Below are 69,648 nucleotides of genomic sequence, written 5' to 3' on the forward strand. Positions count from 1 at the left end.
TTTTCTGTTTAATCCTAATTCATATCAATTAAAAACAATTTTTTTACAGGAGCTTAATTGAGATTGTTCGTTAATTGTTTGTAGATTATATTTACAATTGTTTCGATATTTATTCGGGACTATTTTGTATGTTTTATTGGATTATTTTTTCTGGGAATATTTTGAATTCGGGACTGTTTTGTCTGGGACTTTTTTATTCGGGTACGGGTCTTTTTAATGCGATTTTTTAAAGGACTGAGCAGCTCTCTAAGAGCCCTACGCCATACTAGTCTATGAGTACGCGATTCACCGAAGCTGTTTCTCTGTCAACGGTCTGTCAACGGCTGTTCTCAATCTTTTGGCCCCCTCAGACAAAGAACAGTACCCCGCAGTCTTCGCCCGACGTTAGTGCAAATCGCCCGACGTTAGTCGGTTATGTTTCAAAGTCTGTTACTTGTTTCAAATGCTTATTCACTTTGAAAGCTGCAGTCAGGTTATCAATTTCCGAAACTCAAACATTTGCTCAAAATCATCTGATCTTAGTAAAGGAGGCACAGAGTTTATTTCTATGAGTACGGGATATACTTGCAAGTCGATTGTAGCGGTCCGACCCTTACTCCAATTTTTTTTAATCCAAACGCTGCACAACAATAATTAATAATGGCTCTGAAAAACTAAGAGAAAGCTGTTTGTTGACACTGGGTAACAAAACTCCCTGAACAGAGTGACCTTTAGAGAAGTCTTGAAACCCGGCATAAAGGCTACCTGCTGAGAAAACAATGAAACTGTTCACTGGAAGCCCCTTTTTCATAGCAAAAATAAGGTAGACTTGAAGAGCCTCCATAATGAAAACGTTGCATAGTGACACCTCATCAACCAGCGCACGCAGAAAGGGCTTAAAGTGTTCGGTGGCTTTTTGCGGCTATTTTCAACTTTTTTGTATAGTTTTAAATTAGTTGTTTCAGCCAACAGCATTAAAATGTTTGTTAATGATCTGTCACTCAATAAGAAGTCATTATTACAAAAGCTTCTATTTTGTCGCACCCAAAAAGCGAGGAGTCATAAAACGAGTTAGAGAAACGCGGATGAATCAGTTGTCAGATGGGATTGACAAATTGTCCAAATTGGCGGCAAAAATGCGAAATGTGGCACCAAAACAAAAAAAGTCAATGCAAAATAATGGTCTTTCTAATGATGCGACTTTATAATATACAATTTTCGATCGGTCGAAATTGAATGAACAAAATCCAAGGTGAACATTCATTATCCTCCTCGAACTAATGCAGCCAGAACAATAAATGATGATATATAACAGAAAATGTTTGTTTGTTCTGAGTGAAGTTTACGGTTGATGTTTAGACTACAATCAGTTCGTAATATCCTGGGTGTAGCAGACTGTGGAAGTCCAATTTCTCTGAAGCGAATGACAAAGGCTCTGCTTCAAGAAGACATCCAAGTGGGACCGCATTGCTCGTACGAGGATGCGTGGGCTACCATGAGGATATTCAAAGTGTCTCTCGCACCACATTTGATCAAGCACGAAGTTAGACCCTAATTATGTTTTTCTGCTCTACTACATGAAAATTGCTGAATATATACCGAACAGCTCAAATTTCTTAAACTGTCTTAAATTTGAGTTTTAAAATTTGACCACCGCGTTCTATGCATCGACAAAGTTGGGAATATGAAATTTTGTGTTTTTTATCGCTCTCAAACAAAGTTTGTAGCAATTATATGTGGTCTTTTTACGACTCGAAGAGGAGTATTGAGATTCGACATGTTTTTACGACCCGAAGAAGAATATTGGCATTCTACAGGTTTTTACGACGCGAATTGAGATTCTACAGGTTTTTACAATCCAACAATTGGGTTGTTTAGGTGCTGTCTTTTTGCAATCCAAATTATTTGGATTGTTTTGGTTTGTTCTTTTTTTAAGATCTGTTCACACTCTATTCGGCTTTTCATGTTCAGAAATGGAGTAAGAATTTGGAATCTGCAAATTTTGTTTTTGAAAGGCATTTTTTTCACGTGCGGCAATTGGCTGCTGTTTTCAGTGTTTCTTCTCTTGCTTCTATTTTTATGATACATGTTTTCTAATTGAGCCTATTTGAAATTGATTGAACTCATTGAAGGGCTGCTAATGCTTTTTCTAAGAATTCGTTGTTTGCCCCTTTTTAAAATATTTTCTGTGTTGTCTTATCACCTAATATCAATAGTGACAGTATCATTTGTTGCTAGTGAGGCAACAAATGAGTGAAGTTTACGGTTGATGTTTAGACTACAATCAGTTCGTAATATCCTGGGTGTAGCAGACTGTGGAAGTCCAATTTCTCTGAAGCGAATGACAAAGGCTCTGCTTCAAGAAGACATCCAAGTGGGACCGCATTGCTCGTTCGAGGATGCGTGGGCTACCATGAGGATATTCAAAGTGTCTCTCGCACCACATTTGATCAAGCACGAAGTTAGACCCTAATTATGTTTTTCTGCTCTACTACTTGAAAATTGCTGAATATATACCGAACAGCTCAAATTTCTTAAACTGTCTTAAATTTGAGTTTTAAAATTTGACCACCGCGTTTTATGCATCGACAAAGTTGGGAATATGAAATTTTGTGTTTTTTATCGCTCTCAAACAAAGTTTGTAGCAATTATATGTGGTCTTTTTACGACTCGAAGAGGAGTATTGAGATTCGACATGTTTTTACGACCCGAAGAAGAATATTGGCATTCTACAGGTTTTTACGACGCGAATTGAGATTCTACAGGTTTTTACAATCCAACAATTGGGTTGTTTAGGTGCTTTCTTTTTGCAATCCAAATTATTTGGATTGTTTTGGTTTGTTCTTTTTTTAAGATCTGTTCACACTCTATTCGGCTTTTCATGTTCAGAAATGGAGTAAGAATTTGGAATCTGCAAATTTTGTTTTTGAAAGGCATTTTTTTCACGTGCGGCAATTGGCTGCTGTTTTCAGTGTTTCTTCTCTTGCTTCTATTTTTATGATACATGTTTTCTAATTGAGCCTATTTGAAATTGATTGAACTCATTGAAGGGCTGCTAATGCTTTTTCTAAGAATTCGTTGTTTGCCCCTTTTTAAAATATTTTCTGTGTTGTCTTATCACCTAATATCAATAGTGACAGTATCATTTGTTGCTAGTGAGGCAACAAATGAGTGAAGTTTACGGTTGATGTTTAGACTACAATCAGTTCGTAATATCCTGGGTGTAGCAGACTGTGGAAGTCCAATTTCTCTGAAGCGAATGACAAAGGCTCTGCTTCAAGAAGACATCCAAGTGGGACCGCATTGCTCGTTCGAGGATGCGTGGGCTACCATGAGGATATTCAAAGTGTCTCTCGCACCACATTTGATCAAGCACGAAGTTAGACCCTAATTATGTTTTTCTGCTCTACTACTTGAAAATTGCTGAATATATACCGAACAGCTCAAATTTCTTAAACTGTCTTAAATTTGAGTTTTAAAATTTGACCACCGCGTTTTATGCATCGACAAAGTTGGGAATATGAAATTTTGTGTTTTTTATCGCTCTCAAACAAAGTTTGTAGCAATTATATGTGGTCTTTTTACGACTCGAAGAGGAGTATTGAGATTCGACATGTTTTTACGACCCGAAGAAGAATATTGGCATTCTACAGGTTTTTACGACGCGAATTGAGATTCTACAGGTTTTTACAATCCAACAATTGGGTTGTTTAGGTGCTGTCTTTTTGCAATCCAAATTATTTGGATTGTTTTGGTTTGTTCTTTTTTTAAGATCTGTTCACACTCTATTCGGCTTTTCATGTTCAGAAATGGAGTAAGAATTTGGAATCTGCAAATTTTGTTTTTGAAAGGCATTTTTTTCACGTGCGGCAATTGGCTGCTGTTTTCAGTGTTTCTTCTCTTGCTTCTATTATTATGATACATGTTTTCTAATGGAGCCTATTTGAAATTGATTGAACTCGTTGAAGGGCTGCTAATGCTTTTTCTAAGAAAATTCGTTGTTTGCCCCTTTTTAAAATATTTTCTGTGTTGTCTTATCACCTAATATCAATAGTGACAGTATCATTTGTTGCTAGTGAGGCATATATGAACCTAATCAGGTGTTTGAAATTAGGGCTTGTGGTTTTCAAGACTTGGCATTATTTGTTCTGATCATATTTTAATGATTTTTTGAGAGTATTTGTTATTAATAGCCGCACAGCGATAGCTGGGGCTATTATTGGCCTTCTCTTGGTTTTTTTTTACAATTCAAAGAAATTGAATTGTACGGGGGCGCTGTCTTCTTTTTAAGATCTGTTTTCAGACTTTTTCAGGATTTTTGAAGTCTAATTGGAGTACTGATTTTGGTCACGCCGAAACAGGAAATGGAGCGAAAAAGCGAGTGGTTTTGCGGCGTGAATTTTTCCCACTCTAATTTTTAAGTAGAGTGAGAAAGTGGTATTTGAACAGAAGTCGATTTTCTGTTTTTTTAAGAAATGGTTATCCCAATTCACTCATAGTCCGTTCTAGGTCTAGTTTTTGTTTAGTCTATGAAAATTTTTTGAATTGTACGTCAGGACTTGTCCTGCTATGTTTTTTAATTATATTTACCTTTTGATCACGTTTTTCGTTTTAAATACGTCACGATTTTCACTCTTGACTTCTGACTTACCTCGCTCACTGTTTCAACTGAATGGTTTTTAAATCCTTTCACTCAATGAATTACGCAAGATAGAGAATACAGTCAAGGTCAAAAGAGCAAAATCAAGAGACTGGATAAACAGATAAAGCCCGGTCATTAAGTCATTGAGAAGTAGGTTATAAAAGTTCATTAGAGCGTTTGCTAGCTGACATTGGTATTAAGCTTATTAGATTTCAGTTTAGAAGCTGAATTAAGTATAGTTTTAGAATCCAACCGAAAATGTACGCCGAATTATAACACTTTTTTGACGCTGAAAAAAAATGGAAAAAAATTTAGTCCATAATCTGTTTTTTTAATAGACGCCCTCATCTTCTCAGCCGGCTATTATAGCGCTCCTATTTTTTTTACTTCGTCGAATAAAAAAATGTTTTGCTTTACCTCATTTTGCCCTTTTTCAACATTTTGCGTGATATCTTTTTGACTTCTCTAGGCTAGTTTCTCTCTTCTCTCATTCTGCTAAACGTGATTTTGAACATCAGTTGCTCAGCAAAGCAATTCAAAATGAACAGAGTCAGTATAAAAAATTGAAGTCAGAAATAGAAAAGGGATAAACCCATAAAGCCCAATTTTAGATGACCGCTATTTGAACGTCGTTCCTATAAGTCTTAGTTACCATCTCTAATGCTTATTGGTATTGATAGTAGCCCCTGTACCCTCTCGCTAGGAAACAGAAGTACGTAATGTTCAATTACGAAATGCCATCAAAATAAATCGGACTTAAAAAATGTTTTTGTACAAAAATATTTTTTTTCAATATCTTCTATTCTTTCAATCCCAATCATGCTTATTAGAATCAACGGCTGCTATTTTCCGGCAATCTGCCGGGTATGTTTTCTTTTTCTGTTTCAATTCCGATGTGCATCAAGCGCGTCAACGGCGGCTATTTTCCGGCAATCTGCTGGCTTTGTTTATTATTTATATCCTTTCTATTTTGCAGGTGTTTTTGGAACCCCCACCGAACAGAAGGAAAAACAGTTACGCAGGGAGAAAGTTGAGTGACCAGCTTATGGGTAGGATTCGATCTCAGTCAGCCTCAAGCGCGATAAGAGCCAAATCTCCTGTGAAAATCTCTTTTGATTCAGATTTAAGTAAACCAACAATAACATCAACAAATAAAATGGCGCGGAGAGATATAGAAACCAAAAGAAACCCGAAAACTTCAAAGAAACAGAAAAGAGAAGCTCACCAAGGACACAAAAAGGCAGCTGCAGTTGTAAAGGCCAGGCCAATCAGCTGTGTTTATCCTATCCCTAAAAACCACGGAACTCCCAAGATAAATTATAACAAATTTTTGGACGATAAGTACTGGCTTTGATTTTGATGAATTTGTTTATTGATAACTTAGCGGAAATAACAAAATTGAACAAACTGAAGATGGTTTCTGATACCAGAGAGCTATAGTGAGGAAACGTCGAGGTTATTGAGATCGAGAACGTGTCAGATTGAAATAGGTGTTAGGAAGATCTGTATCCTGATTAATGCATCTTAGAAATATACAGCCGAGTGATCTTTACAAGCTCCAATTAAATTTTGTAGTGATAATGAAGATACTAAAGATGACGGTATAATTGCGAAGGTTGCATATACGACTGAAAATTAACTAAACTGCATTTATGTGCTGATCGTCACCATTTAGAATATCACAAACCATTATGATCAAATACACTATGCTACCAAAAAGCTACGTACAGCAAAATTTGTGCTCTTTAAACATTAGTTTTGCATTTTAACATCTGATTTGCGCTAAGGGGTTAACAAATGCGTGAAATGCGTTGACGTTTTAAAGGATATTTCATTTTCATGCTCTCCATTTACACAGAAAAGATGGTCAAGCTGCTTTGTTCTTTTATTTTTTTCCACGCTGTTGCGATTCAAAATGTCCTATTTTTACGTACATAAAACAAAAGCAACTCAGCTTTAAATCAAGATCTAGTAAACAACATGCATACAAACAATAACAAAACAGTAACAGGCTCAAGGCGTTTCCAGCGAAGGAATAGTGCGAGTTCATTGAAGAAATGGAACAAGATTTTATTGACAAAAACAGAACAAAGTCGAGTGCTGCATTCGCCTATGTTGTGGGGTAGCAAATAATCAGAAGGAGGGAAACCGTTTGTGAGATATTCAAACAAGCTAATGGCTTTAGTTTACTAGGAAATTTTGAAAACTTCTAAAGAAAAATTGCAGTTTTTATTCATTTTTTTTATCAATATAATGCTGTGAAGAAATCGAAGATTGTCAGCAATTTCTTCAACGAAAAAGAGCAGGAGATACAGTGATGTTCAGCAAATACTCACGATCTGAAACTAAGTGAAAATTAAGGCGCTTTTTTGAATTGACAGTTCTTTGGGAAGAATTGGGAGAAAAAATGTCGGACAATTGTCTCAGATGTAATTTTTTTTTTGAAAAAACTATACAAACCGCCTAATTGATGTTTAAAAAGCTAAAAAACGGATGGACTTGTTACTAGAGACGTGATTTGAACACAAAATCTTGTCTTATTTGATGTCTATGGCGCTTTTTAAAAATTAGTTAGGTGTACGTAGCTTTTTGGTACCATAGTGTATTTGTAAGAGATGGCGAGCATCAAACCTTTGTATCAGAGGTACGCGATGCCAAAGGCGATCATTCCAGTTGAAAAATTGCGCATTCTTGAAGAATGACTACTAATTTCAACAAAAGCTACCTTGTACCGCCCCACGATAGGGGGACTAGGGCCCAACATTCATAACAGCTCGCCCAAAAAGTAGGCAGATATATAGAAGCCGAATAAATATGGATAATCTCGCAGAATTTTTGCTTCAATTTTGAAGCTGAACTGTTATATCACCCAATGAGAGGGGAATTTATACATTAATTGATTTGTCTCGACTCGCCCAATGAGAGGGTAGTTGAAAAAATAGCTTGAGTTGACGAAAAAAGAAAGCAATTGATGAAATTAACGAACAGGAGGGGGACGGTAAACTCAGTTAGTGCACCGTTAATTTAATTTAGAACCATGTCAGCAATGGACTTAATATTCATAGAGAATTTGACCAAAGTTGAGCTGTGCAATCAGGCTATCAGTACATGTGCATGACTGTTAATTCAGATTTTTTCTTTCTTCCTTTCTTTCTTAGATCATACTACTAACTTAATAACAGTGGATTTTCGGAAAATATAAATATAGAAAAATTGATAGTTGTGAATTCACTCTTAAACGTAAACCTTACCTTTTTAGGTGTTTATTTGAAAAGTCAAGCTGTCAACTGATTATTAATTGCTCTTGAACGAAGTTCATAGCAATTATTGTACACGTGTTGGTCTTTTTTATGCAAATTTTTCGCTTGACTATTTTGCGCTTTTGTTCTAGAACATTCTTTGACTTTTCAAGTGACTTTTTCACGCTTTCGTTCTTCATTTTTGAGTGAACTGTCTTGCTCTCACTCCGAAGTAAAGCGTTTTGCTAATATAGAATCGGTTGCAGCATAACAAAAACTAGGGCCTGATAGCCGAGTGGGCAGTGCATCTGGTTATTGATCGGGAGGTCACTGGTTTGAACCCCGGTTAATGTTTCTTTGTGCTAGAATCATTTGTATTTTCACCTAAAATGTTTAATTGACATGAGATAAAAAAATAGTTTTCTCAGTATTTGAAGATTCTTTTCCTCAATAATTGCTAGAATATGACCAGAATTTGGCTATATTGTCAGTGAAAATTGAAACTGATGATGTCAAATCAGCTTTATATCAAGGTCAAAAGATTTCTCGGCATTTTTGAAAAAGAAATTACCACATTCACAAAAATCATTCTATCTTTGCAGTATACAAAAAGACCTTCGTTAGTTCAAAATTTAACTGTTTTGTTTATAAAGATTCTTCAGAAAAGATTACGTTTAGTTTTTTTAACTTGTTCAGAAAGATTCACAAAGCAATGGTAACTCAAAAAATTCACGAGAAGATAGAAATTCGTAGTGTGAATTTGTAGTCCAAGTAGCCGCATTGTTGAAATCAGTATAGAGGCACGAAAAGGAGAGCATTGAGCACTTCAATAGTTAAGTTTTATTTTTCTATCAAATGCTGCCAACATCACAACTATCCATGGCATTGTTATTTTTGTATCTATATTCAGTTTCTCAGATTTCTTTTAATGTCTTGGTGCATAATTTTGAACTGGTCCGCTGGCCATGTGAAGGATTTTCAAATTTTTCATTCAATTATATGGATTGTCTTTAATAACTGTCCTTTTAAGGTTTTTGTACGATGTGTGGACTCAGTTCAAGGTTTACTAGTCACTTTTTAAATTTTTCGAGCACAAAATGGTGCAGTTTCTAAAGATGTTTTGCGAGATTCAAGTTATATAAAAAAAAGTCTTCAATTGACATTGATCAGAGCTGGTAGAGGTCCTGTTCGTTTATATTGTTTATATTGAAGTTTTTTTAAATTTTGTGCTTCGAATTTTTCTAATAGTATAGGGCAGCTTAATACGTTTATCAGCTTGAGCGTTGGTTTATGATCAAAGCGGCGACTTTAGCACAAAATTTATTTTGAGTTCTCCATTGTCGAAAATTCAGCACTTCTTTTTGTTCGTTTAGCTGATTTTTAATGTAAGTTTTTGTGGTTTTTTGCAACAGTTTTTCTCTTTTATGTGCAGTCTGTCAAGATACCTCTAATATGTAGTTTATTTTTTTTTTGTTTTTGGAAGCTGTTTTCTGGAGGAAGGTGGTTTGGAAAACAAGTGTCAAAAAAGTTAAATACATTTTTAGTGCTTTCAATTTTTTCATATTCAGTGAGTGTAGGTGGTGAATAAAACTACTTTTGAGCTCGCGGTTGATTTATTGAATGGGTTTTAGCATTAAAATGTTTTTTTTTCTAATGATCGTCTTACCAATCAATTTTGACAAACCTCTTGTATTTTCTGTTTTTAAATTTTTTACTGTTTTGTTTTTCTCCCCTCTCATACTTTCCCATTCTCTTGCTTTTTTGAAAGGAAACGATTTTTTTCATTAGCTTATCACCAAAATTTCTATAGCTTATATGCTTCTTGGGTTTAATCTAATTTTCGGAACTATTGGTCTATTGGGCCGTGATTTTTGATCGATCTGCTGGCCAGTTATAGGGTTATTGAGTTTTTCATTCTATTCTGTGAATTTGGTGTGAGGGCTTGACCGGTTGTTTTTTATGAATTGCATCCGGGTGCTTTCTTTATTACAGATAATTTTTGAAGTGAAGTTTTTGTCATGCCGAAACAGGTGTAGCAAATAAGCGAGTGGTTTTGCGTGCAAATTTTTCACTCTATTTTTGAAGTAGTGAGAAAATGGTGTTTGTACATATATTCCTCTTCTCTTCCTAATAGAAATAGTTTTTGATCAGGTATGACGATTTGACCTGTTTTTAATGTTTTTTCTAGTGTTATCTTTCATTTCTAACTGTTTCTCCATGTTCAAAGCCATTTTAGGGTTAGTTTTGAGTTAAGGAACATTTTCGCGCCACAATTTATTATATTTTGGTTAAGAACGCGTCTTCCGAAAATCAGGGAAAACGGCAAGAAGCGAGAATAAGAATAGCTGCTTTGGGAATAATCCAGCCGAACCAGCAATTGGATCATTGCAGAAACAATAACATGTTTCCGAGTTATTTTTTAAAAAAAATCTGACGACTCTAATGTTAGTCGGCCATGACAGCCAATGGTTTTAAAGTTGCTTTGAATTCCAAAAACCGCCTTTCTTTCCAGCTGTGACATATTTCACCTGAAACATGAAGCACCAAGAACAATTGCTTCAAAAGCATCTTTGAATGTTTCATATTTTCACGGAGGATTTTTTCCCAAGGCCAGTTGTAGTTTTTCCCGTTGAAGGCCATATTGTAGGTACACGTGGAACTTAACTTAATTGCCTCAAACTAATTGCCTCAAACTAATTGCCTCAGACGTGGAACTTTAGTTATTGCCTCAAACTTTACTTAGTTGCCTCAAACTTTTCATCTATTTTTGGAAGGCAATGACATTTTGCGGATTGCTCATGTAGTACTATATGGTTTGGCTCAACGCAAGTCATGATATCATTTGTAAGTTTTGTTTTCAACTTTTTAAATAGCGGTAATGTCAAGTTTTGCTAAGTAAACTTTAACCAATTTGATCAAACTTTGCCACATTACGTCCAGACGGGGTCGTTTTTGCTTAAATTAGCAATGGATTAAATCTAATGGTGTCTGTAAACTATCTCTATGGGAAGCTAATGACCCGGTTGAGCGATAATTTTGCCTAATGTTGTTCAAATTGAGAAATACGCCTGCATTAAAACGGTGCTATTTATTCAGCAATTTGGTCCAAAAGATTTTAACTGCCGCCAATCAGAGCCAGTGTTTCTGAGATACATTAGATAGATATAATGTTTCAAGATATGTATGAATTTCTTTACACCCAATTCGGATGTGATCATTTTTGTGGTCATTTGTTTGAACTAATGCATCTCCGAAGTTGACCATTTGACATTTGCTGTATTTTCTCTCATAGTTGATATTGATAGATGTCACTATTATATAAAATTGAGTCAACAACGTTTACCTTAATATAAGTTTGTGTTGTGAAGGATTCTTGACTTATTAGCATTTGCGCAACGGTTTTCATACGATCAAACAAGTAACTAGCTTTCTACAAGGTTACAATTGTAAAAAGCCGCGAAACCTTGCTCAAGCTATCATTATTATTATTATTACATTATTATTAATCTAACATTTTGAAATGAACAAGATTATATTCACTTTGGCTTGAACAGTTTAAAATTTTTGTTAAAAAAATCGATTGAATTGCATTGTATCTCTTACAAAATCTTGGACCTTCGAATTTGACCAAATTGTAGCTAAGTTGTGTCTTTGGTTGTAGTAATAGTTAAAATATTGAATAGGAAATCTTTATTTGTGAAGAGAACAGCACTAGAGAAATGCCTACTCGTATTACCAAAGGCGTGGGTTGGTTGCCCTTTGCTAACTTCGTCTTGTTAGCTTGCACTCTTATTGTCTCCTATTCCATTTCTGAGTCACGTGACCTGGTGTCGACTCCTTTGCCCTTCATCAGTGACACTGGAACATTTCCACCCGCTAGTTGCTGGTTCAGCTTTCTGCTAAATGCGACAGCCTATAGCGTGGCATTCACTGGGCTAATAAGGTTAGACTTCTTTTAACTATAATTCTGAGCTCAAAGTTTAGGTACGTGAACGAATAGTGCATAGCAGACCCATATGGGTCTCGGATGGGAAGGGGGTCCAATTGACATTATATCACTTTCTGGCTAAGCGTTCATTTGAGCAGAAGTTGGGATATTGATGTTAGGATTCAACAAATATCTGTATATAGCATATGTCCTTTTTTGAGGTTTGTGGGGTCTCGTATTGATCGTCATTTCATGATCTGAGTATTTGCCTCACATTTCACCCACATTGAATGTGCACAATTTTTGAGTCATAACTGGAAAAGTACGCATACATCCACACAATCGAAATAAGAAAGCGCTTTATAATAATAATGATAATAAATTCAAACCAAACATGGTTTCCACCATCTTGGTTTTGCCCCACTTAGGGGAGGTTCAATTTTGATTAAAGTTTTCTAACGGAGCCCATCCAGAAGGATAGCAGTAGTATCTGAATTTAGATATTGCTTCCGCCTCAAAGAACTTTGTCATTTCTCTTTGGAATGTTTTGGGATTCATCGGAGGCGTATACCATGAAACATTGTAGGTGAATGAAAGCGCATTGTTATATTTAGCTACACGAACAAAAAATTTCTTCGCACCGCTTCTGTCTTAGCTCTGTAGCATAAATCAAGACTTGGACCTTGTATTGAAGTCGTGTGATTTTATCTCCCAAAAATCAAGTGGATTCAGAATTGTCTGTCTGACAAGTATTTTATTCAAAAGAAGGAGATCTGTGACGACCAGCTTGTACCCAATGGGCAAAAGACCTTGGTTAATCAGACTTAAGACATAGTCTGAATTGGAGAGATACCAATTTTGTCTTGTCTGGAAGACACAAATCGTAGTTCTACCTCCTAGCCCCGAGGAAACAACTTTGCGAATGGCGCTTCCTAAGCAGCGTCCCAAAAGTAGGAATCTTTTAAACTTAAATGAATTAAACTTTCGAGTCATCATTAGTTAACACAACCATTTTTGACGTTGAACCAGAACAGGTTGTGCACAGCAGCTTATTTGCTTTCCAAGTTTTTAAGCTCCATAAAAAGTTCATCTGTTCATCAGATTTTTAGCATTGTATTCATTGCGTGCATAGGGCGTGAACATTTATGTAAACACCTTCATAGTCCGACAAGAGAATTTTCAGGATCTAACAAATTTAACTTTTTGTGTAAAGTTGGTACACAAGATTCAACAAACAAGCGCATGTACAATCTTTTATCAGGTTGTTTTGCTAACCAAAAACTCGTTTCAAAAAAACTTTGTTGTACAAGCTTTTTTGTACAAGCATTTAAAGTATAATTCCGATGGAAGTTCTACTTTGTAGGTCTAATTAACTTTGAAAGAAAATATATTACTCTACTGAGCATAAATTTGAGGGGTCTTTCCGTCTGTATGTTTTTTTGAGTTGAATGTTCTGTTTGACATGCACACTGAAAAGCACTAAGAAATCACATATTTCTCTGAAATAAGGTGCCTCTTTTGATTCCTGTGGTTTTAACTTAGCGCAATATTGCAAAAATAAAACTGAACAACTCTCAAAAATCTAAATTTTTTACTTAGTTTCGAATATAACTTTTCATACCTTTTTTCATTTGGCTTGAGAGATTTGATTTTTTATAGCCGCAAAGCGTTAGCTTGGACTATTTTTGGCCTTCTCTTAGTTTTTACAATTCAAAGAATGGGCGCTGTCTTTTTACGACTCGAAGAGGAGTATTGGTGGAGCGTCTTTTTTGATCGGTAAGTTTGTTGGGAGTGTATTTGAAACAGAAAATGGAATGTGTTAAGACAGTGTTTAGGTCAAATTGATGTGGTTTTCTGTTCATGTTGCTTTTTTTGAGAGAGAGTGAGAAAAGTATGCGTATTTTCGCTAAGCGAGTGAAATATCGTTGATCACGTGTTGCATTTTCAACGCAATTTTTGTTTTGAATCCAATTTTTCAGGTGAAGTAGTTTTTCTGAAGCAAATAATACACTTATAGGCGTTTTACCAAAATTTGCGACTGAAGTCTAGCAAAAACTCTATTGTAAGAAATAAATAACAGTTGTTCTATTTTTTATGTTTTTTTTTCTGTTTGCATTTTTTTTGTTGTTTTTTATGTTTCTGTTGGGTGGGTGAATGCTCGAGTAGAAGAAATAATAGGTGTTTTTTTCTCAAAGGATGGCTGGGAAGTAGCATCTTATCAATTTGTCCTTCATTCGTTTTTCCTTTTCTCAATTTTCTCTGAAAACTATTTTTGTTTTTTCACCTTCAAATGGCTGTCGTTTGATGAATGAAGACTAGCCGTGCCAAGTTTTTTTGCGAATTATTGTTTGGTGTCGCAACTTGTGAACAAAGTTTTATCAGATACTTTATAATTTTTTGTCAGATACTTTTCCATTGTTTTTTTTCATGTTATTGTTTCAAAGTGATTAGTATAGTTAAATAGAAAGTTCAATTTGTTATATAGTGTGGTAATTTTTCTTCTAGTCGGTTCCGGATTTTTGTTCACACATTTGATGATTTTTGAAGAATTCAAAATCGATTTTATTTCTAGGCTTTTTTAATTATTCAACGAAAACTCTTTCAATTGCGCCAGGAATTGTCCTGTTATGTTTTTTTGTCGTTAAAATTTGTGTTACGACCATGTGACGTCACAATCACTTCAAATCTACATTTTGTGCATTCGTTCATTGCACTTAAATAACAATTAAAAATTTTGCACTTTGTGCAATCTCAACTGAACTGCGTGTGTGATGTCCATTTTCACTGTAAGTGGAGGGTTTGTGTTCAATTGTGTGATTAAGTTTTTGGTGGCACATGACTTTCACTTTGAAAAATGACTTCCTCACTCTGGAATTGAATTCTTTTAACTTTAATTCAAAGAGATAAAGTCAAGTGAGTGTGTGTGCTACTCTAATTGAAGGTTATTTGAGAGTAACTAATAGAAGCAGAAATAAGTTAATCAGCCTCTTAGTCAAAATATAACATCTTAGCACTTAATAAAAACAATTTTCTTTCTTGGGACTGTTTCTTGCTATCTTTTTGAGACCGCAGATCTACGGAGCTATTGTGGTTATTTTCAAGAATGTTCTACCAGCCATGTTGTTCAATTATTTAATCCGCAGTCGATAAAAAATAACATTGTTTTCGACATTTTTTGTTTAAATTTTTCTTAATTTTTGTTCAAAAGATTGATCCACATAGATTTATTTACTTTGTGAATGTGCAGTAAACAATTTGAATCTCTTGCTAAAAACTAAAAATTGTTTATTTTAGAATAGCTCGTCGCGTTTGCTTTCCAATAAATGTCTCTGATGAAGAACTCGGGTTGTAGTTTGAAGTCTAAAATTTCTTTAACTAGACTATATGGAAGTTATAATTTAACAATAAGCCAGAAATCACCTTATCAGTTGCGAAAACCTGTTCCTTTCGAAACATAATGTTATACAGGAGCAACATGAACTGCTTTCTACCGCAGATTAGTTTCTTTCGCGCGTAATTATTATAAATAATGTATGATAGGACAAACTATATTTACAATATATGGTTCTAATTTTTTTCTGTTTTTGCACCGCTTCTTTTGCATGCTCGAAAAACATTGTTTTACAAGTCCTGATAACAACTCAAAATTGAAAAAAATTCTAAAATCCCCGACGTGGCCAGCAGACTACTTGACCATTAAACACGGCAAAAAATTTCAGAAATTTAGAGAACTTAAAAAGTTTCAATTAAAATGTAGGTAAATTGATTAAAGCCTTAAAATAAATAGTTTCTTTTAAGAACCCGAGAATAAAATTTGGCAGCTAACAGGCATGGTTATTGACATTGAAGAGATAAAGAGATAAACAGAGGTAAAGCAGACAAAATACTGTAAAATTAGCTCAACTTTCTAGATATCGCTCAATTCTGGAATTTATTGTCTTCAGAGGCATTGTATTGGCATTCTAAAATCTACCATTAACCCATATGCAAGCTTTGTAGAAAATACGTTGTTTCCCTCAAAATCAGAAAACAAAACATTTTTTAAAGAAAATTTGTAAAAATTTTGCTGCATCCATTTAATTTTTTAAAAGTAGGTATTAAAATTGCATTTAGATTTTACGAAATTTATTTCTCTATAAGAGCTACATTATTTATTAATGACTTCGCAAAAAACTGTTTTGAGAAAAAATTTCCGGAAATTGAACAGAAACAAAAATTAAATGATATGTTTTTGGCTGAAAAACCTCTCAACTCCCTGACATCTTCAACATGTTTGGCACTTTCAAGACTACAAGTTGGGCTGAGGAATTTAGTTTAATTTAATGCCCAGCCAAGGTTTTAATATCTCTTTTTAAAAAAAGCGCATCAACACACCTTACAAAAATAAGCGCACTAATACAATCCAGATTCCTTGAATTGTAATGAAAACTGTGAAAGGTGAGAGTCACCAGCAAAGTTTTGTAAAAGTATATCTTGACAGTGGTCGTACTTTTGTCTAACTTTTGTCTGATATAGCAGACTTTGTTGAACCAGCTATTCCGGCGATTTAGGCGCTGTAATTGTTAAGTGGATGATTTTTTTGAAATAACTCCACGGAAACGCGTTTGATCCTCAACAAGATAGCGCTAGTAGTGGTTGTCTTTTTCCTGAAACAATGCTAAATTGATTTTTGAATGTCATGCTTGAATCTTTCGATTTTCAATATATCGGCAGCTTTCTGAAGTTTCCCAAAAGTTCATTTGCTCTTCATTAGGAATTTTTTCAGCTCTGTTGTCTCCCCATTCAATGAGTGTTGTTTTTCTTTCAAGTAGGCAGCTGTTTTCTTTCAAAAGTTTCTTGATTATTTAGAAATGCTGTCTCTAGGGTCAGGTTTTCATAGAAAACTACTATCGTCAGCAATTTCAGCCATATCGAAGTTACCATCTAATTTTGAAAAGTTGCAAACCTTTAAGCAAATCAGTCTTCCCAGAATTTTGCGCTGGGATCACTTTGGTTATTTGAATTTTTCTAAACTTCCGAACTGACTTTTACGGATTGTGTTCTTTTTTAGAAAAGACTCTATAGGAGCAACAATTGATTCTGAAAAACTAGAAGTTGCTGCTTTTTGAGCAAAGTTCTGGTGACATAGAGTTAAAAAATTGAGACAGATTCAGCAAAATAGCTGCTTTGCTAATAAATTGTTTTGTGTTTCTTTTTTTCTGCTAAGTAGAGGTCAGCATCTGTGAAAACCAAGCGGTTTTTTTCTGAAGTTCGTTTTGGATCAGATAAGCAAGTATTTTCCGCAGAAGGAGGTTTTCATATACATGAGGGCATCACAGATATTGGTCAGAAATTTGTTTTAAAAGTTTTGGGTCCTTTTTTGTGAACGAGAAATACATGTACATACTTGCGAGCAGTAAGGAAAATATTTGGGACACATTTGTTTAAAACAAATTGTAGTGATATTTTACTGCATTAAGATCCCAGTCATTATCATACCATTGTCATAGAGAATTGCTACTATCTAATCTATTAATCGTTTTTACGACAAAACGAAGACTAAATATGACAAAACTAAAATTAGATCTTGCAAAATTGCGCTGAATTTTGAAATCAAAGAGACTCATTTTTTTTGAAAGTGCCCGTTTCAGCAGAATTTTTAATTGAAGGCATTGCTAATGACTTTCTGTTTTCTGGTGGTTTTCTGATCGCATTCATCTTTATCAACGTCCGATATTCTGGTTATGTTTATTAATAGCCGCCCTCACCTTCTCAGCCGGCTATTATAGCGCTCCTATTTTTTTTTTACGACTCGAAGAGGAGTATTGGAGAAGTCCTCTTTTTTTAATCAATTTTTGGAGTGAATTTTGAAGCGGGAAATGAAACGCGTGAAAAAATTTGGAGTGATTTTGGTGCTGAACAAAAGTGAAGATTGGAGCGAAAAGAGAGTGGTTTTTGTTCACAACGCTGTTTTTGAGAGAGCGAGAAATTGATGTGTGAAAAAATTTTTTCTAAGCGAGCGAAATTTTTCTGTTCACGTGCGGCTTTTAAAAGCAGTTTTTGCAGTTTTTGATGGTTATGAGGTTTGATTATGATATTGTATTAGTTTTAGGTTTGTTTTGATAGGAATTAAAGGTTTCAAATAGTTATTTTAATTTTTAATGCTAATTTGGAGGTTTTTGATCAGTTTTGCTGATTTTTAGACGAAATTTAATGATTTTTTACCTGTTTTTTTTTGTTTTACTGCTTTAAGTGGGATTTGAATAGAAGCTTGTTACTTAAGGAATTATTAGATAACAATTGATTAAAATTTTGTTTGTTTAAATCATTTTTTTCAAAGAAAAATGACCGAAAAATTGAGAAATTTTAAACCATTTTTCTCATTTTTTGCAGTTTTTCTTTTTTTAAATCTTACACAAGTGTCTTACCCACCCTTTTAAAACTTGCCCATTGTTTTGCGAGTTTTTATTGCTCTAATTGCAAAGGAACCTTATTCGGCGTTATGTTTCCTTGTACTATTGAAAAAAACTAATTTAGTTTTTATAGTTTTTTTGTTGAATGTTTTTGAATGCCGTTTCTATTCCTTAATTTTTTATAGCATTTGTGGAGGTTTTGGGTTCATAATAGTTGTTTTAGTTGTTTAGTAATAATTATGGCAATTTTGGATATGAATCATTTTTTTTTGAGAAATATGACAAAAAATGGCGAAATATGGAACTATTTTAATTTTTTTCTTTGCAGTTTTTCGGTTTTTTTCTGTTTTTTGAGACAAGTTTCTTAGACTATTATGACTTGTCTATTGTTTTGCGAGCATCTGGATGCCCTATTGGCTGAAAAGATTTTTTCTTAGGATTTGTATGCTTTTGTAAAATTAAGAAATTTACTAACTTTTTTCAGTTTTTTAGTGCAAGTTGTTTTTAAGAGATTTTATTCATAATTTGGCCTCAAGTATTTTTAAAACATTCACTTAAGTGGTTTTAGTAAGTAATAGTTGTTTTGATGAAGTAGTTTTGGCAGAGATAGTTATTTCGGGATCTCAAGGTATGACAAAATTTGATGAGATTTTTTGTTTTTACTTTTGTTTTATGGTTTGGTTTTGAGAAAATCATAAATTAGTGGAGGCAAGTTTTTTCTGATGAGTGGTTGGATGGCGGTTAAATAGATTTTCCTTTCGAGTCGTTTCCGGAATTTTTCCGGCTATGTTTTTTTAGTACGTCGAATAAAAAAATGTTTCGCTTTACCTCATTTTGCCGCCTTTTCAACATTTTGCGTGAAATCTTTTTGACTTCTCTTGGCTAGCTTCTCTCTTCTCTCATTCTGCTAAAAGTGATTTTTTGAACATCAGTTGCTCAGCAAAGCAATTCAAAATGAACAGAGTCAGTATAAAAAATTGAAGTCAGAAATAGAAACGGGATAAACCCATAAAGCCCAATTTTAGGTGCCCGCTATTTGAACGTCGTTCCTATAAGTATTAGTTACCTCTCTCTAATGCTTATTGTTATTGATAGTAGCCCCTGTAGCCTCTCCCTAAGAAACAGAACTATGTTCAACTACGAAATGCCATCAAAATAAATCGGACTTAAAAAAATGTTTTTGTACAAAAATCTTTTTTTTTCAATATCTTCTGTTATTTCAATCCCAATCATGCTTATTGGAATCAACGGCGGCTATTTTCCGGCAATCTGCCGGGTATGTTTTTTAATATGAAGGAAAATTCTTAACAACCGCAAATTATTTTCAGAATCCATTAAAATTAATTTGTTAGGTTAAATTCGTGATCAACGTAGGTTAATTTTTATGATCAAAAGCGCGATTATGTTGTTCGTGCTAACTGTATAATCGGGGTTCTGTATTGCGAGGTAACTGCCCCCACTACTTTAAAAAGCTACTTCAAAATTATCGCTTATATGCGATTGAAAATACATGAAACTACACATAGAGAGGGTGTTTTGGATCGAAAATTCGTCCGATAATGTTTCACAGTTTTCGTAAAATTATATTTGCTTTTATGCAACTGAAACATATTTTTCCTAAAACTGGATAGAAGCGTTGTCAACCCTGACACACATCGGTTGACCCTGGGCAATATTGGTCAACTCAGGCCCCGACCATAACGTGCTGACAATGGCCATCTAGTCCCGGTCGGGGGAGTTGCCGATGTCGTCTTTCCTTTTCAATTCCTTGGGTTTTGTTGTTTCAAAATAAGATCCTTGTTTCAATTTCTTTATTCAATCATTTCTTTTGTTTCGCCACGTGCACCTTTGTTTAGCTTGTTTTCGATGATTATGATTCAAACGTGTCGAAGAAATCAAGTTTACAACAATTAGGCGGCAAAATGTACTTAAGAATTATCACATCGATAACATACTCGGGGCCTACCTAACCTGCCGGGGGTGTTTTTGGGAAAACATGTGCAAGTTTAACAGCTGGTCGGGTTAAGAAGCCTAAAGCAGTTTTTACTTCACATGACCTAGCTGTTTTGTCGGGGCCGGTGAATGTCCTTGTCACGCGTCCCAGGGGCCAAATTCCTCTTGGGGTCCATTCTTCCAAAACCCAAACGACGTCATTCACTTCCAACTTGGCATCAGGCTTTAACCACTTCTTCCTTGTGTTCAGGGTTGGAATGTACTCTTTTAGAAGTCTTTTCCAGATTGCTTCGAGTCGTTGTCGCACTTGGGTCCACGTCTTCGTCTGGATTGTGGGAGTCTCTTTGAAGACACACGCTGGGACATTGGGAAACGCTCTACCAATCAGAAAGTGGTTGGGTGTCAACGGGTCCTCGTCCTCGATGTCACTTCTAACGTGTGTTAAAGGTCTCGCATTGACAAGACTCTCTGTTTCGATAACAATGGTGGAGAAGACGTCCCATGTCAACTTCGCAGATCCCAGATTCAAGAGAAGAGCTCGTTTTACAATTTGAACGAGCCTTTCCCACACCCCGCCGAAATGGGGAGCAGAAGGAGGGTTTAGACGCCATTCGACGGAATCGTTCATTAGTTTCTGTCTAATGAACTCATGGTCAAGTTTGAGGGGTTGTCTTCGTATCTGTTTTCTGGCTCCAAGAAAGTTGCTACCATTGTCACTGAGAAAGAGTCGAGGTTGTCCGCGTCTGGCGATAAATCTTCGGATGGCCGTCATGCAAATGGTTGTCGTTAAGTCTTCTGTCACTTCCAAGTGCACAGCTCGTGTGACTAGACAATTGAAGAGGCAGATATAGGCTTTTTCTTCTTTGTCCCGCTGAATAACAGTAAAGGGGCCAATATAGTCGATTCCAACGTTTGTAAAAACTACAGGAGACTGGTCTTGTGGAAATCTGATGTCGGGTAGATCCGCCATGGGTGGTTGAAGTCCTTGGCCTTTGAATCGTCTGCAATCAAAGCACCTGTAGGTGATACTGCGAAGGGCGTCTCGAAGACCAAACACGTAAAAGTTTTGTTGTACATAGTTCTTCACATATTCAGTTCCAAAATGCATACAGATTTCGTGGCATTTGATTAGAAAGAGTCGAGTAATGAACTCTTTTGCGTTTAGAATAATTGGGTGTTTCGTGTTGTAACACAATGTACTCCTTTTGGTTCTGCCGCCAACACGCAAAATGTTGTCTTGGAGAAACGGGGAGAGCTGTAGAAGTTTGTCATTCGTTGGAAGAGATTTCTTCTGCTTCATCAAGCAGATTGAGGTACCGAAAGAGTTTTGTTGTGACGCTTTGAACAGATGACTTCTCGATTTCTCAATATCCGTACAGTTGAGAGCTCTTTTTTGCTTGCTTTTAATTATGTCCAGGAAACGAAAGACTTGTGCGGTTGCTTTGAGTAGCTTGGTCCACTTCGAAAATCTCTCGATGTCAATGACTGCGTTTACTGGTTGTTGTATTGTTGTTACGTTTGTGTTCTCCGCGCTGAGTATCTTGTTCCAGCTGTCTTTTGGTTCAAACAAAAACGAGGGTGGAGTTAGCCAAAGTTTTGGCAGCTCATCTGGATCAATACCGCGAGATACGTGATCGACTGGGTTATGCTTGCCACTGATGTGATACCAGCTATCAGATGATGAGTTTTCTTGAATTTCGCACACCCTGTTGGACACATAAACTTTAAGCTTGTCCGAGCTCTTAATCCACGCTAGGACTGCTGTGCTGTCACACCAAAAGACGGTTTCCTTGAACAAAATATTTTGGTGCGTTTTAACGAACCTAGCTAAGCGGGTTCCAAGAACTGCGGCCTGGAGCTCCATTTTAGGAATACTGAGCTGCTTGATTGGAGCAACCTTGGCTTTGCTTTTGAGAAACGAGCATGAAACGTCATTTTCTGAAGAAGTTCTGATGTAAGCTACAGCTCCATAAGCTAGTTGCGAGGCGTCGCTGAATATGTGGAGTTCATGTAGTTCATTTGCTGATGATTTGGGATTTATGCAGCGAGGAAGTTCAATAGGTGGTGCAGATTGATATTTGTCAATCCATTTTTGGATCAGAATCCGTTTTTCGAGCGGCAAAGGTTCATCCCACGCTAGTCCTTCTTTCCATACATCCTGTAGAATAATCTTTAGTGTAATTACTAGTGGGGCTATAATGCCTAATGGATCAAAAAGACAGGCGATTAGCGACAGAAGTTTCCTGATTGAATAGCTGTTACCGTTGTTGTCAAACTTTGATGGTTTTTTGTGAAATAATCTGTCAACTGACTTATTCCAGTGAACTCCAAGCACTCGATGACAATTTTCGTCGTTTTCTTTGCTGTCGTCAAGATCTTGTATAGCGGATCTTTCGTTTGAGACAAATTTTGTCAAATTGAACCCGCCTTTCGAAAGCGTTTTCTTAAGCAGAGCTGTCTTATCTTTAGCGTTTTGAATTGTATCGAACGAGTGTACAAAATCGTCCATATAAAAACTGTTGTAGACTAAATCTTTAACGGCCTGGTTTGGTGAGAAATCGCTAGCAGTTTTTTGAAGAACAAAAATTGCTGTTGTTGGCGAGCATCGAGCGCCGAAGATTAGGCGGGTGTACTGGAATTGTTTTATACTTCGCTCAGTTGGCCACAGAAATCTCATGGAGGGTTGATCTGTTTCTATAATGCCGACCTGCATAAACATGGCTTCAATATCAGCCGTGATAGCAACAGGTTTTTCTCTAAATCGAAGTAAGAGCCCGACAAGATTGTTTAGTAGGTCGGGTCCTGTGAGAAGATTGCTATTCAGTGAATTTCCTTTGAATGTTGATGCAGCGTTTGAGACACGGCGCACCTTTCCCGGTTTATTGGGGTTGGTAACAGGATGGTGTGGTAGGTACCAGACGCGATCGGGTGTAGTGTCACTGAAAGTCACTGATTTGACATATCCTTTTTCAAGGTCAGTGTCGAGTGTTTTCTGATACATATCTTTCAAGGCTTTGTCTTTCTTGAGTTTTTTGTCAATGCTTTGGACCTGAGCTTTTGCTACGGGGTAATTGTTCTCAAGGGTAACTTTTTCTCTCCAGAGGAGACCGATTTCATATCTTTCTCCTGTATGTCTTACTGTGTTGTTAAGTATTTCTACTGCCCTTTGGTCGTTCTTGGAGAGGGAAATTTCGTCTTCATTTTCCGTTCCAGATGTGTCAATTTTCCAGAAACTGGTCACGGATTCGGCTAAAGGGTCTTCATCATCTTCTGTTGAAAAAGTCATTTCCCTATCAAAAGCCTCAAAACTATCTGACAGAAAGTTTGTTTTTTCGGGTTTGTCATTGTCAAGTTTAATGGGGCCTGTTATGGTCCACCCAAGTAGACTGCGAATGGCAAATGGAGTGTTTTTAGGACCCTGCAAGAACTCTCGCTCAAGGATGTACTGTGTTGCATCAATTCCAAGCAGGACTTGGATTTTGTTGTTTTCCAGTTGCGGGAAGTTGATGTGTTGTAAATGTGGGTACTTGCTGCATACCTCATTTAACTGTGTCACGGGCGCGTCATCGAAGTGCCAATTTTTAATTGAGTAAACGTAGTTTAGACGGAACAATGGTTGTTGGCTCCGAAAAAGCCCGATGTCAAGCTGTACTAGCTTTGCTTCCATAGAAGAGTCGCCAAAAGCTGTTGAGACGTTCAGAGTCGTTTCCGAGCTTGTTTGTGGTGCATTCAATTTGATAACCATTGGATCGAAAGCATAAGAGATTGTGCTGCAGCTGTCCAATAGCGCGTAGCACTCGAAGTGCTCATTGCGTCCAAATAATTTGATGGGTATCATTGGCAATTGATTTCGAATTCTCCTCGGGAAGACAGGTGTATAACTTGGCGGTTTTGTTCCGCTATTTATATCTTCGAACGATTCACAAAGGGGCAATTCGTGTTGTGTGATGTTTGTTTTCTGATTAGGGCTATAGTTTTTATCGTGTAGCATTGAATGATGCTTGCGTGAGCAGTGTCTACATAATACTTTTGATGGGCAATTTTTGGCATTGTGATTGGGACTTAGACAGTTGTAGCAGAGCAGATTTTTCTTCACTTCCGAATTTCGCTCAGATGGTGACATCTGCAAAAATTTAGAACATTTTCCAATGTAGTGGTCGCCTTGATCTACTGGGCATTTCTTGCTCTTAGTTTGCTGAGTGTTGGAAGAATTTCTTTCGGAAATTTGGTTGTTGTTCGAGGTAGTACTTCCGCTGTTGTTGTTCGGGGTAGTACTTCCGCTGTTGTTCATAAACTGTGATGTTCCTCCAATATTGTCTCGTCGCACGTTATGGTGACTGTAATTGTTGACTGGCTCGCTTCCTTTTCTGAAACTACCGTTCGTGTTCGAGTTTCTGTTGCCGTATCTTTTGTTGTCGTTTATGTTTTGATTAAAGAACTTGGATTGATGGTTGTTATTTCCATTGTGGTGGTTGTTTTTGTCTCGCCAATTAAAATTTGTTTGTTTTTCCGTTATCATTCGGTTGATTTTGGAAAGATACGGACTCCTGTAGCTGTTCACAAGCTCTAGCTTGTCTATCCATCCAATTTGAGAGGTCTTCTATTCCTGGGAAGGTACTATTGATATCTACAATGTGTTCGCTCCACTTCATTTTCAAAGACCATGGTAAGTTATCTCGTGCTATCCGAACTAAGTATGTTGACTTCAAATCGGCATAGAATCCATGGGCGTTGAATGTTTGAACCAGTTTGCGTAGAAAGGACGCATAGCTGATCAAAGACGCGTGATCGCTTGCTTGTGGTCGTTGCCATAGCTCTAGTTCTTTGGTTAAGGCTGATACGACGTGCTGCGGGTTTCCAAAGCGGCGTTCCAGTTCCGACAACGCTTCGTGATAAAATCCTGGGTTGCACAAGTATCCAGATACGGCCTCTTTTGCTGAACCAATGACTAGGGACTGCAGGTAGCTCATTCTTTCAGTGTCCGAGATGTCGCGATTATTGTGGATTATTGATGAAAACATACTAGACCACTCATTCCATTTCAGAGGATCTCCGTCAAACTTATTTACGCGAATGTCTGGGAGCTTGACCGAGCGGTGGTTATTTCGAAAGAAGGGCTGGTGTTGATTGTGGTTATGGTAGTTCTGATATTCTCCTGGATACGCGTAGTAACCATTGAGGGCTGGTTGGGTTGTAGCGTAGTTACCTTGTTGTTCTGCGGGGTTTTCGGGATTTCTTCCTGCGTCAGTTTCGTTATAAAAGTGTTCACGACCGAGCGTTGTGTTTTGGAAGTTATTGGTGAGAACATTTTGTTGATGTGCCACGGCTCCAGGGGCAACATATTTGATGTGGTTCGTATCGAAGCTTTTTTTTGTTTCAGCTGGCACACTAAAAATTTCCGTGGCAGATGTTGATCCGTTAGCTTGCGCAATGTAAGTCCGATCTCTTTTCTGATAGCTGTTCTTGCTTAGTGGAGAAGTGTTTGTTGGATTCATGTTGCCTGTTTCTTCGCTCCCAATGAAATACGGGCGATTGGTTGTTAAAGGGGGGGCCGGCATTTCATTGTTGGATTCGACTTGATTTGTCCTAATAGGGTTGGTGTTTGAGAACGCATGATGGCTGTTGGTGTTAATGTTCACTATTTCATTCTCAGAATTCCTTATGGTGTTTTGTTGATTCAGCAGTAGGCTGTTTGCATCGCGAACGCAGTTTTTTGTTAGTTGAAGACTAGGGCTATTATTTAGAGGACCTGAGGCTTCGTTTGTTGTTTTTGGCATAGCGCTACTTGTAGGTGAATGATCCAGGGATATGATCATAGTTGGTCTATTGTCAACATTTTTGTCCAACTGTCTGTTAGGGTCCTCTTGTCTCAATGGAGAATGATTTTTCTGTTGTTGATCAGCACGGAAAATTGACTGATAGTATGAGGGCTCAAAATTGGCCTCGTTAGCTTTCCTATAGGCGTCGAAAGGATGATATTGGCTTGTCGGTGTAGTTATCTGGTGGCTAGAGACTAAAGACTTTTGATTTTCTTTTGAGATATCATAATCGCCTGATCCTTGAAGCTGAAAAGCATCAGAAACTCCGGGTTGATCTAGTTGTGACGTTTTGTCTGGTTCGGTTGGGTTTTGATCCTTGTTCTGCTTTTCCTCATTGCGTGATACAACTCTTTGAATGTTTCTATTTCTTAGCTCGTAAAGTACGCTGTTGGTCGAGTTGACAAAGTTATTTAGCTGGTCTTCGATTTTTTCTTGGTTCTGGGCTGCATCAAAAGTGTGCCCAAGCGGAGCTCTTGTGTTGTGCTGATTATACTTATTTCTATTCTCCTTTCTACCTTCAGCTTTGGAAGCAGTTGATAGGTGGCTGTGTATTGATGAGCGACTGCTTGCTCTCGACCGAAGCTGTCTCTTCGTGATCTCGTGCTGTTTGACGGTTTGCATAATTTCAATTTTCATCGACGTGAGTTCTTCCGCTTCTTCGAGAGGTTCTAACACTTGAGTGCTTTCAGATTGCGTCATGACGTCAATGAGTACTTCAGCTTGTTCCATCAGCTTTTTGAACTCTTGATATGTTTGTAAGATTATTTCAGGCTCCAGATCATCTGAAATTTGTTTTTTGATCTCTCGAAATAGTAGCTGCGTTGTCTTTAATCGTTGTTTAAAAAGCTCCCAGGGGCGCACCCAGAAGCGCCAAATGACAATGGCCATCTAGTCCCGGTCGGGGGAGTTGCCGATGTCGTCTTTCCTTTTCAATTCCTTGGGTTTTGTTGTTTCAAAATAAGATCCTTGTTTCAATTTCTTTATTCAATCATTTCTTTTGTTTCGCCACGTGCACCTTTGTTTAGCTTGTTTTCGATGATTATGATTCAAACGTGTCGAAGAAATCAAGTTTACAACAATTAGGCGGCAAAATGTACTTAAGAATTATCACATCGATAACACGTGCGACGCGATGTCTGTTCACACTCGATATCGGTCGACCACGATTTTTTCATAAATCGAGTTCTCAACTAGGGTTGCGATGCTCATCCGTGTATTGTCGGTACCGATCTAAATAGCCTTTAATCAGATTGACCTCGATTCCATCTTATTCATTTGATTGCCGCTTTCAATGCCTGACACGCTGCTTAGAAGCGTGAAATTTATAGTTACACAAAGATATGTTCAGAAAGGAGATGAAAACAGTAGTATGCTGACCAGCATACTACTGTTTTCATCTGTTTTCTGCCCGGACCATAGTAACATTAAAAATCAGCGCTGAATCATAGTATTTCCCAGACTGTTTTTTACTATGGCCATATTATGATCATGTCATTTTTTACACTGCTCAGACAAAAAATCAGTCTAAAATTTATCCTTTTCTGAAAAAACTATGAACAGTGTAAATACCACTTCTTTGGTTTTCATGGTCAAAACATTTTCCAATCCTTCGAATTAGCTGTTCAGAACAAAAAATTCTAAAAACAGACTGTTCATGGAAAAAACGCCTAGAAGCGCTCTGTTGAAAAAAATGATATAACAATGAACTGAGTATTAATTATCATAAAGGAACTTCTCAGACGTATTTCATCGCATTATAAACATGGTACAATGAATTCTAGTTATTAATCAGGAAGAGTGATTATATATTAAAATATACATCTAAATATCTGTCATATAACTCGGGGGAAGGGAGGGGGGGGGGGGGGGGGTGGTCCAAGGCTCCGATCAGGGTTCTTGGACTCCGAGTACTACGTACTAATGTGCGAACGCACATTGCCGAGCCTCCTTGTTCATATTGATTGAATTGATGCTGGTTTAGCCACTCTTTCTTGCACTCAAGAGTGGTAGCTGCAATATAATCATGTCGACTGGCAGAATAAAAACGTCTTTAAATTTTTTCGAAAACTCAAGTAGCTTTCTGATGCTGTCACGAAGTCGGGTAAGCTATTCCACAAACTAGCTCCTTGATAGCTCCTTGATAGGCGCTTCATATATGATGACTATTCAAATATGATGCATTCCCGTTAATAGATTAGGTCATTAGGAAATCGAAACGAACTGAAGCGGCTCTACAGATTGCTTTATGGATATGATTTAGAATAATCAACTAATGGTGCTGTTTTACTCATACAGAACTTTTAATTCTGTTTGAAAATAAGCGAATCATAAAATAGTTATTGGTACGAAAGTTGAAAAAATTCACAATCCCGGACCTTAGTCCCATAGCATATCAGTCCTGAAACATTGTATTCCATTTGTATATCGTCGGCCCAGAACTTTCGGAGCTAAAACCAAGATATTCATGCAAAATTCCATTACAATCTGAAATAAAAACCATAAAAAAATCTGCAATTTGGGTCCAAATTTGTAAGGTTCCAGGCACTCAGCGTGTATTTACTGGTTTTGGCGGTTTTTTGGTAATCTTAATACGTTTCTTCCAACGTTTTAAGATTGTAAGTCATCATCATGCTCAAAAGGTACATCGCCCAAAATTTCAAATTTTTGGGAGATTTTCACAATTTATCATGATTTTGCTATGAACATCATGGAATCAAAAGCCAATAATGCTCAGTCTATTTTCAGAAAAAAAGTATCTATGCGAATAGACTGCACATAATGAGGTAGCAATATACTCTTAGGATACACTGATACAGTACCGGGCCGACGATATACAACTGGAGTACAATGTTTCAGCACTGATTTACTATGGCACTAAGGTCCGGGTAAACATACCTAACTATAAAATCCAAGGTTGCATGAAAAAGTCTAGTCTGTGGTCGGGAAACAGTCTGAGCAGAGAAAATTCAGTCATAAACGTTATCATAATAATGTTTTGGAACGCCTCATAAACCTGCAAAACAAATAATTAAAAAGCTCGTTCTCAGATGTGGATAGTATTTAAAACTAAAAATAAAATTATTCTCAGTCACCTTAAGTTTTAAGAGTACTGAAAAGACCATCCAGAAGCTGTAAAAGGTAACGAATGTCTGTCTCTTTTCCAAGGGGGAAGAAAATTTTTGTTTTTCATTTCAATTGAACTTCACAGCGTAGTATGGAAGAGGGCGAGAAGTCACACTTAAAATCTCAGTTTGATAGCCGAAAAAAACTTGAACTTACCTAAAACGTTCAGGTTACGAAGCTTTACGAACCTTAAGTAATTTCAACTTAGAAAAATACAGCTGACAAATTATGGGGCAGCACCTGAAATTTTACCTTAACTTACTTTAATGAATAACTGGTTCTTACCTTTTAAATTGTAATGTAAACATGTCAAAATACGTTCGGGTGAAGTTGAGGTGTAAGAGTTTTGAGGGGAATTTGCTGAAAATTCCCCCGATTACCCCCTAATCTTTCATCTTTTTGGGTAAAAATACGACACGGGTAAAAGTGAATTTGGTGGGTTTCATTTTGAACTAATGGTATGGTGTACTTTTTAGTTACCTACAAACTAGAGAGTACATAGGAGTGGATGCATCATGCACTAGATGCTTCAACTTCCTCTCTCTCCTGCTGATTCTATGTGGAAGTGTGTCTCTCTCCATGGTCGCCTCTTTCCAGGAGACCAACAACACTCATGTCCACACCACATCAGCCACTGTGGCCTTCTCATGCGCAACAGCATACGCATTCCTACAGGTACCCATAACCCCCGGTCTTAAGGTTTCACCCCTAACCACCTCTGATTTCGATTGATAAGGGTTGAGGGCTTAATGCACTCGTAAATAATAATGGGGAAAAGGGAAAGTGTAACATTTTGAAAATACACCATGTCAGTGCATTCTTTTTCCACTCTTCTTACACTCATTGCACGAAAAACAAGAGTGGTTTGACTAGAGAAATTTGTTTAACCCAATCACTATTTCTGAGAGGTAAAATATTAATACAGTTCCATGATGTATACCAAGTTATTAATTCTATAAGACACACAAAACCAAATTCTGGAGGTATGATGAGATTCCACCCTCGATTCACCCTTAAAAACTATATAGGAATTTGAGGGTGTCTGGACATAAAACTGGGACCTTGACTCGGGAATGTTTCGATGTGAAGGCCGTTTACACTCTTAACTGTGAGGAAAAGATTTCACGTAACATATAATGAACGTGGTTCCTAAGAGCATTAAGGTACCGTGGAATAATGGTAGGAGAGGAGACAAGCACACAGAAGATCGATGCTAAATTCAACGCAAAATTACGTAAATTCAACGCTTAGAAACGCAAGTTATATAAGTTCTAAGTTTAAAAATGCAAATTTATTTAAGATCTCCGCTTAGAAACGCACAGTTCAACGCATTAGCTGCAAAAGTATGTGGAAAAATTTTGGGTTACCGCTTATCTTACAAAATTTTGTCAAAATTTAGCTTCTTGTCGTAACTCCATTTTCAATAGATTCGTTCATTACATTAGCACTGTAATTTTGCTAAGCGCCCTTATACTAGTTTGTTGGTATGCCTAAAAATTTAGGCAGAGATCAGGCGTTATGTTATTGCAGCCTTTAATCACAAAAATACGACAATGAGCTTAGTCAAACGAAGTGAAAATAATTGAAGACAGACCGATTTTTAGTAAATATATGCAATGCTAGATCAATACGATAATCCTCCAATAGATTTTGCAAAAATTTTTAGAGCTCTGATAGATTTGACTTGTTAAATGTGATATTTCTTACTCGAAAGTTCTCATCATTTTCCGATTAAATTTTTGTCAATTTTTTTCCAAATTTGAACTCAAGAACGTTAAATTGCAGTACACGTTTTGTCCGACTGATGGCATTGTTTATACCTGTTTATGATACAGTATTTGGTGCTTCATAAGTAACACTTCTTGCCAGCGGCAAAAAGAAACTATTATACACGAGAACGTTTGGTTAATAATATATGTTGAACACGGACTGAAGAAAACACCAAAATCGGATATCTTTGGCATATCACAACCCAAAATTATCTATTTTTGCAGCATTTGCCACAACTGCTCCTTGTTGCCGAATTGTGAGGTACTGATAAAATTGGACAGAAGTTCTTTATAGAATACAGATACTGATAAAATTAATGCTTCTTTTGCGTTACGTCAACAAATTTTGCAATGTCGCAAAAAGCTATTATTGAATTATTTGAATTCTTCAACTAAGTGTAGAGTCGTGTTGCTAATGAAAATGCGTGTAAGTAAAGAGAATAGTGAGGTTATTTCGAGAAATTGAGTGGTTACTAATTCTTGTGGTTAATGTACCCTTTTATTAATAGATTTGGTAGAGTATATGTTTTTCGGTTCGGTTGTGTAAAATTTTTTGACTTTGTAAGTTTTAGTAAAAAATTCTCGAATCTTTATAGTGAACAGGAATGCTTTGTCTTTTTTGTATTTATATTGAACAAACGTGTAATGCTAGAACATGGTGTTCAATGTGGGTACAGAATCATTGTTTATAGGAGAAGTAGAGCGCTGAAAAACAACCAAAACCTGTAAAGAAGCACTGTTTAAAACCCCGGGAATTTAAAAAACCGTTCAGCCTCAGTTGGATGACATCTTCGGGCGTAAGATTGATGGAATGACTTTGCACGACGCTATACATAGTCCGTCGTCTTCTAACAGAACGAACAGTTTTTGAGCTTTTTTGTTACTTCGTTAAGATGCTACGAAATTATCAAAGCCGTATGAAAAAAAAAACAGATTATCTGTGGTTTCCTTTAATAAACAGGCGTTGTGATTATCCACGTATTGATTGGCCTGTCTCAAAATGGAAACACAAAAATCCAAATCAAATTGAATTGTACTAACTCTCAAACCTAAGTCGTTAACTTTTTTCTTGAAGAAAGCGTGCTATGGCAAACTCAATAATTGGAGCCAAAAAGAATGAGAAAGTTGCTATTGCGGCCGCATAAGCGTCGATTTCCAACTGAGTCATCATTCGTGCCGTTTCCGTGATCTCGCTTTTACTACTAGAGATTAGGCAGCTTGTTTGCTGTAGGACTCAGTTTTTCCATCGTGTCTTGCTTTGGTTGCGTGTTTGTTGATGTAGCATCGTTCGTTCCGCGGCGCTCGCCAGGCCAGAATTTGCCATTGTTGCGTCTCCCGCTTGCGTCTCTGGTCCTGTTGTTAATCGCATGTTTTTTGTAGACCTAACATGCACCAGTGTCTCATTTTCTGATTCCTCAGTTTAAATTACAGTGGTTATGAGAGTCCAGTCGTCTGAGAATCAGTCGTTCATTGCGTTAAATTTGCATTGATTCCTGAGCCTTTTCCCCGTTTTTCTATCTCCCCTGTTGTGAGTTTTTGATTATTGGTCATCGTTCCAGTAAACTGTTCTATCACGTTGGTAAATTTTCCAAACTACCTGACGCAATTAATAAATTTGAGAAATGATGTGCAAACGATACGGGAAATTTGATGACGCTATCCAGAATTCCAAAACTCGTCGTGTGCTAATACTTCTCCAAACATTTCAACAGATCGTAGGAATTAGTTTATTTTAGCAAAAATTAGAAAAAGGAAATAGAAAAAGATAAAAAAAAAAGCAGCGTCTTGAATAGCTGAAAAAGAGTGTGAAGTGGAGATGGCAGAGAGTGAAGTTAAAATGGCTGAGAAGGCAAGAGTCAGAAATTTTACAGAAGACTTCAAAGAGACTTCCAGGAAACACGGGAGCAAATGCAAAGATTTGCATTGAAGCTAAATAAAAAGAAATTGATTTACTGGATGATGAATTTTTGCTCATTGAGACCACTTAGGATTGCTCGTCAAAAAATTTAATTTTTTTTTGTTCGAAGACTTCAGATCGCGTTACGGAATGGTTAATTCAGATGGTCGCCAGAAAAGAGTCATCTTGAGATGTAATCCAAAATAATGCATTTCTCTTATTAATAATGCAATTTTACGAAAGCGAAAGCAAAGATCGACAATTCTGTTGTTCAACCACAGGGCAATTCTGATTGAAAGCCAACTTTGTGAGAACTTACGGTCAGAAGTAGGTGATCAGGAATGAATTCAAACATCTGATTAAATTCTCCTGGCGCTCGATTCTGCTGAAAACGTAGATCTTTTCCAGCAAAATAATTTACGCAATAAACATGAGCACATTAATCCCTCGTCGGAAACAGAAAAAAAATTGAATCAATGCCGGCAAAAAAACAATGTGTACCCTAACACGCTACTGAACATCATGAGTTTGCACACTTCAACTCCATCTCATGGTCTTAAGGCACCAGCATACATCCCATAGCCGAATCTTGATCATACGTTCTCAGTTGACGCTCATTTCGACAACTTGTCGGAACAGTTAGAAACAATTTTACCTGGAGCTGCGATATTCCTGCACCAGCATGAAGATAAGCAAGTGCCACAAATGCCACACACTCAATAAAAAACTAATCTGAACTCCTGAACGATCGCTGATGTTCCATAGAAGGCAAACTCAATTGTTTTCCCAATCGGTTCACAGAACACCATATTAATAGTCGCATGAAGAAACCCCCTTTAAGGGGGAAAATGAGGATAACCGTTACAAAAAGGCTACAAAAGCAAATATTTCCTCAAAAGTTTTTGCTTCTAACGCAAATTCAAAACCACATAACTCAATTATAACGTCTCACAATGCAAAGCACGATAATTTGAACTGCATTTTGCAAATGTTGACATTCGATTTGGTGGTTCTGTGCCAAAGAAAACCAACTCTATTATTCGTGCTTGGGCAGCAGGAATCAATTCCCTAAGAGTCCAAATAAGCGTGAATGAAGGTACGAGGGCTGTGGAAGCACTCTTACAAAATTACGCCTTGGGCTAGAACAAGTCTTTCCTTTAAAAAGCGGAATTAAAATTAACGACGCTATGCTTACTAAAACAAAGTCTACAAAAACGTCATCAACAAACTAGTTGTCGCAAGTGGCATATGTTTCATTGTGATATCTGCCTATGTGGTCCTCATTCCCATATTATCGATAGACAACACCCATGCAAGTTTCTGCCGCACTCTTCTGCACCTCTACAAGTAACAGTACAAATCTAGTACATTCTAGTCTTCTAAACATTTAGCCTCACTTGAGTGTACTAACTAATGTTACGTCTACGGCAATTCAAGGGGAGATGAAACATGGCTAAGACACTTACTTTTCATCCGCCCGACTGCATTTATTCAAATCGACTCCAAATCCGCACCCGATGCCGTTCGATAACAATTGTGACGAGGATTAAATGGACCGTTGCCATCTTCATCAGGTCTGATTTTCTCTTGTATCAATGCCGTAGCCAAACAAATTTCTTAGTTAGCAACACAAATCGAGTCTTTGTATGACATGGAGTCATAACGGGCTGTGAAAAAGCCAGATCCTCGTTCTTCCTTTGACAGTCAGGCAGCCGAAACCCCGATGAAGTCGGGGTACACAATGAAGGCCGGTTCACACAAGCATGTTTTGCCTGTAGACGATGTAGAACATTCCAAAAACTTCTTTTTGTCAAAGGTATTCCATTTCCTTAGAAAAAAAAAGATAAATTAAAGGTCCCAATTCAGTCTAAATTCCTGTAAGGAGTTGCCTTGACGTCGGATCAGACAGTTTTGCGTTCCTGCTGCCTTGAATATCTCTGAATGGCTGTTGAGGTTTTATGAATGAGCGCGCGGCGAAAGAATGGTTAATTAGCGCCTAAATACGTTCGCTCTAATGCGGGATTAATTATCCGTTCATTTGTAACGGCTCTCGTAATACTACACAACTAGGGTTGCGATGCTCATCCGTGTATTGTTGGTACCGATCTAAATAGCCTTTAATCAGATTGACCTCGATTCCATCTTGTTCATTTGATTGCCGCTTTCAATGACTGACACGCTGCTTAGAAGCGTGAAATTTATAGTTACACAAAGATATGTTCAGAAAAGAGATGAAAACAGTAGTATGCTGACCAGCATACTACTGTTTTCATCTGTTTTCTGCCCGGACCATAGTAACATTAAAAATCAGCGCTGAATCTTAGTATTTCCCAGACTGTTTTTTACTATGGCCATATTATGATCATGTCATTTTTTACATTGCTCAGACAAAAAATCAGTCTAAAATTTATCCTTTTCTGAAAAAACTATGAACAGTGTAAATACCACTTCTGTGGTTTTCATGGTCAAAACATTTTCCAATCCTTCGAATTAGCTGTTCAGAACAAAAATTTCTAAAAACAGACTGTTCATGGAAAAAAAAAACGCCTAGAAGCGCTCTGTTGAAAACAATGACATAACAATGAACTGTGTATTAATTATCATAAAGGAACTTCTCAGACGTATTTCATCGCATTATAAACATGGTACAATGAATTCTAGTTATTAATCAGGAAGGGTGATTATATATTAAAATATACATCTAAATATCTGTCATATAACTCGGGGGGGGATGGTCCAAGGCTCCGATCAGGGTTCTTCGACTCCGAGTACTACGTACTAATGTGCGAACGCACATTGCCGAGCCTCCTTGTTCATATTGATTGAATTGATGCTGGTTTAGCCACTCTTTCTTGCACTCAAGAGTGGTAGCTGCAATATAATCATGTCGACTGGCAGAATAAAAACGTCTTTAAATTTTTTCGAAAACTCAAGTAGCTTTCTGATGCTGTCACGAAGTCGGGTAAGCTATTCCACAAACTAGCTCCTTGATAGCTCCTTGATAGGCGCTTCATATATGATGACTATTCAAATATGATGCATTCCCGTTAATAGATTAGGTCATTAGGAAATCGAAACGAACTGAAGCGGCTCTACAGATTGCTTTATGGATATGATTTAGAATCATAGAATCATATTTCTGTTTGAAAATAAGCGAATCATAAAATAGGTATTGGTACAAAAGTTGAAAAAATTCACAATCCCGGACCTTAGTCCCATAGCATATCAGTCCTGAAACATTGTATTCCATTTGTATATCGTCGGCCCAGAACTTTTGGAGCTAAAACCAAGATATCCATGCAAAATTCCATTACAATCTGAAATAAAAACCATAAAAAATCTGCAATTTGGGTCCAAATTTGTAAGGTTCCAGGCACTCAGCGTGTATTTACTGGTTTTGGCGGTTTTTTGGTAATCTTAATACGTTTCTTCCAACGTTTTAAGATTGTAAGTCATCATCATGCTCAAAAGGTACATCGCCCAAAATTTCAAATTTTTGGAAGATTTTCACAATTTATCATGATTTTGCTATGAACATCATGGAATCAAAAGCCAATAATGCTCAGTCTATTTTCAGAAAAAAAAGTATCTATGCGAATAGACTGCACATAATGAGGTAGCAATATACTCTTAGGATACACTGATACAGTACCGGGCCGACGATATACAACTGGAGTCCAATGTTTCAGCACTGATTTACTATGGCACTAAGGTCCGGGTAAACATACCTAACTATAAAATCCAAGGTTGCATGAAAAAGTCTAGTCTGTGGTAGGGAAACAGTCTGAGCAGAGAAAATTCAGTAATAAACGTTATCAGAATAATGTTTTGGAACGCCTCAAAAACCTAAAAATAAAATTATTCTCAGTCACCTTAAGTTTTAAGAGTACTGAAAAGACCATCCAGAAGCTGTAAAAGGTAACGAATGTCTGTCTCTTTTCCAAGGGGGAAGAAAATTTTTGTTTTTCATTTCAATTGAACTTCACAGCGTAGTATGGAAGAGGGCGAGGAGTCACACTTAAAATCTCAGTTTGATAGCCGAAAAAAACTTGAACTTACCTAAAACGTTCAGGTTACGAAGCTTTACGAACCTTAAGTAATTTCAACTTAGAAAAATACAGCTGACAAATTATGGGGCAGCACCTGAAATTTTACCTTAACTTACTTTAATGAATAACTGGTTCTTACCTTTTAAATTGTAATGTAAACATGTCAAAATACGTTCGGGTGAAGTTGAGGTGTAAGAGTTTTGAGGGGAATTTGCTGAAAATTCCCCCGATTACCCCCTAATCTTTCATCTTTTTGGGTAAAAATACGACACGGGTAAAAGTGAATTTGGCGGGTTTCATTTTGAACTAATGGTATGGTGTACTTTTTAGGTACCTACAGACTAGAGAGTACATAGGAGTGGATGCATCATGCACTAGATGCTTCAACTTCCTCTCTCTCCTTCTGATTCTATGTGGAAGTGTGTCTCTCTCCATGGTCGCCTCTTTCCAGGAGACCAACAACACTCATGTCCACACCACATCAGCCACTGTGGCCTTCTCATGCGCAACAGCATACGCATTCCTACAGGTACCCATAACCCCCGGTCTTAAGGTTTCACCCCTAACCACCTCTGATTTCGATTGATAAGGGTTGAGGGCTTAATGCACTCGTAAATAATAATGGGGAAAAGGGAAAGTGTAACATTTTGAAAATACACCATGTCAGTGCATTCTTTTTTCACTCTTCTTACACTCATTGCACGAAAAACAAGAGTGGTTTGACTAGAGAAATTTGTTTAACCCAATCACTATTTCTGAGAGGTAAAATATTAATACAGTTCCATGATGTATACCAAGTTATTAATTCTATAAGACACACAAAACCAAATTCTGGAGGTATGATGAGATTCCACCCTCGATTCACTCTTAAAAACTATATAGGAATTTGAGGGTGTCTGGACATAAAACTGGGACCTTGACTCGGGAATGTTTCGATGTGAAGGCCGTTTACACTCTTAACTGTGAGGAAAAGATTTCACGTAACATATAATGAACGTGGTTCCTAAGAGCATTAAGGTACCGTGGAATAATGGTAGGAGAGGAGACAAGCACACAGAAGATCGATGCTAAATTCAACGCAAAATTACGTAAATTCAACGCTTAGAAACGCAAGTTATATAAGTTCTAAGTTTAAAAATGCAAATTTATTTAAGATCTCCGCTTAGAAACGCACAGTTCAACGCATTAACTGCAAAAGTATGTGGAAAAATTTTGGGTTACCGCTTATCTTACAAAATTTTGTCAAAATTTAGCTTCTTGTCGTAACTCCATTTTCAATAGATTCGTTCATTACATTAGCACTGTAATTTTGCTAAGCGCCCTTATACTAGTTTGTTGGTATGCCTAAAAATTTAGGCAGAGACCAGGCGTTATGTTATTGCAGCCTTTAATCACAAAAATACGACAATGAGCTTAGTCAAACGAAGTGAAAATAATTGAAGACAGACCAATTTTTAGTAAATATATGCAATGCTAGATCAATACGATAATCCTCCAATAGATTTTGCAAAAATTTTTAGAGCTCTGATAGATTTGACTTGTTAAATGTGATATTTCTTACTCGAAAGTTCTCATCATTTTCCGATTAAATTTTTGTCAATTTTTTTCCAAATTTGAACTCAAGAACGTTAAATTGCAGTACACGTTTTGTCCGACTGATGGCATTGTTTATACCTGTTTATGATACAGTATTTGGTGCTTCATAAGTAACACTTCTTGCCAGCGGCAAAAAGAAACTATTATACACGAGAACGTTTGGTTAATAATATATGTTGAACACGGACTGAAGAAAACACCAAAATCGGATATCTTTGGCATATCACAACCCAAAATTACTTATTTTTGCAGCATTTGCCACAACTGCTCCTTGTTGCCCAATTGTGAGGTACTGATAAAATTGGACAGAAGTTCTTTATAGAATACAGATACTGATAAAATTAATGCTTCTTTTGCGTTACGTCAACAAATTTTGCAATGTCGCAAAAAGCTATTATTGAATTATTTGAATTCTTCAACTAAGTGTAGAGTCGTGTTGCTAATGAAAATGCGTGTAAGTAAAGAGAATAGTGAGGTTATTTCGAGAAATTGAGTGGTTACTAATTCTTGTGGTTAATGTAACCTTTTATTAATAGATTTGGTAGAGTATATGTTTTTCGGTTCGGTTGTGTAAAATTTTTTGACTTTGTAAGTTTTAGTAAAAAATTCTCGAATCTTTATAGTGAACAGGAATGCTTTGTTTTTTTTGTATTTATATTGAACAAACGTGTAATGCTAGAACATGGTGTTCAATGTGGGTACAGAATCATTGTTTATAGGAGAAGTAGAGCGCTGAAAAACAACCAAAACCTGTAAAGAAGCACTGTTTAAAACCCCGGGAATTTAAAAACCGTTCAGCCTCAGTTGGATGACATCTTCGGGCGTAAGATTGATGGAATGACTTTGCACGACGCTATACATAGTCCGTCGTCTTCTAACAGAACGAACAGTTTTTGAGCTTTTTTGTTACTTCGTTAAGATGCTACGAAATTATCAAAGCCGTATGAAAAAAAAACAGATTATCTGTGGTTTCCTTTAATAAACAGGCGTTGTGATTATCCACGTATTGATTGGCCTGTCTCAAAATGGAAACACAAAAATCCAAATCAAATTGAATTGTACTAACTCTCAAACCTAAGTCGTTAACTTTTTTCTTGAAGAAAGCGTGCTTGGCAAACTCAATAATTGGAGCCAAAAAGAATGAGAAAATTGCTATTGCGGCCGCATAAGCGTCGATTTCCAACTGAGTCATCATTCGTGCCGTTTCCGTGATCTCGCATTTACTACTAGAGATTAGGCAGCTTGTTTGCTGTAGGACTCAGTTTTTCCATCGTGTCTTGCTTTGGTTGCGTGTTTGTTGATGTAGCATCGTTCGTTCCGCGGCGCTCGCCAGGCCAGAATTTGCCATTGTTGCGTCTCCCGCTTGCGTCTCTGGTCCTGTTGTTAATCGCATGTTTTTTGTAGACCTAACATGCACCAGTGTCTCATTTTCTGATTCCTCAGTTTAAATTACAGTGGTTATGAGAGTCCAGTCGTCTGAGAATCAGTCGTTCATTGCGTTAAATTTGCATTGATTCCTGAGCCTTTTCTCCGTTTTTCTATCTCCCCTGTTGTGAGTTTTTGATTATTGGTCACCGTTCCAGTAAACTGTTCTATCACGTTGGTAAATTTTCCAAACTACCTGACGCAATTAATAAATTTGAGAAATGATGTGCAAACGATACGGGAAATTTGATGACGCTATCCAGAATTCCAAAACTCGTCGTTTGCTAATACTTCTCCAAACATTTCAACAGATCGTAGGAATTAGTTTATTTTAGCAAAAATTAGAAAAAGGAAATAGAAAAAGATAAAAAAAAAAGCAGTGTCTTGAATAGCTGAAAAAGAGTGTGAAGTGGAGATGGCAGAGAGTGAAGTTAAAATGGCTGAGAAGGCAAGAGTCAGAAATTTTACAGAAGACTTCAAAGAGACTTCCAGGAAACACGGGAGCAAACGCAAAGATTTGCATTGAAGCTAAATAAAAAGAAATTGATTTACTGGATGATGAATTTTTGCTCATTGAGACCACTTAGGATTGCTCGTCAAAAAATTTAATTTTTTTTTTGTTCGAAGAATTCAGATCGCGTTACGGAATGGTTAATTCAGATGGTAGCCAGAAAAGAGTCATCTTGAGATGTAATCCAAAATAATGCATTTCTCTTATTAATAATGCAACTTTACGAAAGCGAAAGCAAAGATCGACAATTCTGTTGTTCAACCACAGGGCAATTCTGATTGAAAGCCAACTTTGTGAGAACTTACGGCCAGAAGTAGGTGATCAGGATTGAATTCAAACATCTGATTAAATTCTCCTGGCGCTCGATTCTGCTGAAAACGTAGATCTTTTCCAGCAAAATAATTTACGCAATAAACATGAGCACATTAATCCCTCGTCGGAAACAGAAAAAAAATTGAATCAATGCCGGCAAAAAAACAATGTGTACCCTAACACGCTACTGAACATCATGAGTTTACACTTCAACTCCATCTCATGGTCTTAAGGCACCAGCATACATCCCATAGCCGAATCTTGATCATACGTTCTCAGTTGACGCTCATTTCGACAACTTGTCGGAACAGTTAGAAACAATTTTACCTGGAGCTGCGATATTCCTGCACCAGCATGAAGATAAGCAAGTGCCACAAATGCCACACACTCAATAAAAAACTAATCTGAACTCCTGAACGATCGCTGATGTTCCATAGAAGGCAAACTCAATTGTTTTCCCAATCGGTTCACAGAACACCATATTAATAGTCGCATGAAGAAACCCCCTTTAAGGGGGAAAATGAGGATAACCGTTACAAAAAGGCTACAAAAGCAAATATTTCCTCAAAAGTTTTTGCTTCTAACGCAAATTCAAAACCACATAACTCAATTATAACGTCTCACAATGCAAAGCACGATATTTTGAACTGCTTTTTTGCAAATGTTGACATTCGATTTGGTGGTTCTGTGCCAAAGAAAACCAACTCTATTATTCGTGCTTGGGCAGCAGGAATCAATTCCCTAAGAGTCCAAATAAGCGTGAATGAAGGTACGAGGGCTGTGGAAGCACTCTTACAAAATTACGCCTTGGGCTAGAACAAGTCTTTCCTTTAAAAAGCGGAATTAAAATTAACGACGCTATGCTTACTAAAACAAAGTCTACAAAAACGTCATCAACAAACTAGTTGTCGCAAGTGGCATATGTTTCATTGTGATATCTGCCTATGTGGTCCTCATTCCCATATTATCGATAGACAACACCCATGCAAGTTTCTGCCGCACTCTTCTGCACCTCTACAAGTAACAGTACAAATCTAGTACATTCTAGTCTTCTAAACATTTAGCCTCACTTGAGTGTACTAACTAATGTTACGTCTACGGCAATTCAAGGGGAGATGAAACATGGCTAAGACACTTACTTTTCATCCGCCCGACTGCATTTATTCAAATCGACTCCAAATCCGCACCCGATGCCGTTCGATAACAATTGTGAAGAGGATTAAATGGACCGTTGCCATCTTCATCAGGTCTGATTTTCTCTTGTATCAATGCCGTAGCCAAACAAATTTCTTAGTTAGCAACACAAATCGAGTCTTTGTATGACATGGAGTCATAACGGGCTGTGAAAAAGCCAGATCCTCGTTCTTCCTTTGACAGTCAGGCAGCCGAAATCCCCGATGAAGTCGGGGTACACAATGAAGGCCGGTTCACACAAGCATGTTTTGCCTGTAGACGATGTAGAACATTCCAAAAACTTCTTTTCGTCAAAGGTATTCCATTTCCTTAGAAAAAAAGATAAATTAAAGGTCCCAATTCAGTCTAAATTCCTGTAAGGAGTTGCCTTGACGTCGGATCAGACAGTTTTGCGTTCCTGCTGCCTTGAATATTTCTGAATGGCTGTTGAGGTTTTATGAATGACTATTTCTGAATGGTTTTTAGGACCTGTTTGTGCTCTAAATCTAAACAAGGCGGCTCGTTAATGTGCGTTCGCACATGATGTTCCGACCCGAGCTCATCTACATTTTTGACTAAAATGTCAACCAAATCAAGAGATAACAAAAATAGATGTTTGAGTTTAAAACAATCGTTACACATTCTATCTACTAATTGAATTACTAATGCCATGCTTCATTACAGCACCAACGTGACCTGACATTGAAGAGACTAGAAAAAAATAGCACCAACAAAATTTTGGCGGCAAAAAATGAATATCTAAATTTAAAAGCACCTGGTAACAACGTCAAAATGCAGTCAGATAAAACCTTAACTACACAAGTTTACCTTTTACTAACTATACAGCAGATGAAAAGTTTTCTTAACGAGACTAGGTAATAAGCCGACAAAAAGAACGAACAGTGAGGCGAAACTTAAAAATTAATCAACATTTTTTGCACCAAGAAAATTCAAAAATCTTAAAAAACATTGGTTTTTAATAAAAAAATCCTTGATAAATTACTAAAAAGTCATTACAAAACCAAAAGCACCCGTCTGTGGTCAGACTATGCCATAGAAAAAAACTAAAGAGAAACTCAAAAAATTACAAACGATTTGCGAAAACACAAACCTTTGCTACCATTAAAATCAATACCTATCATCTGAATATGTATTTTTAATTCAGTTGTTATTTCTGCTATTTCAGTTGAAGGATTTATACTGAAAGATTAAATAAGTTTACTTGGGCCACATTTAAAAACCATTGGGATCTGTTATTACGCGATTGTTCTGAAGGAAGAGAAAAAGAAACGCAAAAAATGGCCATTCAATAAACGTTCAGAAAAACGAAACAACAGTGGCACATAATATCAATATATATGTTATTTCTTGAAATACACGAAATTCGATGGGACATCTGATTGATGAATAGAAGTTAAATTTGACGAAAGGAACCTATTCGCTATAAACTGAATGTTTCGAGCAACATCATTCATTCAGTCCTCAATTACAAGCCTATGAGATCTGTGAGCAATTTACGGCTACCTAAAGAACAAAAACAGCGAATTCAGGAAAAAAAATTGAGCGACAAAAGGGTCGAAGGCAGTAAAAAAATGAACTTTTCACTAAACACTCTTCAATTTTAAATTAATTTTTCAGGAGCAATGGGAAAACCTTTTTTATCAATATAATTTCAAAAAATCAACAAATATAAACAAATACATTAGACGCACGAAAATTGCGGGAAAACACGTATTATCAACGCCATTAAATTCATTAGCCTTCAACGGAAGCCAGTATATACAATAAATGATGCCTCGAGGGGACAATAAGTTTTTTTGCCAATCGTATTTCATCAATAAGACCTTACAACAAGTTAATGACTATGAAAACAACAACAGAGAGAGGCAAAAACCACAAATTCAGTAGAAAAGTGCCTGAAGAAAATGTCGAAGCAACTCAAATCATAAGCTCTTCCCTGAAAACTTTATTTATGATCCGTTGAACTTCTTCCCTAAACCAATAGGGACTCTCAGCAGTAAGATGATGTGATAAGATTTCAAAAGGATCGAAAAACAAAATAAAGTACCCAAAAAAAATATGAATTCTCGTGGCATTGATGTTTTAAAACTAATAGGTAGAAGATAAAACCGCTAACCAGATTAATTTTGGCTATAGTAGAACGGAAATGGATTCTGTTAGAACCAACAATGACCAAGAGTATTCACGAAAAAAAATTAGGAATGGTTGAATTTCAAAAAAGTTTCGAAAAATTATTTTTAAACCCTTAACAGCCAGTAAACTCAATCTTTCATCGGAGCTCAATGACGATGCTCAGATATAACCCATAGGGAGGAAAATGATGTCTGTCATGCATAGATAGTTAAAAAGACATCACAATAAGTCTTATGACAGAAAACAATAACAAAAACAGCAAAAACTAAAATTCAGTAGAAAAATGCGAGAAGAAAGTGTCGAAGACAATTAAACCATTAGCTATTCTCTGAAAACTTTCTCTGTGATCCACTGAACGTCCTCTCTAAGCCAATTGGATTACAATAATCTTTGGATAATGTGATAAAGAGTTCAAAAGTGACCAATAATTCAAAAAATCCAAAAAAAAATTTAAAAAAATTGAAATCTTTGTCATTGAAGTCATATAACCAATAGCTAGAAGATAAAACAGCTGAACAGAATATTTTTAGTTGCAGTAAAAAGCAAGTGGGTCCAGTCAATACTGAAACTCACTAACAGTTCAAGAAAAATTTAGGAATTGTTATTGTTCAAATAAAATTTTCGAAAAATGATTTTTATTTTAACAGACATTAAATTCAATAGCTTTCAACGGAAGTCAATAAAAACGCTCAAAGATGCCCCGGTGGCAGTACATTTATGTTTTTCATGCATAGGTATTCATTATTAGATCACAGTAAGTATAATGACTATTAAAACAACAAAAAAAACAGGAGAAAACCAAAAAATCAGTAGAAAAGTGCAAGAAGAACGTGTCGAAGCCATTTAAACCATAAATTTTTGTTTAAAATTTTTATTGGTCATCCACAGAACATCGTTTTTAAGCTAATGGGAACTGTCAATATTTGGATAATGTGATAAGATTTCAAAAGTAACCAATAATACGTAAAAATCCAAAAAAAAATTTAAAAAATTGAAATTTTTTGTCATTGAAGTCATATAACCAATAGATAGAAGATAAAACCGCTAACCAGTTTAATTTTGGTTGCAGTAGGAAGGAAGAGGGTGCTCTCACCCCTGGACTGACTTACAATTCACTATAATAAGATTATGATTCTTTAATGTTCAAAAAAAAATTCGAAAAATTATTTTTTAAGTCTTAACAGCCATTAGCCGCCCCCTCAATGAAATAGACATGTTCACTTAATGCTCATTATGGAACATATTGCACTGTTAGTCAATGAATCCCTACCATAGGACTCCAAAAAAAATAGTAAAACTTCAAAAAGAAATTCAAAATTTCATTCAAAATTACGAAAACTCAGAATCGAAGCCAAAAAAAAACATGAGCAATTCCTTGAAAACGACGTTTTTTGTTCATTGCGCTTCATTCGACTATAAAGGAGTTTTGTCATTAATAGAACGTCGATATAAAATGTGACTTGTCTCTAGGTGACTTAAAAAAGCAAAAAAGAGAAAAGTTTTATTAAAAAAAGGGCTCTCAATTAGAGTTCGATTTTTTTTTGATAGTGAACTTCCCTATGAGACCAGAACTAGTCTTTCTATCGCCTTGCATTCAACTTTTACGAACTCAAAATTTATTTTTTTTATAGAAATTTGAATTAATGTTTTCGTAAAAAAGATCTTAGTTTGAAGAAAATTGTACTAAAAGTGAACAATCATGCTAAAGATCCCATTGTTCACACAAAACTTCAATCCTCGATAACTCCTCGAAAAAAACGAAATTCAAAAAAATCTTTTTACTTTTGAATTCTACGCTGGACCAGCTTTTTAATGATACCACTCACATTTCTCTACGACGAATATATCGATCGGCCAAAATTCACTGAACAAAAAAAAAACCCATTTGAGTATATAGTTCCTTCCCCCACAAGTGGGGTCGGAACAATTAAAGATTATTGGGGGCTGAAAGGTTAAATTGATATAAGTAAATATGAATATAAACAAGCTTAGTAATTAACAATCGAATCGGTTTGAGCTGCTCTCGTGGAGAATAGTTTTTTTGTATTTTCATTTGAAATGAAGGCGACCATCAAAATTGCCGGAATTATTTTGTTAGTATTGCTTTTGGACCATTCGAAACTTTTTGTTAAAATTAGAACCAAAGTCAGCTTTCTTTCTTAAAATTTGCTTCAATCTTTGGATTTGTAGGGATTTTATGGGAATCTTTTGTACTTTCTGCTTCTCGATTATTTAACTTCGAGAAAGTTTCGGCACTGCAACTGTCAGTTGAAAACATCAAACTGATCAAAGCATGTTAATTAATATCAAGCCACCTACGTGAGAGAACGCGTATTTGTGTTGATTCTAGTCGACGTGATCCCGGCCTAAATTGAGGCCAGTCTGTAATTTAAAGTTTAAAAAGTTAAAATTAATTAAATGTTATAAGTCTCAGCGCGCAAAAGTTTGTGAAGCGCGCTGTGATAGTGGTGGTAATTAACGATTTGAAGATTGTGTGATTGCTCGTTTCCTTCCCTAAACTACTGTCTCATCAAAGTTTCCAGTTGATAACCATCATTTTTTGAAAGTGAGTAAATTTGATATTAAATATTATAATACTATTTATATGTGGCACATTAGTAATATTATTTTGTTATTCATATATGTGGCAGAAACAGAAAACAAGAACTCTGTGATCGTAAATGGTGACATTAGTTTTTGCAACACAAATTGGGATCACCTGACTAGCAATGACATCAGTGAAAAACTACTGCTCCAGAAATTTACTCAGTTAAATTTACTATCACTCCTAAAAACAAGCTCATCGCTTCATATCTTTCTTTCCCATAACTTGAATATGTGCTCTGAGTTTTCGGAGGAAGAAAGCTTTTCAAATCATAAACTACTGCTTGCGGAAAATATGGGTCAGCTTAATAAGAACGATGCTTTATCTGTTTTTAGAAGATTAAGTCTAAAAATGCTAATTGGAATAATTTCAAGCAGCATTTTTCCTATCCACTCAGTGCAAATCCTAGTGTAAACGAAGCAACGAATAAACTTTACAATACTCTTTTATCGGCAACTAAGTCTACAATACCGGTGAAGACTCGTCGTAGAAGTCTGTCTCCTAGTGATATGTCTACTCAGTCCATTCACTTAGAAAACAAAATTTTGACCGCCAGGCGACAAAAATGTCCTAAAGTTAACGTTTTAGCAAATTAACTCAATAGTTTTCTTGAGATAGATAGACAAAAAATCATGGAAGGATCAAATTGTTGGAATCCAGGTGAAGCCTACAAATTATTTAGAAGTATTTCAAAGGAAAGCTCATTACCAGCAAAAATTATGTATAATGGAAAACACGTCAATGGACTCCAAAACATAAGCGGAGCTTTCAACGATCACTTCGCATCCCTTTTGGTTCGGGACGAATCTGTACTGAAAGTACCAAAAATTTTGGATAATTTAATTTGCTTGGATGATATCAGCTTTTCTAAAAATGACGTCTTGGAAAATTTCTCTGAAATCAAATCGGGTTCAAATTTGATTGACGAGATGTCACCAGTTTTTCTCCAATCAGCTGCACCATTCCTGATCAGCCATATTTTATTCATTTTCGGTTGTTCGATTAACAAATGCCAGTTCACAGACATATGGAAAACTGTTCATGTAAGACCTCGTTTTAAGAGTGGTAGCAGACTTGATATCAAAAAGTACCGACCTATTGCGAAGCTTACGTCTTTGTCATTAGTGTTTGAAAGATTGGTTTATAAACATTTTAAACAACTAATTCAAAAAAAACTCATGGAAACGATCAGCATGGAACGAACAGCATGGTTTTCGCATTGGTCGATAAACGATAACTCAACTCCTTACTTATTGCGACAAATTGTGTTATTTGTGTTATCAGCTAGAGGCCGAAAAGAAACAAATATCTGTTTTCCTTGATATAGCAAAAGCGTTCGACAGAATTAATTTCAGAATGATCATCCACAATTCTTCTCAATTGGTTTTGATGAACAGTTCCTCCTGCTTTTCAAATCGTATCTTTTAGGGAGGCAACAACGAGTAGTTACTGGAAACTTTACTTCGAATTACATTAACGTAAACAGTGGAGCACCACAAGGGTCAATTTTCGCTGTGTTTCTGATCTCGGCTTTTATAAATGATTTACCAGAAGTTTTGAAAGTTCTATTCGCGGACGACACAAAAATTCTTGGTTCAGAAACCCATCAACCAATTTTACAAAATAATATTGATAGTGCTATCACGTGGAATGGAAAAAACTATTTGCACTTTATTTTTACGAAGTTCAAGTTCTTGAAACTTTCTCTACAAATTTGCGCTGAGCACGAATTGTCGTTTTAAGCAAGAGAATATCAGATTGAACGGGTCCAGTTGATAAGAGATCTTGGCGTAAATTTCTCTCAAAACTATTCGTGGGACTCTCACATGGACGTTATTGTAAAGAAGGTCTCCAGAAGCTAGCTCATGATCGACGAGTTGTACCTGCTGAAAAAAAGCGAATGTTAAGTGGTTTCTCGTTAAAAATTTATGTACCTTCAGTTCTCTACTATGGATCAAATATTTGGTTTTCCAGTGGACTGCAGCGTCTGGAGAAATTTCAAAAAAGATGTGTTGAGTGGATATGCAGAAAACAGAATCTCTCCGATTTAGACTATGGCTTAAATCTGATTAACCAAGGTTTTTTACCATTGGTTACAAGCTGGTCCTCACAGATCCCCTTCTTTTGAACAAAATACTTGTTAAACAGACTTCTGAATCCACTTGATTTCTGGGAGATCAGATCACACGACTTCAATACAAGGTCCAGTGGTGGTAAAGTCTTGATTTATGCTAGAGAAGTGAAACAAAAGCGGTGCGAAGAAAAAATTTTTTGTTCGTGTAGCTCTTTATAACAATGCGCTCTCATTCACCTACAATGTTTCCTGGTATACGCCTCCGATGAATCCCAAAACATTCCAAAGAGAAATGACAAAGTTCTTTGAGGCGGAAGCAATGTCTAAATTTAGATACTACTGCTATCCTTCTGTACGGGATCCGTTAGAAAACCTTAATCAAAATTGAACCTCCCCCAAATGGGGCAAAACCAAGATGTTGGAAACCATGTTTGGTTTGAATTCATCTTTATTATTTTTATATCGGCACAACCCAACTAAACAGTAAATATCAGGAGTGAACTCGCGACTTAAACCTGATAAGAACCAAAAAAGTGAGTGTAGAGTTAAATTTATGTAAATAAAACCATATCGCGACCTTATAGTGCTCATCATTACTTACTGATTTCGATAGTGGTAAAATAAAGCGGCCTATTTAAGATAGCTTTGGTGCCCAATTACAAACAGGAAGTGATTCGTTAAATGGGCTAATCTGTCTGCTGATCAGTCGGCTGTCTTATTGAAATTGAAATCTATGATTAAGATTGTATGTTATGGCTAAACCCGAGTGTGATCAACATTCTATACCTACGCTTAAACATTAAAGATTGGCATACGCTTTTAAAGCTCTACACAAAGATCTAAAATTTGCAATATATCTTGATAAAAGAAATTTGATCCAGGATCTTAATGTTGTAGGTTTGAGTGGGCGAGTTTTTGAAATCACGATTGAGCAGTCCAACTAATTGTCGATTTTCACGTGACATTACTTTCTGGCTATGACTTGAACCAGTTACTCTTTATGCTTGAACCAGAAATTTGCTTTTTTAACTTACTTGCTATAAATTTGCTTGAGTGGGAAAAGAGCTAGTTGTACTCCCGCTGGCTTTGAAATTCTTCCGGATTTATAATTTTTCTAGTTTTTTGCGAATTTGAACTCGATAATTATACAAAATGCCTTTTTATTTTTGACAAGCTGAAAAATTTTGTTTAAAAATTAATCTAATTCGCAACCATTTGAACAATCGAGTGTTCTGTTAGACGCGCACCGGTTTCTGGGTTGATTTTGATCTCACCATGATCCTTGCAATAAAAAAATTTATAGATTTTAGTCTGGTGCAAACTTTTTTTCAAAATATTTCCGCTAGGTAAATGGTTTTTATGTAAATTACTAAAAAGAATCTCAAATCAGGGCTAAAATAATGACAGATACTTTTTACAATAACCGAAGCCCAGCGAGACTATATTATGATTTCAGAGTTAAGCTCATGGGTTTTATGGCTCTGGCCAATTGTTTTCGTAATAAATTTTTGAACTTCTTGCGTTTTGCTTTCATTTGTTATACTTTTTGTAGCCCAATGACTTAGTGTCCCCACAAAAAGATCCAGTTATTTTTTAGGAGTTTTAGGAGGTGCGAGGCGTGAACATAGACAAATCTTTCTGTTCTATCTAATGTCTGTTATGTCTTTGAAAATATGTGTTTTAAGAAGAAATCTGTGAATTTTGGAATTTTAACACTTTTTCATCTTATTTCACTCAAATTCGAGCGCAATCTTAGTAAAAACAAGCAGAGACCGTTTTTTGTGAGGTAAAAGTTAACCTCAGTAACGGTTTTGTATTCAACTAATGGCTCCTTTCCTTTGATACTACGTCTTTTCTTTTTTATTTTTGAGCATAACTGCATATTTTGTGAGTTCATTTTGTTTTCTAGTAAAATTATCACATTGACAAGTCCAAGTTAAGGAAAGCATAGTAGGAAAAATTCACAGTTTTAGAAAAAGGCGTATCTTAAGTTAATTGATCTTGTTGAATAATTTGTGCTTTTGTAATGAGACAGAGTTATCTCGCCAAATTTTCGTTTTTTTGTTTGTTTTTGCCTTTGTTTGTCCTTCGTTTTGTTGTTGTAAGCCATATAAATGACAAAAATAGGTCCTAATTGCTTGCGAAGGCGTATAATTGAACCTAGTTAAAGATTTGATTTATAGCTGTTTGTTTCAGAATAAATGACTTTCAAATAAAATTCAGAAAAGTTTTTTTTTTTCAACTGTCGCCTTTTTGCTTTCATTTTCGTCATCTTGTAATTAATCATCTCACTAATTATAAATTCTAATTACTTTTTTATTCAAATTTTTTTTGCCCTTTGTTATAATTTGTGACTGATTGCTTCAACCATTTAGTTCCTTGAAAGTTTTTCGAGATTTCTGTTGTTCAATTATTGGGTTTCTTTTTGTTGTCATGTCTACGTAGTCCTTTTATAAGAAAGATTCGTTTATGTTAAGATGAGCAGAAAGTGATGGTATACAGTTTTTGCAGGTATCATCTTATAACTATAGTGCCATGAACAGAGTGATGTCGTAAAATTTTTTAACGTTTTGGCTTCTTTAAGTATTTGTTGTTATTTTGTGGGCTCGTGAATTAGTCGCATTATTAACAGGCCCAATTGGCTTTCTGAGGTGTTAGAACGCAATCTATCGCTTTTCGTTGAAATTTTAGGTATGTTATGACTTTTGAAATAATTGTTTTCAAAAAAAACTAATTTGGGTTTTTGAGCTTCGTCATTTTTTAAATAGTTTTTCGGTCGATTGTTTTTGCTCAGTTTCTGTAAACACAGGTCACAACCCATTTCCAATGAGCTATAATTTAATCTTTATAACGGTTTTAGCTTCAAACATTTGTTTCGCGGCTTTGTTACTACTCTTACTACGAGATTTCATAAAATGTTTGGGATTTTTTTTATATATTTGTACCTTTTAAAGGATTTTTGTTTTCTTTTCCTTTTATATCAATATTCGTAGTTCCCATTGGCTTTGAAATTTTGCGCAATTGAATGATATTGGATAATGACATGTCTCAATTGTTTCCTATGGATATCTAGTTGATATCTAACAACATTAATAACTATGAAATTAATTGTTTTTCAAAATAGAAAGTTAATTTTGAATTTCGCACGTCTTTGCTCTTTTTGTCGACCTGCTAACCAGTCGCACTGAGGACAGGTCCCATATCTTTTCTAATGAAATATAGGTCAAATTGTTTTGTATAGTTTTGTATAGGTCAATTTGTTTTGTATTTGATGGGAGTTATTTTTAGTTTTATCTAGTTAGTTTTATCTAGCGTGGCATTATTGTATTCCATTTGTTGGTTATTGAACGATATGTATGTTTTTGCAATTTTTCTATCTGCTCATCATTTGGTAGCCAATTAAGTCAAGAATGTGGATTAGTGGGGTCGGAACATTATGTGCGTACGCACATTACCCAGCCTCCTGGTAACACTGAAGCGGTAAATGAGCTAGTCAATTTGTTTACTCAAGAGAGTTAGGTTAATCATCTGCAATATTTACGATAATCAAGTCGAAGAGTCTCAACCATGTTTTGATTTGACGTTAAGTAGGCCCAATTGTTATCAATGCGCAGTTTGTAAGAGGACTTGTTCTCCTTGTATTTATTTTCATCTGCATTTGAAAGGTCATATTGAACCCCATGCACTCGGAGATTGAAAATTGGCCAACCACAAATTTCGGGTCAAAAGTAGACAAATGCACTTATCGTCCCTCTTTGGGCCATGCAAAGAAAAAAAACGTGCTTGTCCCCTCTCTTCGGGCAATGAAATAGGGTTCTTTCTCCCCAGAAAAGTTGTCTCTTTGGGTAACAATCAGAGAAAAATGCTTGCCTCCTCTCTTTGGGTGACAAAAAGAGAGCTTCCTCTTTAAGTGACAAAAGAGAAAAAGTGCCTGTCCCCTCTCTTCTAAAAATTATATTTGAGCTCCGAATTAATAAATGCCGATTGATAAACAAGAAGTTCATGAAGGCTAAAAGCATTGTTACTCTACCACCAATTGCAACCATGGAAAAAGATCGCAGGAGTCTACTAAACGCAGCAGAACGACCTTGAATCACTAAATCACTATTTTCAGCGAAAATGGCCAGTCGTTAACGACAAACCAGCCAACACCAAAAATACGCTCAATTTTAATTGTTTTCTGATTACAATTCGCTCTAAATCCTTGCCATTAGTTATCATCGTGTTTCATTGGTGAATTTGTGGTAAAAGGCTTAGATATATGAGAACATATTTTTATTTACATAATTTTGCCGTGCTAAGTGAGACGGTTTTTTTCATGATTTTGCCGTGCTTTGTTTTGTGAAACGGTTATTTATTGTTCCGACCCCTCTCGAGGGGGGGGGGGGGGGGGGGGAGAAACTATATACTCAAATGGGTTTTTTTGTTCAGTCAATTTTGGCCGATCGATATATTCATCATACAGAGTTGAGACTGGTATCATTAGAAAGCTCGTCCAGTGTAGAATATGGAACTAAAAAGATTTTTTTTCATTTTTGTTTTTACAGGGAATTATCGAGGTTTAAACTTTTTAGAAAATAGAGTGAATTCCGTTGATTTTATTCTCTTTTTTCGGAATTTTTGACAAAAATATCGTCAATTTTGCTAAAATTTGGTAAATTTTTGTAAGAAAGTGTTGTTTTTATTTATTGTAAATATAAAAAATATTGTCGACTGTTTTTATTTAATTTTTTAAAATTCTGGCTAAATATTTCAAAATTCAGACTTTTTCATCAAAAACAGCAAATTTCTTTAGTCCAATTTGATTAAATTTAGAGGAAATTCATACCCATATACCGCTAATATAATATTTGTAGACTCAAAAGAGGGCTATTTTTACTTCAACTTCCGTTAATAGAAATCTGTAATTAAAACTTTAATTTTTTTTGCTAACTTTACTCGTTGATTATCAAAAACGCAGCATTTGTTTTTGATTTTTTAACTAACAAAATATCTATATCTATACAAATTGAATAAATAAGTGTTCGTAATGGACAAAAAACATTAGCAGGGCTAGTTTCGGACCAATCGTGGACTTACAATCCAAAAATAATTCGGATTGTAATCAGTCGGCCTTTTTTTAAACTAAATTATTCGATCTTTTTTATATTAATTGAAGAACAGAGCTTTTCAAATCAACGCTCAGTAGTGATAGGTCCCATTGTTTTCGTAATTAGCTCCAAATTAATGCATCTAGTTTTTTATTTGGAAGCATATGTTTTAAAATTTAAAAGTACTTGCTTTTAAATAAATAATGGTTAATAAAATTTTGCCTGTTTTTTATTAATTTTGTCAACTTGTAACTTAGTGTCAGCAAAGAAGAAATGCTTCTTCTTTCTATTGCTTTAAAATTTAACCTCTTTTGCCGCTTTACGCCGTAAGTCATGGTTTTCTGGCTTTGAGACCACTAGATTTCAATTTTCAGGTAATTTTTTGTTTTCTAGTTTTTTTCAAATTATCACGTTATTGACAGTTCATATATCACATTATTGAAAATCCATTATAAGGCAAAAATTATAATATTAAAATCTCTAAAGATAAAGATTATGGTTTTAACTGCTTCGACACTACTTCCTCGACCAGTTTAATTGAATTTTTTAACTGTCGTTTGAACTGTCGTTTTACTTTGTCTTTTTAGTTGTTTGAAATTTCTTGTACAATGACGCAGGTCTGCTGACTTTTAATGGAAGAATAAATGAGCCAATGTTCCGATGATAGTAGCTAGCTGATGCTTGTCATGACTTTGAAAACAATTGTTTAAAAAAACACTTTTCATTTTGGCGACTTTGATCCTTTATTGTCTGTTTGTTACCTAGTCTCGTTAATTAGATGCCAAATATGACAATATTGTTGTCACGCGAAGGCGTCAAGAGGGATTGGTGTCATAAAACTTAATGTTTTCAAATGATTCGTTATGACTTTACGGGTTTCGGCAGGGGTTTTTCACAAAAAAAGTAAATTAATTTTTGGTTTTTGTCAAATTTGACGTTCTTTTTGTAGACATAAGACATGTTCTGGATATATGGAAGTCTCAAGGGCTTTCTTTGAAAGAAGAAACAGTCGTATTTAATTTTTGTGTAATTAATGGCTTTCATGACTTTGGAAATAACTTTTTTTCCAAAAAAAACAAGTATAACTTAATTTTGCCTGTTTTTCTGTTTGTCGACTTGTTACCTAATATCAACAACGCGAGTTCTCATAGTACATTATCGGTGATCATTGATATGCCAACGAACGTATTTTGAGGGCAAAAGTAGTGCTTACGGCTTCAAAAGCGTTTTCTGGCATATTTTAATTGACTTTTTGTTGGTTGTATCTTTGTTGTTCTTTTTGTAACCTCATACAAAATTGATTACCGACAGTTTTTCATTCCCTTCCATAGAAGCGATGTTAACCTTAAACCTATGGGATATCTTAGTTGATTTCTTTTGGTCTCATTACTTTGAAAGTAATTTTTTAAAAAAAAATAAGCAATTTTTTTTTTAATTTTACTGTTTTTGTTCTTTATTGTCTAATTGTTACCAAGCCTTATTATGGACTGGTCCCATATCTTTTCTAGTGAGTTACAGGATTTTTTTGTTTAGTTTCAATTTTATTTGACGTTATTTCGGCATCGTTATTAAGTTTTGTTTTTTAAAACGGACTGAAAGTTTTTTATATAATTAATGTTTGTTGTTGTTGTTTGACTTTGCTGCTCATCTTGACTCGCTTTCTTATTATTGGCTATTGCATCATTCTAAAGCATCATTTTTACGCCACTGAGTTGTTTGCTTTGGAGGCTATCTTTCCGTTCATACACAGTTTTTTTCTTTTTTTTTGAGAAATACTTGAATTTTTGGGTTTTTCTGTCTGTTCCTCATTTGGTAGACAATAATGCCAAAATTGTGGATGAGCGGGGTCGGAACCTTATGTGCGAGCGCACATTACCGAGCCTCCTTGTTGAGTCCTCTTTTCAACACAAAATATTGCATGTCGCCCCGTTTGACTGGGGTCGACGGAAACGTAGTACACGCTCTTTCTGTTCCCGATATCCGTACCACGACTTCAATATACAATTTTTTTTCAAATAGTTCGCCTGTCTACCTGGCGTGATACGTGCAAAAGTTTCAGTGTTGAACTATTTGTTTTGCAGGTGTGTATAACTCGAAAAATGATGCAGGAGGGCGTGTCTGGGCTAAATTCGAAAGCAATCTACTACATCCGCGTAATTCTCCTCTCATTAGCCTTTTGTGGGTTAATCCTCATGCAAACATTCTACGACAGGGCCGGAATCAATCTACCCCAAATGCCCTCTGATAAATTTGCGACTACTTTGCCGCCGTTCGAAAACGAGACTTATTACTACATCGCGACATCAAGCGAGTGGGCGATGAGTTTGTCTTTATTCACTTTTCTCTTGACCTTTTCATATGAATTTTCCAGAGTTGACCTCTCCCTGGACGTGCATTATGATGGATACACTCCTATTAACTGGAACATGTTGTAACAAATTATGGAGCAAATAGATATGCAGTTAAAAACCGGGTCGAGGTGTCAGTACTACCCTAGTCGAGACCTGGAATTTATGAAAAGACCTATTAACTCCAGGTGGGGGTGGGGGGGGGGGGGGTAAATATTGAATTAAATTACACGGTCGAGGACCCTAGTTAAATTCGAGGCTAATTCTTTCCATAAGTCCAGCCAATTTCTGTTCATATGCAAAAATGAGGCAAACTAAAAAGTTCCGTCAACATCTGGGTTCAATCTCGTGACCTTCTCCAATCTTACCCAATGCTTAACGAATTGCGCTACATGTCCTTAACTTTGAAGGAAATTGAAAACAAGTCATTATAACGGTCGCTAGCGTAATTCCAGGACATGTTTTATGGTCCAGCCAAATTCCAGAACACCTTTATTGTCGAGCCAAATTCCAGGACGTATGTTTTAGTTCCAGCCAAAGTCCTGGAATTACATTAGGTCCAGACACATTCTTTTCATACCCAATATCTGTCGAGGAAAGTCTTTTCATACCTTAAATCCGTCGAGGACGGTCTTTTAGTAATTCCAGGTCTCGACTAGGGTAAAAAATGCTAAAACAGTGTAATAATTGCGGTTTTTAGCGTTGTGTGCGGTGAAACAATTTTGAGCGCTAGAAACCAAAAATTTTACCAAAATTCACTGCTAAAAGTTGAGGGTGCTTTGCGCTGAAAATACTCAGGGCAATTAATACATTATTTCACGGTAAAACCTCGAACCGCGATATAAAAAAAATAAATGGATCAGTTGCACAGTCAAATTTGTTTGTAAATTCTGTCCAAGTAATTCCTGTAGTTTATACAAAAATGGAATTAAAATTATGTTTATTTTTGTTTGTCTGTCAACCATTTAATTACTTTTCAATCCTTCGTAACCTTGACAGAGCGTTGGAATTGAATTACAGTAATTTGGCTTTTTGGACAGCTAGGGTCCAATGTCTAACTGTTAAAAATTGCTATACAGAAAATAATGTTCTTTTAAATGAATTTGACCAAGCTTGATTTCAATAAACCTGGAAAGCCCCTCTATTGTCCTTTGTATAGTAACCATGATTTATTAAATCTTTTGTGAAATTTTTAGGTCCAGCTAAAGTCTTTTGTGAAAAATCTGAGTCGAGATAAAGTCCAGCCTGTCTTAAAGTCCGGATAAAATCTTTTCATAGCTCAAATGAGTCGAATATGGTCTTTTCATAGTACATTTTGGTCAAGCATTGTAAGTCTGTATCTAGACCTGGGTTACAGAGAAGAGCCCACACCTCTCTCTCAAACTTAGTTAGAATCTTAAGATGGTTAGAATTTCGAAAATTTTCTCTCGCTGATGATTAATGATTATAGCCCGCAACTCGGGTAAAAAAATTGTTGGTACACCTGGGCAACATTGTTTCTAAAAAGAAAAACTTTTTTTGATTCTTGTGCTGTAATTACCATATCTGGTCTCCCATAAGTCGCCAGCTTGTAGTAGCTGTCATACAGAAGTTCAGTTCTGTAGAAGTTTGCCAAAGTGCTGAGCGAAATTCTTTTTCATTGATGTTCCAAAAGATGATTACTTTTGCGATGCGAAATCATTGCTTATTTTTGTTCGGAAGAATTATTTTAATTCGGAGGCAAAATTCAGGCTGTAATCGCCCCGCGATTACTAATTTGAAATTTAGAGTGTTGATTCACTTAGCGAATGATTTGAATTTGAGATAAGCGTTTTAATAACTAACTGGCGAAGCAAAAACTAGTTAAAAAGGGATTCAACTGAAACTAAAATTAAATACATTTGATTCATAATACAGTACTGATATCCCGCAGTTTTTTGTCTGCTCGTGGTTTTAACGTGAATTGACCTGGAGTTTGGGGATCGGCAGACAATGGCTAGCTTAAATCACTGTTAGCAGTTATTGAAAAAACTAAAAAGAATTAATTAACAATTGGTCGACAGTTGAAGTTGGAAAGAACTTTTTTGAAGTGTTTATTTTAAATTTGGTTATTCAAAGGACACCAAAGGCTTCAACATACAAAAATTAGACATATTTTTCACCAGTTAAAACCACTAGAAACGTACGATCGGATAGTTTTTGCCTAATTCCGCCTGAAGTGCGGAATTAGGTTCCGGAAAAGTGTTTAACTTTTAGTTTTAAATCATCCAAAATATTATGACAAGCTGGCTGGCAATTTTGGGTTACTGTAGTTGTGGTCTCGAGATCGATTAAAAAGAATTTAAATATTAAAATAATTGAAATCAAAATGACTGATTATGTACAAAAAATCACAGGTATTTATAGTCCGTATCAGTATGAAAATTTAAAGATCCATCTAGATATAGATTTACTGATTTGGGTGAAACCCTAAGTTTGAGCAAGATTTCCCATTGCCGCATATGGGAGGTACTAGTGCAGTATTTGGAACTTAACACATTGTTCTCCCAACCCGAGAACGTGCCATTGATATCTTCAAGGAGGAATGGCGAGTTGTTGAATGATCATCGTTAATGGTAAGAAGCACAGGAGTCTATCGCCAAAATTTGAAGCAACGATTAGGTTCAATCTAGAATCCAATATTCAAAAATATCACAGATAAAAAGGTTTTTTTATATATCGAAACTTTAACTCAAACTCCGCCTCAAGTTCTCTACTTCTCGATATATCACATCCTCCATCCTTTTTAGGCAAGTTCGTAGTCATAGCCTCTTCAAAACTTTTTGGTTGTCTAATTGTCTACTCGAAGTTCTGGTGTACCCAAAAGGTTGTTCTCCTTCGTTACTGAGTTTTCTGCAATAGAAGTAGGACCTATATTGTCTCTACAGCTCTCAGCTTGTGAGTCAGTAGATTGCTGACCAGTCGATTCAGTCCTGATATCATCAAGGACCAACCGTTCAATTTGGTTGTCTCTTAAAAGCACTGTCAAGTTTGATATCTCTGGCTGAATAAAAGAAGTTTTCGTTCCCTTGCTGACAATAACGGTTACTGTAATTGTTGGTGAACTGCTCGTCCCTTTGAAAGGGACTGTTTCACAAAGATCACAGTCAGCGACCACTGGAAGTGTTACTTTCCGTCTTAATAGTAGTTACACAGGAGTTTTGCCCCGCGTCTTCAAAGTGTTCTGATGTTTTCATCAAAGCTCGCTGCAGGAAAGCACCAAATGCCACAATCAGATTTGGACTCCAGGCATGATTAGCCCGCGTCACTGCTCAGAGCGCTCGGTCGTCAAGTCCATTTGCTCTTGAATGGTGGATGGGTGACTCCAATTTTTACATATCCATTAATTCACACCACTGCTTTCGGTTATCGCTTAAATACTTTTTAGCCTTGTCTTATACTCACGTTTTTGTTATCCTAAATCTCTTAAAGATATGATTCAAACACACTTTCACTGTTTGTAAAGCTTTATTTCTCACAGTTAAGGCGTCTACTCAACCTTGTCCCGCGTCAATTATCCATAGGATATTACCTTGTTTCCTAACATAATCCCAGTCCCTGCGGAGTTTTTCCCAAGCTGCTGCTTCTGGTCAAGTAGATAATGTCTTCCCCAAGCCAGGCCTATATTCTTGGCCTTAATGACTTATCGAAGAACATGTTGACTGATGCCAGGCCACCATGCCATTCTTAGGACTGCTTTTTCTGTATCTTTTTCCGATGGGTCTCATGAGCCTTTGCCATCACCACAGGTCTTAGTTTGGGAGGAATGAAAAGCACAACACCACGAAAATTTATTCCGTACTGGAAGGCCAAATCATTTTCGGGTTGTTCAAACCATTTATCTGCTTCAGAGTATTGTTTCCAGTTGCCATTTTTTATTCTTTTGACAACATTTTGCAACAGTCAATTCAGTTCCAACTTGGTTGTGATGTTGGAATGGGTTACCAGGTCAAATACTACAGAGTCGATATTGTTCAAAGCAAAGCAGATTCGGCCTTTTTTACCGTCAGCATCAAAGTATAGTCTTCTCAAGGCATAAGCTTGGGGAATCTGCAATCTGAATGCGTATATCCATTCGAAGGCGACTCCCATCAGTGCTATTGCCTATCTCGTGATTCTTGCTGTTGGTCTTTTTGGAACTTCTTCGTCTGTTGCGAATAGATATTTGAGATGTTTGCGGTCAGTCTTTAGAGTGAACCTCCTTCCGAGCACATACTTTTTCAATCATGTGTCTGCAAAGACAACTGCAAGTGCCTCTCGCCCAATATTGGAGTAGTACTGCTGGGTTCGTGACAATTTCCTGAAGATGTAAACCTCAGTATGTCTTTCTTATGGGAGGACTCCGCCAATTGCTTCTTCTGAGGCGTCTGTTGAGACAGTTGCTTCTTTTGTCAAGCTATAAACCTGAAAAAGCAGATTTGCTCTTGACTCCTATTTGATGTTTTCAAAAACTTTTTGCTCTACTTTTTCGAAGTTGTCATTTCAGATTTCGTTCAAAGTTAAGATCTTTTTAGCAAAATCTGGAGCATTTGACCATAATAATTTTCTAAGCCAACAAAAGCCCCAGGTATTTCTTGTTTGCTGCTATTTCGTTTTCTTATGTTCTCAACATGCTCAAGATTGGGTGCCATTCCCTCTTTGGAAACAGAGTAAACAGGAAAACCAACGCTTGAACTGTTTTTGAGGTGGAATTTTTTTGTTGAAGGTGGAGCAGCAGGAAAGCTGCAGGAAAGCACCAAATGCCACAATCAGATTTGGACTCCAGGCATGATTAGCCCGCGTCACTGCTCAGAGCGCTCGGTCGTCAAGTCAATTTGCTCTTGGATGGTGGATGGGTGACTCCAATTTTTACATATCCATTAATTCACACCACTGCTTTCGGTTACCGCTTAAATACTTTTTAGCCTTGTCTTATACTCACGTTTTTGTTATCCTAAATCTCTTAAAGATATGATTCAAACACACTTTCACTGTTTGTAAAGCTTTATTTCTCACAGTTAAGGCGTCTACTCAACCTTGTCCCGCGTCAATTATCCATAGGATATTACCTTGTTTCTTAACATAATCCCAGTCCCTGCGGAGTTTTTCCCAAGCTGCCTTAATGACTTATCGAAGAACATGTTGACTGATGCCAGGCCACCATGCCATTCTTAGGACTGCTTTTTCTGTATCTTTTTCCGATGGGTCTCATGAGCCTTTGCCATCACCACAGGTCTTAGTTTGGGAGGAATGAAATGCACAACACCACGAAAATTTATTCCGTACTGGAAGGCCAAATCATTTTCGGGTTGTTCAAACCATTTATCTGCTTCAGAGTATTGTTTCCAGTTGCCATTTTTTATTCTTTTGACAACATTTTGCAACAGTCAATTCAGTTCCAACTTGGTTGTGATGTTGGAATGGGTTACCAGGTCAAATTCTACAGAGTCGATATTGTTCAAAGCAAAGCAGATTCGGCCTTTTTTACCGTCATCATCAAAGTATAGTCTTCTCAAGGCATAAGCTTGGGGAATCTGCAATCTGAATGCGTATATCCATTCGAAGGCGACTCCCATCAGTGCTATTGCCTATCTCGTGATTCTTGCTGTTGGTCTTTTTGGAACTTCTTCGTCTGTTGCGAATAGATATTTGAGATGTTTGCGGTCAGTCTTTAGAGTGAACCTCCTTCCGAGCACATACTTTTTCAATCATGTGTCTTCAAAGACAACTGCAAGTGCCTCTCGCCCAATATTGGAGTAGTACTGCTGGGTTCGTGACAATTTGCTGAAGATGTAAACCTCAGTATGTCTTTCCTATGGGAGGACTCCGCCAATTGCTTCTTCTGAGGCGTCTGTTGAGACAGTTGCTTCTTTTTTCAAGCTATAAACCTGAAAAAGCAGATTTGCTCTTGACTCCTATTTGATGTTTTCAAAAACTTTTTGCTCTACTTTTTCGAAGTTGTCATTTCAGATTTCGTTCAAAGTTAACATCTTTTTAGCAAAATCTGGAGCATTTGACCATAATAATTTTCTAAGCAAACAAAAGCCCCAGGTATTTCTTGTTTGCTGCTATTTCGTTTTCTTATGTTCTCAACATGCTCAAGATTGGGTGCCATTCCCTCTTTGGAAACAGAGTAAACAGGAAAACCAACGCTTGAACTGTTTTTGAGGTGGAATTTTTTTGTTGAAGGTGAATTTTTTCACGTAGTCAATTTTTGGCTGCAAGCGTTTGCTCGTCGTATTGATCCTTCGTTGTTCCATATACCAGTAAACTATCTTGAAAGATGAGCACATATTTTTTTGAGAAATGACTTGATGCAACTCTTAAAGATTCATGAAGTTATTCAAGCCCTGAGAAAGCATGCACATCCTGAACAGTCCTTTAGATGTTTTGATTGTGTAGAATTCGATTTATTAGTATGCGTCTGTTAGATCAATTTTGACAATGTATGAGGCTCCATAGGAGATTATGAAAGATGGTCTCCATATCTGGGATTGAGTAGATATACATTCTTAGCTATCTAGATTTCCCACTGTCACCTTACTGTCGATGCTTTTGTGACACCATCAGGTTGCACAGGCTTCAGAATAACCTGTCGTGCCATTGTCTGAAGTTTCTCTTTGACCCAGTCGTGAAATTGTAGGGGTATCCTTCTGTTCTGGCAGAACATTGGCTGTAATCCTTTAACTGCAGGTAGTCTCTCATCCGACACTGTCTTGTTGCTTTCTTTGGGTGTTATGTCTCTTCAAAGTAGCCCAAATTTCTTGTCAGACTGTACAATTGCTAGTTGTTGTTGCTTATACTTACTTCTGTTTCACTCAACTTCACTTGATAGTGATCCTAGAAGCGTCAGTCGATGACCATCATAGCCTTTGAGACGTCTGGCCATCTAACGGAGCTTTCACCACAGTCCAGATGATGATGATATCACGGTTTGATCAGTACCGGTATCAACTTGCATTCTTCCGTTGTGGTCTTTTCTAAAGTACTCCCATGTCACTGACATGTTTAACACGTTTTGCAGTGTATAGCACATTGCCATCTCCGTATCATAAGACTTTTGACCTCTTCGCTTACCTTCTTCTTCGCAGAAATTGTTGTGTAATTCAAGTTTACCGGACTTAGGCTAGTTTTTATTTCTGCCTGCACATTTTAGCAAAGTGCCCCTGTTTTTTACAGGTGTTACATTTCTTGTTCAAAGTCAGACGTAGCTTGTTGTCGTGTGAATTACCTCCACATCTATTGCTCAAGTTACCATTTCCTTTTTAATGCATTTTCCGCTTGCTTTTCTACAGCTTTTTTGATGTTATATTCCACTTATTCTTTTATTTGCTGCTTCTTTTCTGTCGAAGAGCTTGCAAAAGGCATTGCTTAAATTCTGAACTGTAGTTTTTTTGTCATTTCGGAAAGAGACAATGTTGGTTCATTTGTTATGTCATTTTCAAGGCATAAGCTTGGGAATCTGCAATCTGAATGCGTATATCCAATCGAAGGCGACTCCCATCAGTGCTATTGCCTATCTCTTGATTCTTGCTGTTGGTCTTTTTGGAACTTCTTCGTCTGTTGCGAATAGATATTCGAGATGTTTGCGGTCAGTCATTAGAGTGAACCTCCTTCCGAGCACATACTTTTTCAACCATGTGTCTGCAAAGACAACTGCAAGTGCCTCTCGCCCAATATTTGAGTAGTACTGCTGGGTTCGTGACAATTTCCTGAAGATGTAAATCTCAGTATGTCTTTCTTGTGAGAGGACTCCGCCAATTGCTTCTTCTGAGGCGTCTGTTGGAACAGTTGCTTCTTTTGTCAAGCTATTAACCTGAAAAAGCCGATTTGCTCTTGACTCCTATTTGATGTTTTCAAAAACTTTTTGCTCTACTTTTTCGAAGTTGTCTTTTCAGGTTTCGTTCAAAGTTAACATCTTTTTAGCAAAATCTGGAGCATTTGACCATAATAAATTTCTAAGCCAACAAAAGCCCCAGGTATTTCTTGTTTGCTGCTATTTCGTTTTCTTATGTTCTCAACATGCTCAAGATTGGGTGCCATTCCCTCTTTGGTAACAGAGTAAACAGGAAAACCAACGCTTGAACTGTTTTTGAGGTGGAATTTTTTTTGTTGAAGGTGAATTTTTTCACGTAGTCAATTATTGGCTGCTAGCGTTTGCTCGTCGTATTGATCCTTCGTTGTTCCATATACCAGTAAACTATCTTGAAAGATGAGCACATATTTTGTTGAGAAATGACTTGATGCAATTCTGAAAGATTCATGAAGTTAGTCAAGCCCTGAGAAAGCATGCACATCCTGAACAGTCCTTGAGATGTTTTGATTGTGTAGAATTCGATTTATTAGTATGCGTCTGTTAGATCAATTTTGACAATGTATGAGGCTCCATAGGAGATTATGAAAGATGGTCTCCATATCTGGGATTGAGTAGCCCTCGTCCATATCTTTGCTATTAATGTAAATTTTCAGGTAGATATACATTCTTAGCTATCTATATTTCCCACTGTCACCTTATTGTCGATGCTTTTTTGATACCATCAGGTTGCACAGGCTTCAAAACAAACTGTCGTGCCATTGTCTGAAGTTTCTCTTTGACCCAGTCGTGAAATTGTAGGGGTATCCTTCTGTTCTGGCAGAACATTGGCTGTAATCCTTTAACTGCAGGTAGTCTCTCATCCGACACTGTCTTGTTGCTTTCTTTGGGTGTTATGTCTCTTCAAAGTAGCCCAAATTTCTTGTCAGACTGTACAATTGCTAGTTGTTGTTGCTTATACTTACTTCTGTTTCACTCAACTTCACTTGATAGTGATCCTAGAAGCGTCAGTCGATGACCATCATAGCCTTTGAGACGTCTGGCCATCTAACGCGGCTTTCACCACAGTCCAGATGAATGATGATATCACGGTGTGATCAGTACCAGTATCAACTTGCATTCTTCTGTTGTGGTCTTTTATTTTAATGTACTCCCATGTCACTGACATGTTTAACACGTTTTGCCGTGTATAGCACCTTGCCATCTCCGTATAATAAGACTTGTGACCTCTTCGCTTACCTTTTTCTTCGCAGAAATTGTTGTGTAATTCAAGTTTACCTGACTTAGACTAGTTTTTACTTCTGCACATTTTAGCAAAGTGCCCCTGTTTTTTACAGGTGTTACATTTCTTGTTCAAAGTCAGACATAGCTTGTTGTCGTGTGAATTACCTCCACATCTATTGCTCAAGTTACCATTTCCTTTACTAGTGCATTTTCCAGTTGCTTTTCTACAGCTTTTTTGATGTTATATTTCACTTATTCTTTTATTTGCTGCACCTTTTCTGTTGAAGAGCTTGCAAAAGCCATTGCTTAACTTCTGAACTGTAGGCTTTTTGTCATTTCGGCAAGAGACATCGTTGGTTTATTTGTTATGTCGTCTTACAAGACGACAAAAAATAAAACAACGAAACAAATAAGCCTGAGCTTTTTTTTATACCAAGTCCTTCTCCAGTTAATTTTATCAAAAGCTTGGGATATAGTCAGAAAAATGATTATCAGTTTTTTATGTCATCAAACTGAGAGTTGAATACGTCGCAAAACAAGAAAAATGACTTTTGGTAGATCAAACAATGGTAAAATCTTGCTGTTTGTTAAGTAATTGATACTGTAATTATTGGTTGAAATGCTCATTTACCATTTTTTTCGAATAGTAAGAACAATTTGAAAGTATGTGTTCGCTAAAAGGTAAGTGTTCGCAATTCCGGAAACTGACACTTGTTGATCAAGTTATGCAAAACAACGGTCAATCATGAATGGGGAGGCCATTTTCAGGCAATCGGGCGTCAACTCGTCAAACGACTTTGGGGCAAAAAATATTGATAATTCCTTGGGTACTATTTTTCCTGTTAACAGAAACAACATAAAAAAGACAATAGTCATTTCTTATTTATCCGTCAAATTAATTAAATGTATCATCCATCTAATCAACCTCTCGACCATCATTGTCGGTGTTCATTTTTTACTTGCTAGTCGATTAGTTGTACATTGGTTTCAAAGAAAATGACATATCTTTGAGAACGTGAACAAATTTAAACTAAAATCTTATTTTGTTCTAACGTTTCCATGGCTTCTTTTCACCAGAATTGCATTTTGAGCATCTAAAAGACCGCTACGAATATCGATGTCCTGCTAAAAAGTTCCGTTCTGATTAGTTTAATAGTTATTCAACAAAATCATAAAATGTTTGAAGTTGAGTCTAGTAAGTTTCGGTTAAGCAGATTACATCGTATTAGCTTTCTTTTGAGTTTTAAGTGACATAATATGTCGCTCCTTTGTCGTCAGTTATATAGAGGCTACTGCTACAACTTGAATGACATCAATTTTGTCTACTGAAAACTGAATGAATTGTTTTTGTTCTGATGATTGACCGACTAGGTTAACCCCAGACTCAAACCAATCACCGGTTGCTTTTGAAAAAATATGCGTAATCATTATTTTGGCTTCTGATCTATTGTTTTGTTTTTTTCATTCAATTTTTTTGTTGTCAATTTTGAAGCAAATTTTGGGTAGTTGTACTTTTTGACCAAAGAAATGGCGTGATGGAACGCAAATGGCAAGGCATGTCTGAAAAAACATCTTTTTTTGAAAATCTGATTCGTTTTGGAACCATTAACTAAACTCTTTTATAAAATTCAATTAAAAAATTTAGAAATTTTCGTATTCAATCCTTCAGACGACAACCTATTGCTCATACATTTGGATTACGCTGGGGAGGCTCTAAATTTGGACAAACATGGTGTTTTTTGAGTTTAACTTTTTTATAGCAATTTATTTTAATTGGTTTATTGCTGGTCTAGTTATAATTTAAGTTAATAGTACATTAATTTAGTTTAGCGTCCCCTTCTTGTTCGTTAACTTCATCAATTGTTTTCGTCTTATTCTCCATCAACTCAATCAATTTGTTCAAATCTCCCCTCATTGCGTGAGTGGAGAAATTTTAACTATGGAATAAGTTAGCCCTTGGGTATTTACCCCTTGGGTATTTCCCATTGGGGCAAATTCCAAAATTCAAGCAATCATTCTGCAAGATTAGAGCTCTATTTGTTCCACTTACATAGATATCTTCAATTTTTGGGTGAATCATTATGAATGTTAGACCAAATCCCCTTCTCGTTGGGCGGCAATCGTTCGGGGTATCTTTTGGTAAAATTAGCAGCCATTGTTTAAATAATAAAGGTGCCATCTTCAAAATGGAAAGATTGTGATTTGCAACCCGTGCCCCTCATACAAAAGTTTGATGCTCTCAGGATTGCAATACAAAGTATTGTTCATAATTGCAGCAGAAGGTTCCATTTCGATGACAATCTATCCGTAAGTCTTCTCAGCAAAGTTTTGCTTTTTCGGTCTATCCTGCCATCAACTCCAAACCCAAGGTGTATATGAGGTAGGTTTTTCCTGACCTTTCTCAGTGTTAGTGGCACGAATAACAAGCAAGGCAGTTTCGTGAGGGCTCCATACTTCCCGAAATAATGTATCGGCTCATAGAGAATGCTTGCTCTCTTGTTTTTTTTCTGATGACTGGTTTAATTAATGTAGAGCTATGCCATGCTTGCTGATTCCCCGAATACATCTCTTTTTTCATTGGGCCTTTGAGTGAGGAGGTGACATTTTTTAGAGATGAGCGCATGTTGAAAATTGAAACATTCGGCCCATCCATCACATTTCGCGAGGAAAATTTATGTTTTGGAGACCATAGCATTGAGCCGTCACGTCCATAAGTCACATCAGACCATAAATTGGTTTTGGACAGACAAAAACTATGTCTTTCAGAAATTTTGCTGTCAAATAAGATGAATACTTCTTCTGAAGTTTCTCTCCATCCACCTTTTCTCGATTTTGGCTAACTGATATGACAGTTAAAATTTTAGCTGACATTGCCTCCGTTCTTTGCATAAAATTTTACTGATGCACTGACATGATATTAAATGTATGATTTGACTTCGGTTGTTTGAAAATACTATGTTCATTGTCTCATGATCAGTCTAAATTTTGTCTTCAGTTCGGTTTGATAATTTATACTGCTGTTTAAGCACCTGGGTTGTTATGCAGGCAAAATTAAGTAAAGTTATTAATGCGAACTGCGTTTAGAAATATAATGTTTTCACTTCAATTGATGTGTTCATTATCAATGAATGAATGCGTTGAATGGTAAATTTATACTTAGCTTGAAAATTAACGGTACTGAACCCATGGAAGGGATAACGAGGGGAAAAGGTATGTTGGAAATAATACTACAGTGGTTTGTCACCTGAAACTTGTTGCTTCAACTTTATTGGAATGATGTCACCTATTTCGAATACTGTTTGTGATATTGTCATTGATCAATTGCATCTGAGTTTCAGTCTTGATTCATGACAGAATTAAGTCTGAATCGACATAGATATGGAACGACGGATAATTGGCAATATTATTCAGAGTAAATCCCGACTGAAAATTTCCTTGAATCAGTACTGATATGGTAATAGTAGCTCCGGGAAGCTATCTACAGTGTACCAAGATTCCATCTCTAATAACTTCCAGACCATATTATTACTTCGCTGTTATTCTCTGTTGGGATTCCTGTGTTTAACTTGCAACAGATCTAACTGATTCTTTATTCTTTTTAGAGAATGCTGAGATCAAAGCTTCTTTAACACAACTGTTTATCGCAAAGATTTTTCTCAAACAAAAGTTTCGATATTGTTATACATTTCCCCGGGTTTTATTGGTATAGACTTTTGCCCTATATTGATTTTTCCTAGGTTCTTGGGCTAAAAGCAGAATGCTTATAATATTTATATGCATTTGTTATGATGTTTATAATGCATCAGTCAGAAATAAATTCAAGTTAATGTCATAATTAAGAAGCAACTTTGATAATTGAACAACAATCAGAAATTGATCAAAATGCAGTTTCGAGTTTTCAAAGTTGTTGTTATTTTCTCTTTTATTTGTTTAATTTTTGGAGCTATTTACTTTCAACATTATGGAAAACCATCTCAGAATTTTTCACAGACTCAATAGTAAATGAACCGAATCTTAGTTTGGTGCAATCGTGGTTGATTAAAAATGTTCAGAAACTAAACGGTTATTTCTCATTCTGATGCTCAATTTTACAGCACTGTAGATCTAGTCTCGAGTTTTGGTATCTTAATGAATGGCGATACTTATAACGGGTAATTATCCCCTCCCGTTGGGCGACAAAATGGTTGAGCACGTACAAGAGAGTAGATGGAGTTTCTTTCAAAGAATGTAGTTCTATTCTATGATTTTATAGAATTGGCGAAAACTTCACTTGATTAAACTCATCGCAAAAACTTCTACTTGTCTGTCAGTCAGTTACTTTTGTTAGTTTTTAATCTCAAGTGAATTTGTAACTATCACATTACACATTCAGTTCATATGCTTTTACTATGAGCTGAATAGATCTATGGCTTAAAAATTCAATGTCTAAAAAATCGTCGAAAGTTTTCATTCTATTTTATTGCAGCAGGATGCATTTTCATTTAGAACACAAAGCACAAGATAAAAAGAAATTTTCACCACATTTCTGAAAACAAG

At 36.3% G+C, this 69,648-nt stretch overlaps 2 protein-coding genes across 3 annotated transcripts in view; both read left to right on the plus strand.

Moving 5' to 3' along the window:
• LOC142337691 (uncharacterized) overlaps nucleotides 1-6,038 on the plus strand; it is a 10,315-nt gene extending 4,277 nt beyond the window's left edge. The window contains exons 3-4 of the mRNA XM_075387134.1: nucleotides 1,339-1,522; nucleotides 5,598-6,038. Of these exons, the coding sequence (XP_075243249.1) occupies nucleotides 1,339-1,522; nucleotides 5,598-5,975 (562 nt within the window). The 3' untranslated portion in view covers nucleotides 5,976-6,038. The remainder of the gene's footprint in view (nucleotides 1-1,338; nucleotides 1,523-5,597) is intronic.
• Nucleotides 6,039-11,336: 5,298 nt separating this feature from the next.
• Nucleotides 11,337-56,236, plus strand: LOC142338443 (DNA damage-regulated autophagy modulator protein 2-like). Of its 2 annotated transcripts, none has more exons than XM_075388207.1 (3): nucleotides 11,337-11,803; nucleotides 37,121-37,319; nucleotides 55,812-56,236. In XM_075388207.1, the coding sequence occupies exons 1-3, from the start codon at nucleotides 11,580-11,582 to the stop codon at nucleotides 56,163-56,165; spliced, it is 777 nt and encodes a 258-aa protein (XP_075244322.1). In that variant the 5' UTR covers nucleotides 11,337-11,579; the 3' UTR covers nucleotides 56,166-56,236. The 2 variants fall into 2 exon arrangements, with proteins under 2 accessions (XP_075244322.1, XP_075244323.1); XM_075388208.1 differs by having other exon boundaries at nucleotides 55,839-56,236.
• The last annotated feature ends 13,412 nt before the right edge of the window (nucleotides 56,237-69,648 follow it).

Source organism: Convolutriloba macropyga, chromosome 4, assembly GCF_964194025.1.
Source record: "Convolutriloba macropyga chromosome 4, txConMacr16.3, whole genome shotgun sequence".
NCBI lineage: Eukaryota > Metazoa > Xenacoelomorpha > Acoela > Convolutidae > Convolutriloba > Convolutriloba macropyga.

Excerpts from the sequence above, each read along its gene's own strand:
- LOC142338443 (XM_075388207.1), top strand. The coding sequence starts at position 11,580 with ATGCCTACTCGTATTACCAAAGGCGTGGGTTGGTTGCCCTTTGCTAAC. Across the intron at positions 11,804-37,120 it reads GCATTCACTGGGCTAATAAG|GTACCTACAGACTAGAGAGT; the intron begins GTTAGACTTCTT and ends TGTACTTTTTAG. Across the intron at positions 37,320-55,811 it reads CAGCATACGCATTCCTACAG|GTGTGTATAACTCGAAAAAT; the intron begins GTACCCATAACC and ends TTTGTTTTGCAG.